This window comes from Mesoplodon mirus (genome assembly GCF_964341445.2).
Source record: "Mesoplodon mirus genome assembly, chromosome: 15".
Taxonomy (NCBI): Eukaryota; Metazoa; Chordata; class Mammalia; order Artiodactyla; family Ziphiidae; genus Mesoplodon; species Mesoplodon mirus.
In genome coordinates, this window is record NC_138991.1 from 25,950,214 (window position 1) to 26,020,693 (window position 70,480).

Below are 70,480 nucleotides of genomic sequence, written 5' to 3' on the forward strand. Positions count from 1 at the left end.
ACCATCTCAATAATTTCCAGGGCTGGAGCACCAGCTGATCATAGGGGGCTCCGATGTACTTTTTTTTTTTTTTTTTTTGCGGTACACGGGCCTCTCACTGTTGTGGCCTCTCCCGTTGCAGAGCACAGGCTCCGGACGCGCAGGCTCAGCGGCCATGGCTCACGGGCCCAGCCGCTCTGTGGCATGTGGGATCTTCCCGGATCGGGGCACGAACCCGTGTCCCCTGCATTGGCAGGTGGATTCTCAACCACTGCGCCACCGGGGAAGCCCTCCGATGTACTTTTATTTCAAAGTTATGGACTTTTTTTTTTACATTTAGCAAATGATACTGATTTTCAGGGTCCACTTGGAAAATTTTACTTTAAATTGTATTTTTAACTTAGTTATATGTAAACATACATTTACTTTAAAAAGAGTCAATTTGAAGAATAGTATCAGTGTGAATCCCAGGAGAGGTGATGGGGCAGATATGACAAACAACAGGAGCCAATCCTCACATGAGTGTCGTCTGTGAAACGGGGAAACACCCTGGGGGCAGACGACACGTGAGTGACGTGGGAACATGCAGACGCACGCAGACGTAGACGAACACCAGCGGTCTCTTCACGCACAAACCTCCACAACTGGACACTGATGTCTGCGCGGACGCCTTGGGCCGCCGTGATCCAGAGGCCATTTATACACTGACAAGTGCTTTAAAATGCACATGTGCTCCAAAATGCACACTCCAGCACACAGGTGTGTCTCTGTTGGAATGGTTACACACACTCCAACAGAGACACACCTGTCCACATCTCTCTCAGCCTTACAAACTCACCGGTGCTCACTTATGAGCACTTACTTTGTGCCAGGGGCCATGCTAAGCAGTTTTCATGATTCGATTCATTTAACCTTCATGACAATCCTGCTGAGCAGGGCTGGTACTGTCATCATTCCCATTTTACAGGTGAGAAAACTGAGGTTCAGAGAGGTGTGTCTTACCCAGGGCACACAGCAGCAAGGAGGCAGGGCAAGGAGTTGAACCCAGGCAGACTGGCTCCAGAGTTTGAATTCTAATCCCAGCTCTGTCCCCTGAATTGCTGGGTTCCACCTCTCTGAGCCTCAGCTTCCTCATCTGTGAGATGGGGACAGTGCTTATCTCCCTCAACTCTTGGGAGGATTAAAGGAGGTGATACAGGGAGAACTCCAGGGAGTGCACCAGGCCTTCTACAGGCTCCTTGTGAATAAGGCCGTCCTCAAGTTACCAAGATTTGGGGGCAAGCAGCTAAGGTGGGGTGAGAAGAGCTTGTTAAACTGTGTAACCATGGGCAAGGGAGTGGACATCCCTGGGCCTCAACTCCCTCTCTGTAAAGTGGGGATGGCAATGGTCACCCTCCCCTCATACGGTTATTGCATGGATTAAATGAGATGGTACAAGTAAAGCCCTGAGCATGGCATTCAGCAGGTACTCAATATATGCTCAAGCCTGCCCTTCAGACCCCAACCTGCTCCTAGATCCCAAAACCCACTGAAGGGGAAGAAAAAACACACATCGATTTGCTACAAATAAAGAGGTCAAAACATCAGATGTTCGTAAGGGCCTTTCTCCTGTTTTTTGCCAAGCCCCCAGCCCAGTCCCGCCCTGTTCACTCCTCACCAAGGGAAGCACCCCCAGTGATAGGGGGCCAGACCCACCCAGCTCCAGCTGGGCTCCTCCACTGGGTGCAGCTGGTTGGTGGTGTTCGGGCAGCTGGCAGGCAAATCCTGCCGCGCTCAGTCCAGCTTCAGGTCCAGCAGCAGGGCATTCTGGCAGGAGACAGAGGGCCAGGTGGCAGTGCAGGGAACAATGATGGGGCCGCTCAGACACAGGATGGAATGGACTGGGGTGTGGTCAGGAAATGAAATGAGCAGTGGTGTTTAGGAACAAAGGATGAACTTGACTGGCCTTATGACCCTTCACCTCTCTGAGCCTCGACTTTCTCAACAGTCAAGTGGGGAGAAGCCACCCCTACCTCCCAGAGTGGAGCAGTCAAATGAGAAAAATGTCCATTCAATGCTCCGAGTGCAATGCTTGGTGTGCAATGCAAAGCTAATATGTACTGTATGCCTTTAGGTGAATTATCTCAATGAATCATCACAACAGCTCTCTGAGGTGTTTACCATATTATTATCCCCGTTTTAGGCAACAGAAAAATTGAAGCGTAGAGAAAGAGGAAACAATTTACCCGAGGTGGCAGAGAAGGAGAGTAGCAGAATTTACTTTTCCTCCTGGGGATCCCTGGCCAAGGAGGGCCCAGTTCTGAGGGGAAGGGTCTTGCCCAAGGGATTGGCAGGATTGTACTGATGCTGCTGCCTTCCTCAGTCCAACTCCCTCCAGATTGAGAGAGGCAGGCTTTTGCTCATTGGCCAAAAGTATTGGCGGACATGGCCTTCCCCAGCTCCTTTCCTCACCTCTGCTATGTCCAGCTCTGCCAGGTTGTAATTCATGTCCAAGAAGTCTGGAAGTGGGAGCCCAACTTGGACCACATCTGAGAAACACAGGAAGAGTCATTTCAGCCTGCCTGCTCTGCAACTGATTGAGGAGTGACTGCCTGGGGCAGAGAAGTGGGAAATAGTGCAGTGATTGATTCAGGATGTCTGCCAGCTGCGCAGGCCTAGAGAACATCAGCTGGATCACCATGTACTTGTGTCCCAGGTCTGGGTCAAGATCTGATTCATGGTATGCGGTCAAGGGTCAGAGTCCAAGTTGTGGGAGGGGCCTTTGTCCCCAGGTAAGTGACATTAAGATGACATTAGCCTCAAAGATTCGGCAATGACTATCCACTCCCTTTTAGGTTCCCTCATCTGGGGCCAATGGAGGGGCTTTGAGACCACCCAGGGGGCATCCCTTCCTGCTCAGAGTGCTTCTTGGCACCAGCAAAATCAAAGCCTGTTGGAGCCCTCAACATTGATGGCTGGGATGTAGGCTTCTTGGAGAAAATCAGTGATGAAGCCAGTCAATGCCTTCTCCTGGGGGAGAGAGAGGAAGAGAGAAAACACCCTCATGCTGTCATTCAATTAAATTCAGCAGATCTTTTCAGCCCTCACCCCAGCTGGGTTCGGGGACCACAGGAATGAACATTAGAGACATCAAACTGCATCAGAACTGCGTCTGACTGTTAGACTGTAGGCTGAGGCCCTTCACCTCTGCTTAGCCCCTCTTCAGGTGACACGTGGGCCTTAGGTCACAGTGAAGGCATGGAGGAATTCAGGAGACACTGGGTGGCCTGTGGACCTACCCCTCATCCTACAGAAAACTCAGTAGCTTTGATGAGTGATTCATTCACTGCCTCTCTGTTCCTCAGTTACCCCATCTGTGAAAGAGAAATATAATAGCACCTACTCACAGTTTCCGGGAGGATTCAATGGGTTTGGATAACGCACAAGGTGCCCAGCAAGTAGTGTTGCTGCTCTTGTGATTATGATTATTATTAGCGCCTACTCTGTCAGGTTCTGTGTTGGGCCCTGAGACTACAGAGACTAATAAAAATAGCAGCTGGGGGCTTCCCTGGTAGCGCAGTGGTTGAGAGTCCACCTGCCGATGTAGGGGACACGGGTTCGTGCCCCGGTCCGGGAAGGTCCCACATGCCGCGCAGCGGCTGGGCCCGTGAGCCATGGCCGCTGAGCCTGTGCTCTGCAACGGGAGAGGCCACAACAGTAAGAGGTCCACGTACCGCAAAAAAAAAAAAAAAAAAATAGCAGCTGGGCCAACCAAGCCAGTTAAGGTTGCTGCTATGCATGACAATGCTTTTAAAATCAATGTAGGGAGATGTCCAGATTCTATCCAGAAGAGAGAACAGAGACTCAGAGAGGCTAAACGATTTTCCTAAGGTCACACAGTCAGTCAGGAGCCCCAGGGCCCACGATGACCCTACTCTATTCACTCTGCCTCCATTTCAGAGCCCTTCCCCGCAGTCCCAAGGAAAACTAGGCCCAGTTTCTTGCTTTGAAGCCAGACCAGGCAGAAGTACTTGGGACACTTACAGTGAAGGCACCAATCAATGAGGACCCCCGGGACAGGCTCAGTAATCTGCTGAAGAGAGGGAAACAAGGAGGGGGAAGGTCAGTCACAGCCATTCCCCTGGCCCTGGAGAAAAGGGATCTCAAACACCCCCAACCCCTCCCTGTTGCAGAAGTCCCCTCTACAGCCTTATCCCAGGTGCTCCTAAGTCTGTTTACATGCTACCTGTGATGGGGCACTTACACCTTTCATTAGAGCCCATTTTGTTTCCCCCAGCTCAAACCACTGCCTCCTCTCATTGGTCCTGACTCCGCCCTCTGGCACCCCAGCCCTGTCTATTGCTCCTGCCCAAGGCCAGATATGCAGAGGTTTGTAGCTCAACTAGCCAGTCCCAGATTTTTGCAGGACACAGAATTGGGGGCCCTCACACGGCCCCCTCCCTTGCACAGCCTCTGGTGGGCACTAATACATCTTGGCACCAGAACACAGACCATGTGATGGTCATCTGCTGGTTCTATCTTCCCAACATCTATTCTCTATTCCAGTAACAGACCCTCCATTTTCCACTCTCAATCCAAGGCATTAAAGTGGGGCAGAACCCAGAGCTCCCAGGGTGAGGACCTGACCCAGGCCTGGCCAATCAGAGCATTCCATCTTTAGAGTCACAGTGATTAACTTAGAGTTGGTCATGTGATACATGATAGGCCAATGAGAAGCAGCCTTTGGGATTTTGTTAGAACTATTGAACAAGAGACCTCTCTTCTTGTTGGTGTCACTTTGCCACCAGCCGGGGAGAGGCTGCCTGAGAATGTCCGATAAAGTGGACAGCAAAGGCCAAGGGAGGAGGGGGACAGATTGTGAGAATTTTGTGCACCTAGGTCCAGCCATGCCTGAAAGGGGAGATCCACCCCTAGAGATTTTAATTATGTGAGTCAAAAAGAGTCCCTTTTGGGCTTAAGCCAGTTAAAGTCGGAATTGTCTCTTGCAACTATAAATGTTCACTGTTATTGGTATAAAGAAAGGCTTCTTGGAGGAGGTGGTATTTGAGGTGGGTGATGACAGGCAGGTGGCATTTGGGTGGCATAGGTAAAGCCTATTAATGCAAAGGGGACATGGGTTTACAATCAGATTCACTCTCCAAGAGGCTAGTGCAATAGTGGGAGCAGTGGTGGGAGAATTTAAGAAGGGCCTAGAGTGCCAGGCTAAGATTTGACAAAAGATCGTGCAGACTATTGGGAGCCACTGAGGGTTCTAGAACAGGGATAGTGACCTGAGCAGCCTGGCAGTGTGGGCTGTGCTGGATGGATCAGAGGGAGGTCCTAGAGCGGGAAACCAAGTGGTGTTGGTATTGTAGCAGGCTCCTACCTGTCCAGAGAGGTGGCCATCTGCAGCCAGTCCTCGAGCTGAGTACTGGATTTTCAGGTTGAAGTGATGATACGGGGGGAAGCAGAGAGAAGGCAGTGGGTCCGCCATCAGGGCTGGTAAAACCAGGGGCTCTACCACCTTCCCAGGACCACCACCACCGCCAAGACAAAGCAGGAGTCTTCCTCTCTGCCCATCCCACCCTCAGGAACTGAACCCAGCAGTCCCCCCATGTGCCCAGCTCAGGGTCCTCATCTTCCCTGTACCTAGCCCAGGATAGCACTATCAAAAATTCTGGCATGTTTGTAGGTACCTGAACACAACATGTTATTGCTCCAGGTTACATCCTGCGACTCTATCTGGAGTGCCCTCCATCACCAGCTTCCCCAACATCAATCCTTTCCCTGGCCAGCTCCTGCTCAACTTTCAAAACATAGCTCAGGCATCACCTCCTCTAGGAAGTCCTCTGGATTTCCTCAAACTAGATTGTGGATCTCTCTAGACTCCCATAGTTCCCTGAGTGAGCTTTCACTGCCCTTATAGATGCTAATGAATGTTGTAGGGAGGGAGAGAAGCAGAAGGGAAGGAGGGGGGTGGGCGGGACGGAGGGAGGGAGGAGAAAGAAAGGAAGGACTAAACTTTTGACCCTTCTTTTGTTGATCTTTCTAGTCATTCCAAGTTTCAATTGCAGAGCCAAAAATCAGACAGCAGGTGACAGTGCCCGGGAGGTTAGGATCACACAATTGAGATTAACTAAGAACCCTTCAATCCATTGCTTGACTATGAGCTAAAAGCCTACCCTCCAGCCTCAAATATCCATGAGATTGGGCCAAACTGGGAAACAGATTCCACTCACAATTTCCAGGAGAAAGAGGGATACAGGGGCTTTGCCCCACAGCAGAGGAGCAAACGTCTCCAGGGTGCCATGGAGGTGCAGCAGGCTCTTGCCTGTCTTCATGGTGACCTTGGGGGGCTTGTTTATCCTGATCTGGGTCACCAGGGGTTTCGGCTTGGGATAGGCCTTAGCCACCTATAGAAACCAGGAAACTCCCCTCAGGGCCAAACCTCAGACTGGTGGCTTCAGTTGAAACCAGGAGTCCATAATGAAATAGGTGATTTCTACCTTGGAAGCATTATATGCAAAGGCTGAGATGTGTCTATCAGGAAATAAAAGAAACAAAACAGACAATCTGGCTATTTCTATATTGGACATAGAAAGTACAATGCACAAAAGCTGGGCTGTTTCTGTGCGGGGCCCAAAGAGTACTTTATGGAGAAGCTGGGATGATTCCACACTGGACAAGGGAGACACGGTATTGAAAAATCCCTTGTCCCTTTGCCTGGGGAACAGGGCAGGGCAGACGTGGTGATCATGGGTAGTTGGGTCACTCACTTCAGGGATGAAGCCAGCCAGTGTCTCAGTGGTTTGTGGGGGCAGCTCGCCAATCTACCAAATAAAAGTCAAGGTTAGGATTACTGAAGGCTTCCCTGAGCCATCCTAACAAACCTCTCCTCTGACACAATAAGGCATGCCCTCTGAGATTCCTTCATTGAAACAGTTATCACTCTTTGATTAAGTAGAGAATGAGCTCCTGGGTAGCCCAGACTGTGGCTCATACATTCCAATGCCCACAGTTTTGAGTACAAAATCACAAGTTGAGAAAATTTTGTTTGATGAAAAAGCAGACAGATAGATGGGAGAACGGGTGGATGCAATGGATCAGAGGGTGTGTGTGAATGGATTCGTGGATAGCTAGATGGATGTGGAAAATGGATAAACAGATGAGTGGGTGAATGGATGGGTGGGATGGATGAGTGTTTGTGTAGGAGAATGAATAATGGATAGATGGGCAGGTGGATGGGTGGGTGGAGGGATGAAAATAATAATGGATGGGAGGATGGGTGGATGGAAACATGGTGGAATGGCCTGATAAATGGATGAGAGAATGGATGATGAATGGATTGATGGGTGGGAGGATGGATGTGAAGGTACATGGATGGATGGTGGGTAAATGGATGAGAGGATGAATAAAGGGAACAGGGGGGAGTGAATGAATGGATGGATTGATGGAAGGATGGATGGATGGTTGGATGGATGGATGAGCAGATGAGTAGGAGGATGGATAATGGAGAGTTGGATGGGTAGGTGGGTGGGTATCTGGGTTTTTGGGTGGTAAATGACAGATGCATAGATTCAATCATTCAGTAATATCAGGCCCTATTCTAGGTGTGGATGGTATGAAGTGTTGGGTGGGTGCTAGCTGGAAGGATAGAGTCTAGGACATGAATACATAGTAGTGAGATAGACTGGATATAAAGGAGGTGGCTGGATGGCCAATGCATGAGAGTTGTAGGTTGATGGATAAATACCTGGTTGTATGGACAATTAAATGGATGGATGAATAGACAGTGGTTACATGGACAGAGAGATGATGGATGGTGGGGTGAAATGACGATGGAAACTCAAATCAGTCCTGGCCCCTCCCAGTCCTAGCATTACCCACACCCCAGGATGATTCTCAGAATGCATATTCTGGGCAGGGGCTGTCATTACAGGGGGCAGATGCAGAGGTGGGCAGAGGTGTGGCCACTGGGCAGCTCACCGTCACTTCCTGGACATTCACATCAAAGGACTTCTGCAGAAGAGCAAGCTCTGCTGTGAGGAAGGTGGCTGAGAGCAGCAGCTATGAGGAGCCTTCGGCATAGTCCTCGGGGAACTCGGCCTCCCCAGCATCAGCAAACTGGATGGTGTTGCCCTTTTCCTGCTGCACTTCAGGCTGTGGGACAGCCAGGGGAGAGACACTCAGCCTTGGCCATGAAGGACTGTGGCTGAGGGCAAGTCTCAGACCTCCAAACAAATGGTGCTCAAATCAGCCCCAAGTCAGCAAGTCATAAGATGGTGGAGCCAGAGCAGGCTGTAGTGGCTCAACTCTCCCAGTGTGCAGATAGGTAGACTGAGGCCCAAGAGGATAAGGGGGTCAGTCACTAAACCACTGACGGTTCCTCCTAGGATTGTGTAAGTAACCTCAGTTAACTCTCTAACAAGGGTTAGAGCCCTCAGTTATACAGAACCTGTTCCCTGTTTTATTCTCAGGAGAAAGAGGTAAATGGAAAACAACATGGGGCCTGTAGGAACCACGCTGGAGGAAGACTTCATAGGGAGGTGACTGCTTGGGATGTTTCTTCCCATTCCTGGAAGATGCATTCACCTAGTCACCGGGGCTCTGGAGTCCTGTGTGATGACCCAACCCTGCCCCCACTCACGGGAGGCCCTAGCCAAATCCTGCCTCCCTCCTGGGCCCGGTGCTCTCATCTGCAACAATGACAGGGTACAACTGGGTGAGCCACTCATCGGGAGAAGCAGGCAGCCTTGGGAGAAGGCGTGGGTGTGGGGTCAGCCATTCCGGAAATCAGCTCAGGACTCGGGGTTCGTGTTGAGACAGAAAGAGGGAGAGGGCCCTCCCACCCTCCGCAGTCCCAGCCCAGCCACCTGCCTTGGTGGAAGCAGCCCCCACCCCTCAGGCCAGTAAGACCCCCAACTACTGGTGCCCCCTAGCTTACACTGAAGTCCACTTGAATATGGCTGGCTGTGGTGGTCGGTATGGATGCCGGGACATATCTGATGGTGCCCATCTGGCCCACGGGCAGGGGGGCTGTGCAAAGAGGAAGGTTCACGCAGAGAGGCACCAGCCCAGGGGCAGCCTAGAGAAGCCTGCACCGGCCAGCTGCCACCTGAGCCTGGCCTGGGCACCAGGACCCCTGGCCCTTTGTGTGACACAAGGCAAATTGCTTAGCATCTCTGGGCCTCAGTAGTTTTATCTGCAGAATGGAAGCAATGGTGCCTGGCCTAGAAAATCACGCCCCCTCACATCACTCTGCAGGCACAGAGCTTGAACATTCACCAAGGGTTGTCCAGCTCAGTTCTCGCAACAGATTGGCAGGGTCAGGATTATTGGCTCTATTTTACAGATGCACAAACTGAGGCTTGGGAGAGTGAAGTGATGTCCCAGGCCACACTGCTGGGCACGTGAACCAGTTTTCCTCAGTCCCAGCCATTGGACTTTCCTCTCCCCCACCCTGGGGAGCCCTGTGGACCCTGAGATGCAGGGATCCCCTTGGCAAAGGAAAGAGTGGGGTTACTATTGGGATTATTATCTGTGGTGCAAGGTTTGTGGATGAGCCCACAAAGGTTGCTGTCCTTGCAGCCTGGGGTGTGATGGATAGAACATTGGATGGAAGGCTGAGAGACAAGAACCCCAGAGTCCCTCAGGGTCTCAGGCGCCCCATCTGGCTAGTGAGGGGGCTGGGCGGACTCCGTGACCTCAGACCTCCTCTATCCCTAGGCTGGGCTGGGAGCAGGCACTTGAATGGGGACTGGGGCATCAAAGTCCAGCCATCCTGCTGTCCCCATGCAGGAGCAAGTTATGGCTAGCTGCTCACCATTCAGGTTGGCTCACTTCTTGTTCACATACATCAGGACTGCATCAATGGCTGGACACAGCTGGAAGAAGAGAAGGCACTGAGCTGAGGGGGTCCCTGTGTGGAGGGTCTCACTCCTCACAGCTGAATGTTCCTCCATGGGGAGTCTCAAGAGCCCTGGAGGGACAGGGACTAGAGGGGGAAACCAAGGCCATAGTCCCACAGGAAGTCAATGGCAGAGCCTGGGCTAGAATCCAGAACTCCTGACCATAGCCTGCAAGATCAGTGAGGACTCATTCCCCAGGGACAGGTGCTCTCAGTGGGGTTGGCAAGCTGTGCTGTGCAGGCTGCCATTTTCTCCTCCCCGTCTCACGGAAGACATCACTAGCCGATCACCGTACTTTCTCCCACCGAGCCAGCCACAGTCTCAGAATCCTCAGCCACCAGCAGTCAGTCAGGGTCAGCACCCGAGATGGAATGCGCTTGCCAGTCCTGGTCTAAGCACTGCTGCGGATGAGGGGCGGAGGCTTGCTCTGGGCACTCACCAGGCCAGGAAGAACTTTGTGTAAGGTGCTGTCCAGGAACTTGTTGACCACCTTGGGCAGCATGCCATTAGTTGCCATCATTCAAAACTTGATAGATTTTAGGGCTTCCCTGGTGGCACAGTGGTTGAGAGTCTGCCTGCCGATGCAGGGGACATGGATTCGTGCCCCGGTCCGGGAGGATCCCACGTGCTGCAGAGCAGCTGGGCCCGTGAGCCATGGCCGCTGAGCCTGCGCGTCCGGAGCCTGTGTTCCACAACAGGAGAGGCCACAACAGTGAGAGGCCCGCGTACCGCAAAAAAAAAAGAACCTTGATAGATTTTAAATATACAGATATGGCTCTGGGATCTCCTATGACAATGCACAGAGTGATGTAGCTCACAACGCTTTGCACTATTTAAAGATCATAGAAGAAAGAAAGTCAGCTTGGAGCAACTGAGAAAACCCTTTAGCAGCACATGAAAAGTTCTGCTTTCACTCCTCCCCAAGTAATAAATCGTTTACTAAATATTTCAGTTTGTGTGTTGTTTCTAAATCTCTTCACAGATTCCATCAACACCCCGGATCAGATTTAATTATCTCCAAGAAGTTGTTATTAAGCTCTTTTTAATGGCTTCAACTTTGTATCGGTGTACTGCATTTATAAACTTTGTACCATAGGCAGATTGTAGCACCCAGTTAACAATGCTACGTATGAAGAAGGAAGAAACTGCATGTTTGTTGTTGATGATAATCACAATGATGAAGAAATAAAATTATTGCTAGCAAGAGTCAGAAAATTATATATGGCTTTTTATAAGAACATATATATTCATATATGAGTTCTTATGCATATATAATATATACACACACACACATATGTATATATGGATTCTCTTGGAAATCCAGAGTCCTGGCGATAATGAGTCTGCGTTCCCACAACTAGTCCAGCCCCTAAAAGTTTCTGAGTTTGAGGTGCCCCCACCTACCTCTGCCTTTGAGCCTCTCTGCATTACAAGGGGTTGTAGGGGTAAACTAGGCTCAGATCTGTGTCCAGATTCAGTGTCTGGCTTTTGGAGGAAGTATCCAAGGGTCTTGCCAGCCCTGGGGACCCAGGAGCCACAGTCTTGGCCCCTGGGTGTAGAAATCTACTAATTAAGAGGCACCAGGCCCCCATGCCTGGTCGCATCTCATAAGTCCTCTTGTACCCACTCAGCCGGCAGGTGGGAGTATCTAACCTGGTGAGGGAAACACTCACCTGGTGGGCTGGAACACCCCTCCACTCCAGTCCAGGAAATGCGGGACAGTGACCTGCAGGGCGCGCTGGAGAGGGGCTTTCCCGGCTTCAGCCACTGAGGGGCCAGAGCAGGGTGAGGTCAGGTTGTCCTCAGGAGACACCGAGAGAGACCACACTGCCTACCATCCGCCCCACACCTTGGGCAGAGAGAACTCAGAGATTGGAAGGGGTGGCCTTGTCCACGGGCACATGGGGGGCCACTTGGCTCCCCATGTGCCCGCCTGGGGTGCACGACCCCACCAGGCCCCTCCAGATGTGCCTTTCCGCCTCTCTCACTTCTGCCTCTCCAAACCCTACGTGTCTACCCTTTCCTCGAAAACAGTCACACCCTGTGCCCTTTTGCAAGGATCTGAGCAGACCCCACCTCCCCGGGAGCCTCCACAAGCCCCCAGGCAGAAGGAGCATTTCCCAGTCCTGCGGGGATGGGGTGGGGACCGCCTCACCTGGAGGCTGAGGGCTCTGGAGTCCCTCAGATTCTGGGTGCACATCCCAGCTCTGCTACTCACTCTCTGTGTGGCTGCCCTGTGCCTCATTTCCCCCGCCTATTCATCTGCAATGACTAGAATGGTGCCTGTCACATGGGGTCCTTGTAAAGACTGACTCAGTTCACAGTAAATGTTAGCTCCCACGGCTATTTGTTTTTTGTAGTAATAATGGCTAGCACTTCTACAGTGCTCTTCTGTGCCAGGCACTGTTCTGCGGGCTTTAGTTTCCCTCAAAATTCTATGACGTCAGTACAATATTAGGCCCAGTTTTCCGAGTGCTGAGCACCCTGGCCAGGAGAACTCAGATCTGGGCCAAGGCACCCGGCCCTCAAGGCCCTGGACTTCCTCCCGTACCTGGACCGCTGGGCTGACAGAGGCGCTAACTGAACAATTAAACACGAGCAGAATTAAAATGAGAGGTTGTGGTGCAGGAAGGGAACATCACAGGAAGATCCCAGAGGCCCGAACTTCCCTCAGACTCGCTGTGGGACCTGGGGAGTCCCTGTGACCCTCTGGGCCTCGGTTTCTGCAGACCCTAGAGCATAAAGGTGGTGGTCTCCACGCTCCCGAGGCCCCTCTCCTGCCTGACCGTCTGCGGCTGAGCTGAGATTCACATCCAGACTTCTGGACTCCATCCACAGTGCTCCCCTGACACGGGCTTGAACTCTGGGGCTTGCAGGATGGGATGGGAGTAAAAAAGCCACGAGCCCGGCCATGGAAGAGGTGTGTGCAGTGTGTTCTCGGCAATTTGCTTCCGCTGAGAACAAACAGGCAGGTGCACCCGGGAGGGCTGTCTGGGGACAAAGGAGGCTCACACAGCACAGCAGAGGGAGGGAGCCAGGGGAGGGCAGTAGGCCTCCTGTCCCTGCCTGCAGTCATCCATGTGCCACACTAACACGGATCACTGACCCCTTTCACTGTCTGCCCATTTGCCCGGATGCAAGGTTCCAGAAGGCTGTGTGTGCCCCACGGGGACCCTGCAGCTTCCTTGAGCCACTGCCTCGCTGCTTCATGGCCTGGGACCCCTGAAAGTCCCCTCCACTGTCTGACCTGAGTTTCTCACGTTGTTATCTGAGTTTGGTCTGGCCTTGGGGAAAAGAGCTTCTGATCTCTCACTGCTGACCCAGCCTTGGTGGGATCCCAAAAGCCTCCCCAGGGAGAGCTAGTGGACAGCTTTTGTCCCTTCCTGGGCCTAGATGTCCTCATTTTGCCCTCTGCCTTAGGACTGGACAGGACTTGGAAGGAGGAAGCAGAGACATGGGACACAGGCCTCGCCCAAAAAGGGCCCAGAGAGGGGCTGGTTCTCACTGTGGGCCCAGCAGTGCTAGATGTGCCTCTCCCCAGCACGAGTGTGCGTGCAGGCCCCCAGGCATACATACACCCAGGGTGCACAGCCACAGCGGTATACACGTTCAGGCCTGCACTGTGGCCCTTGTACACAGGCCAGTGGTTAGGCACCCTCCCCAGCACACGTGGGCACATCTCCATGGATTTTCAAACTCATACCAGACGCACACAAGCAAAAGGAGCCCCTCCAACCGACCCATCCTCACATCACTTGGGCACGGGAGCACATGTGCACACCGGGCATGGCATGTAACTCGCACTCACGCATTCATTTATTTATTCATTAATAAATACTTGTTGAGCAGCACTGTCTGGGGGCCAGGGACACAGCGGCAGAAGAGAAAATCCAGGTCCCTGTGGGGTTTTGAGTTCACTGATGCACGCGTACACTTAGGATCGTACACACACATACAGACGTGGACTCACAAGCACATGCTCATGCAGAGACACGCAGGACAGCCTGGCGGCACATCTCTTACCATAGCTCAGCACTTCCTTGTTGAGTCTGACCACGGTGTCTGGCCTGGAGGCACCGACCGTGGGCGACAGCAATGCCAACAGCGGGCCCAGGTTGCATGCCCGAGCCATGGCAGCCCTGGCCCCTGGCCCCTGCCCCCCAGGATCTGTGCTCTGGGGTGGGGACAATCATCAGGGAACTTGTCCAGAGCGGTCCCACCCTGGGCAGCTTAAACCTACCCTATCCAGGACGTCACAAGCCATGAGTGGCTATCCCAGCCCTGCTCACGACCTGCCACACATCAGTTTTTGCATCTCTGCACGGGCAAGAATCCCCTTCCCAGCCTGCTTCATCAGGAACCACGGGGGCATCTGGTCTGGAAACGGCCCCCAAGGCCCAGAGAAGACATGGTCTTGCCTAGGGCCACACAGCAAACTAGGACCCGGTGCAGGACCCAAGTTGTGCCAAAGGAGGATGGAGAGACTCCCAGATGTGGAGACTGAGGGCAGCTTCCTGTCTCAAGGAGGGAGCCCAGGCCCAGCACCCCAAGGCCCAGGGCTGTGTCGTCTGATGCCAGGACTCCAGCCCAGCCTCGTGCCCAGTTGTCCGAACCCAGCCAGAGGAGGACCCAGGGTGGTTCCCATCCTCATATCATCCTGTGCCAGGTGAGGAATGTCCTAAGTGTAGGCCTGTCGCATGGCCCCCGGCCTCTCCCGACCTAGCCCAGCTGGGTGGACTTGGGGAGAGAGAGTCAGGCGGGACCGGGGGGCCACTGCTCAGATGGGTAACTAAGGCCCAGTGAGGCGGCACTTGCCCAGTGTCCCACAGCAAGACCAGGGATGGACCCTTCTGCAGAAGGCTTTGGGAAGTAGCATCCCCACTGAACAGATGGAAAAGTCAAGGCTCCTCCCTGGAGGAGTGCCCGCCCCATCTCCATTCCTATCTCAGGCAGTTCCCGGGGTAGGTGGATTCTCAGTCCCAGCCAAGCCCTCCGCATTCCAGGGCAGGTGTGGAAACTGCTTTATGAGGCTCCCTGGTTCACAGGGCCCACTGTGGGGGATCCAGGGAGGGGCAGGTTTGCTTGTGGTTGCAAGTGTTTTCCCTGCAAACATGGTCTTTGCCAAAGTGTGTGATCCCACGTGTGCGGGGGGGCTGCCACGTCCATGTAGCAAGCCTGCTGCCAACCACTGCAAGACCCTGGGGCCGGGCAGCTTTGGGGCCTCAAAGATCAGCAGATCTCTAGAAGGAGGGCTGCCCCCGGGAGGTCCCCTCATCGCCCCTGGGCCAGGCCCAGGAGGAAAGGGATGCCCAAAGCCAGGGGGATGACTGACCTCTCCACCTGTGTCTCCACGCGGAAACCCAGCTCTTCTAGGAGGTACAGGAGGCTACCTGAGCCCCAACCGACTGAGCCCTGTTCCTGGTCACATACTTCGCCCTCATCAGACATGGAACCCAAACTCAAAGGGCGGCAGACGAGACGGTGTGGAGGACCCAGTGCTGCTACTTAACACTCAGCATCTCTCCAGATGCACATCCCACTCACAGAGGACTGAGCCCATCTGCTCTTTCCACGTTACAAACTCCAGCCTCCGCCTTGGCTATACGGGGCCCAAGGAACTGTGTGTGCCCCTGAGTGGGTTTGTCTATACATGCGCGTCTGAGGGGTATATGCGTCCTTATATTTGTGTGTGGTTGTGTGTGCGTAGTCATGCATACACACGTGTACTAGGTCATAATTACTGGCATCAGAGGAAAGTGTGTGTTTGTGTGTGGGTGTGCACATGAAATGGACGTGTTGCCATCTTAGTTTATGGTGTCACATGCCTGTTTACATGAGTGCAGGTGTGGGGAGTTCTGTGTACAATATGTTTAAGTGGGCTTAGTATACTGAGTGTGTCTGTGGGTCTGTACATGTATGTATAAGTGTGCATAGTGGACTGGTTCCTGACATTCGGGGTATGCCTATGTGTTTGTGTGTGCACATAGACGTGTGCACAGTAGGTGGTGGCAGAACTGCAGGGAAGCCCCCTCCATTCCTCTGCATGGCTCACCTGGGGTACAGACACAAGGGGCCCCAGGGCCTTCCCCCACTCCAGAGCCCTCTGTGGCTCCCACTGATTCCACACCAGCCCATATACCAGGCCCAGAGTCCAGGCCCACCCGCGCTGGGTCCCCATTAGTGCCCACAGAGCTGACAGGAAGTGCAGAAACCACCCAGCCCTCCCCTTAGAGACCAGAGTTCCCCTGGACCAGCCGTGCCTCCTAGCCCATGCTTCCCTGCCCCATTCTTTAGGCAAAAAGGAATGAGCGGAGCCAGCTGCATGCTCCCTAATATTCTTCTTCTGGCCTCAGTTTATCCACTGATGTATAAGACCAGCCCTCCTGGTCTTCACTGTAGCCGAGGCAAACAGCAGACTCAGCAGAAAGCAGCACAAATATTGACCAAAGCCACTCTCAGTGTTTGCTCTAGGCATGAACACTTCCTCTTCCTACACATTTCAAGCACCAGGGGACTTTGGGTGACAGCCAGTAGAAACAAAGGAGGGAGATTCTCACCAGCCCCACCTCCCAACCAGCAATGGTAAGCACTGTTCCATGAGCACCCACTATGTGCAGGCTATTCTGCAGCCACTTTACCCTCCACCCCGAGAATAGGAGCTGCTTCTGCTCACCCCTGTGCTTAACAAATAGCAGGTGCCTGATAAATACTTGTTCGATGAATAAATGAATGCACCAATGAAATGCCCTTGTAACAATGACAGTGGCAGCATTTCAGGGCTTCCCCTTCACCAAATATTCTTCAGGGCACTGTCTTAGTTTCCTATATTGCTGTTATAACAAATTACCACAAACTTAGTGACTTAAAACACAAATTTATTACCTTAACAGTTTTGGATGTCAGAAGTCCAAAATGGGTCTCCCTGGGCTAAAATCAAGGTATTGGCAGGGCTTTGTTCCTTTCTAGAAGCTCTAGAAGAGAATCCACTTCCTGGCCTTCATTCCTTGGCTCATGGTTCCTTCCTCCATCTTCAGAACCAGCAAGTTCGGCTCCTTATGCTGTCATCTCTCTCCTCTTCTGCCTCCCTCTTACATTTATATGGACCCCTATCATTACCCTGGGCCCACCTGGATAATCTGGGATATTCTCCCATGTCAAGGTTAGCTGATTAGCAACCTTAATCTCATCCACAAGCTTCAGTTCCCCTTACGTAACCTAAAATATTTACATGTTCAGGTTTTAGTATGTGAGCCTCTTTGGAGGACAGGTACTCTATTTACCATAGGTACATAGCCTGCAATTTGAGCAACTGCCACCAGGGGGCAGAAGTGAATTCATTTTTAGTTCCACAATCCAAATAGGCTCTTCACAGGCAGAACTGACCAAAAAACCACAGCCAGACATTCCCCTTCTGTATGCTTTTCTTTTTCACCAGTTAAAAGTAGAACTTTATTAAGACAACAACACATAAACATCATTTTGTATTATGTAAAATACAAAACACCAGGGAGAAGCTCGGTATTACAGAATAAATTCGTGTACAGCCTAAGAATGTGGGAAGCTTGGGGCAGAAAGGGGCCTGGGAGCAAGAAAAAGCATGGCCTGGATATTGGCATGCCAGGTCTCTCCCCTGTCCAGCCCCTGAGTCCCTGGCATGGCCCTTCCTTTCTTGAGACCTCAATTTCTCCATCTTTAAAGTGGAAAGTTGGTCAGAATGGGTTCCTCCAAGGGGAAGTTCCAGGGCCAAGCTAGAGACTGGGCTGACCATCCCCACCTGCTCTGTGAGGTCACAATGCCAACAGCTCCCCTTGACCCAGGGAAGATTCCACATGGCACCTTCCAGGGAATGCTAGGAGGTGGCAGCAGAAGTAGCCACTTCCTCCTCACCGACTCCCAGAGAGCCCTGCCACCAATTTCCCATCCTAGAGAAGGACATCGATGCCCCAGTCCTCAAGGAGCCCTGGGGAGTCGCGTGACCCACGCGAAAATGTGGCCCACTTCCCCAGGGAGGTCAGACCCAGGAGGTGAGGACAGCATCCCCTCCCTCTGTCCAGCCCTTGACAGTTACAAAAGGCTGCCCCTCAGCCTTTTCTTGGAAGTCAGCGGGCATTACCAGCTGCACCTACAGATGCAGCACCTGAGGTCAGAGAGATTGGACTGTGACTTTCCTGAAGTCTCCCGGCCAGGAAGTGGTGGAGCGGTTATCTTTTCAGCACGTGTTTACTGAGCACCTGCTGTGTGCCAGGCACTGGGCAGAGTGCTGGGAGCACGGCGTTGCACCAGATGGGTGTGGTCCCTGCCCTCATGGAGCTCACGTGAGGGAGACAGATAGTAAATGAGAAAACACATATCTCTGCCATCTTTATCTGTAGGAGAACTCTGGCTGCAGGTGATGGAAATTCCAGCCCAAAATGATGCCTACCTCTGGGCCCGCAGAACAGGTGTATGTCCCTAGAGGGTATACAAAACAGTTCACTGGGGTAACGGGAAAAATTATTAGAACTTCAGTATGTATTTTCCTTTAGCTCATCCTCTTTTAATTTATATTCCTCAGGAAGGTATAAAGAAAGCTTGTACATTTGAAAGAGCAAATAATATATCAGCACACTTGTATATATATATATATATATATATATGTATAGCTATACATATATATATATAAATAACATTGGGAGTATAATAAAAAATGATGTTTGGAGACCATTACCTTAAGAAATAAAGAAAATATGTATACGTATAGCTGATTCACTTTGCTGTACAGTAGAAACTAACAACATTGTAAAGCAACTACACTCCAATAAAAATTTTAAAAAAAGAAAGGAAAGAAAAACGTACAACACAGGGAATATAGCTAATATTTTATAATAACTATAAATGGACTATAACCTTTAAAAATTGTGAATCACTGTATTGTACACCTGTAACTTATAAAATATTGTACTATATTTCAATTTAAAAAAATTTTTAAAGAATAAAGAAAATTTATCTCACATATTCAAAGGTCCCAAGATATGAGTGGCTCCAGAGAACATTAATTTTGAGGTTCTGCAGTGCCAGCCAAGACGCAGGTTCCTGCCATCTTTTTTTTTTTAAGTTTATTTATTTATTTATAGCTGTGTTGGGTCTTCGTTTCTTCGTGCGGGCTTTCTCTAGTTGCTGCGAGTGGGAGCTACTCTTCGTTGCGGTGCGCGGGCTTCTCATTGCGGTGGCTTCTCTTGTTGTGGAGCACAAGCTTTAGGCACGCAGGCTTCAGTAGTTGCGGCCCGTGGGCTCAGTAGTTGTGGCACATGGGCTTAGTTGCTCCGTGTCATGTGGGATCTTCCCGGACCAGGGCTCGAACCCGTGTCCCCTGCATTAGCAGGAGGATTCTTAACCACTGAGCCACCAGGGAAGTCCCTCCTGCCATCTTTTTGCTCTCCCTTTTGGCCTCCTCTCATGGTCACAAGATGGCTACCACTGTCCCAGGGGTCACACAGAAGCATGGCCATATAGGGTAGAAGGAGAGTGGGTATTGCATCCTGTAGGTCTCAGCTTAGCAGTGAGAAAACTTTTTCCCCAAGTCCCAGACCCCTGTATCCACCCCCACACCTCACCCCTGCAGACTTCCCCATCCTTGTGCCAACAGCAAGGGGACTGAGAATACAACAGGCTGAGACCAATCAGGACCATCTAAATCACTTGGGGGAGAAGGGGACAAGGGACCAAAATCAGCCTTCTGCCAGTAAGAGGAGAGAGTGGCTTTTGGAAGACTGCCACAGCAAACGGAGTCCTTTTCTCTAAAGAGACCTGCATCGGGGGTCAGCCAGACCTGGGTCTCTCCCTGATTCGCAGTCCTGTGTTCTTGAGCAAACTTTTCTGCAATTCAGTTTCTCCATCTGGAAAATGGGAACGCCACACTCCTTGTAAGTTGTAAAACGCAATTGTGAATCTTGTTGTTGCCAGGATCACCCAACGAGGCCGGAACATCTGCAGGATGACAGAGGAGCCTTTCTCAAACACGAGTGAGAAGGGAGGGGAGAGGGGATCCCAGGGTCATTGTGGGCAGTGAGGGGCTGAGGCTCAAAGATGTCAAATGGACAGCCCAGGGTCACCCAGCAAGGGGAGGGGCAGGGCAGGGGGCAGGGATGCTCCCCCAGTGTCTGCAGGCACCATGTCCCAGAGGCTGGCAGTGACATGACAGCCCTGTGCTCTCTGCAGGTGACGCCTTCCTGTTGCCTATCCGCGTCTGTGTCTCAGGCCTGACCCAGTGCATGCTGGGATGTATATGTACGTATACACAGAAGAGCTGCTTTGGCCATCAACATGGGCCTGGGAAGAGGGCCCAGCCTCAAGTCAGGCTGCAGGTTGAGCTCTGGAGGTCTTCCCTTCAGAGGTGTCGGGGGTGTCATTCCAGCGAGGATCTCTTTGGCGGTTGGAGAGAGGGACTAAGAGAGAGACTTGCTGTTTGGAGGAGAAGCTAACTTCCAGCCCTTTTCTACTCTGTCACCAGGCTGGTCCCTGAAGTCATGGGAATGGTTCGATGCAAATCACCCTTACTTCAAGGACATGGTTCTGACCACACCCTAAAGATCAGTCTTCTATGTTCATCCAGCCACACTTCCACTATTCATCCACTCAGTCATTTATCCAACCATCTGTTCACATATCCACCTTCTGGAATATCCATGTATCCCATTAGTTCATCCATCCCTCCAATCCATTCACTGAGTCATCCATCAATTCACCTATACCTTTATTTGTTAATATTCATATCCATCCAGTCATCAACCCATCCATCCTCCTAACCCCCCTCTCATCCTCCCATCCTCCCATCCTCATTCATCTTCCTATTCATCTATCTTCCAAGCCGTTCTCTTACCCATTCTTCCATTTATCCAGGCATACTTCCACCTATTCATGCATTCTGAACCCCTACTTTTTGCCTAGCTCCCCCATGCGGGGCAATGCTAGGCACCCAGGGATGAACCAGACAAGGACTCTTCTACTGAGAAGCTCTCAGTGTCTGGGAATGGACATTAGCAAGGACATCTCAGACTTTTCATGTGCCTGAGTCACTTTTAAGTGTTTATTAACCGCCGGTTGCTAGCGGGTTTACTATAGTTCCAGTACTCACTCCAAGCTGGTGCTTACCCATAAGTGTAGCAAAGGACTGTCCTGGGCTCGAATAGCAAATTGAGAGGGTCTCCCAACAACAGGGTCTCACCCCTGTGAGTTGTTGCAGGATAAAAATGAGGGTGCAGCTACTCACTGCTTTCCTGTCTTCTCCACAGCCTGGATCACCTGCCTGGTTTGCTTCCTGAGGACTCAGGCCCACCAGGTTCTGTTTAACACCCGCAGGTGAGCAGGGGCAGGTGAGGGGAGGGTTATGGGGACTGGAACCGTGCACTGGTGACCATGGTAGCCCCGTCACTGGTTTGGACCTCCCCTCAGATAAGCTATCTCAAACCTGGTTTTTATCGGATCACCTCACCCCAGACCCCAGTGTGGCTCCCCATCGCTCCAGCACCTCAGCCTGTAGCCCTCTGAAATCTTGTCCCACCCTTTCTTTCCAAGCTCCTCTTACTCTGCTTTCTGCTGTGGATCCATTGGGCCAGCAAAGCTAGGATTCTCACTCCCTGGTCCCACTATTCCTCTTCCCACCTCCATACCTTTGTACAGGCTGTTCTTCCTGCCTGCAATGCCTGTCCCATTCTTTCCCTTTCTGTTCCCTGCCCATGCAAATGCCTCTAAATTCCTGCAAGAGTTTTCCACTTCATTCATTCATTTAAAGTTTATATTCTAGACACTTCTTTAATGCCTACTCTGGGCCCAACCTGGCCTCCATCACTCATGAGCTCCCAGTTAGGTGGGGCAGGCAGACACCAAAAACAGTGCCAAGCTGGGAGTGTTGACTCTGGAGGTTGTAGGCAGAGGGGACATTTGAACGAAACCCTGAAGGGTGCATTTCCTGGGAGAGAAGAAGGGAGGGGACAAACAGTATATAGATGGAGAGAGGGAGGGAGAAGGACATGGGTGACCACTGTGAGTTGATCTCTGATGGCCCCAGATACTGAGGTAAGAGCTTTCTTTCCTCTGAGATGCTGTGGAGCCACAGAATATGGCCAGCATTAGGGAGAGAGTGCCATTGCCCAGAAAGGAACCTGTCTCTTGGGGTGGGAACGGGGCAAGAGCCAGGCTAAGACTTACTAGGCTGTGCAGAGCCATACCTCGCCTTAACCAATGCTTCTCTGTCTTCCAGATGCAAGCTGTTCCTCCACAAGCTCATGGAAAAGACAGGTGTTCTGGTGCTCTGTGCTTTTGGTGTGTGTCCAGAGTCCTGCCCCATCCCAGGTGGAGGTATCCCTGGGTTCTTGCCCATCCTGGGGAGGGAAAGAGTGAGGGCTCTGGCACTGACTAGGTGACACTGGGTCAGACACTGCCCCTCTAGGAGCCTCAGTTTCCTCATCTGTCTAATCAGTGTTGCTCGGAAGATTAAATGAAACAATGACCAAGAAAATTTTTTGAAAGCTAAGAAAAACTTTGAAAACTGTAAAGCTCTCTCCAGACCAGGTTATGATAATCATTTCTCTCTCTCTCTCTCTGGGTCTCTATGGCTTCCTACCAGACACCACCACCACCTCCGCATCACAGCTTTGTTTTTTTCAAGCAAAGGAATCTCCTCCTTCCACTTAAGGGCACCGCGGGCTTTGGAGTCGGGGGAGAACTTCTTAGGAAATTAGAAATTTCTAGGCAACATAACCCAACAGATAAGATTCTTTTTTTTTTTTTTTAATTTTTAATTAATTAATTTATTTATTTTTGCTGTGTCGGCTCTTCGTTTCTGTGCAAGGGCTTTCTCTAGTTGTGGCAAGCGGGGGCTGCTCTTCATCGCGGTGCGCGGGCCTCTCACTATCGCGGCCTCTCTTGTTGGGGAGCACAGGTTTCAGATGCGCAGGCTCAGTAGTTGTGGCTCACGGGCCTAGCTGCTCCGCGGCATGTGGGATCCTCCCAGACCAGGGCTCGAACCCGTGTCCCCTGCATTAGCAGGCAGACTCTCAACCACTGCGCCACCAGGGAAGCCCCAAGATTCTTTTAAATAGCTTTATTAAGGCGTACTTGACATACCATAAATCACCCCATTTTTAAGTGTATAATACAGCAGTTTTTAGTGTATTCACAAAGTAGTGCACCCATCACTACTAACAAATTCCAATATTTTCACTGCCCCTGAAAGAGACTTCCCAGTCCCTGGCAGTCATTCTCCTTGCCCCCTCCCCTTCGACCTAGGCAACCACTAATCTATTTTCTGACTCTATGGATTTGCCTATTCTGGACATTTCATATAAATAGAATCATTCAATATGTTGTCTTTTGGTTCCTTTCACTTACAGTGTTTTCAAAGTTCATCTATTTTGTAGCATACATAAGCATTTCATTCCCTTTTATGGCTGAAAATCCATTGTATGGGTAAGCCACATTTTGTTTATCCACCCATCAACTGATAGACATTAGGGTTGTTTCTGCTTTTTGGCTGTTATTAATAAAGTTGCTATGAACATTCCTGTAATATTTTTGCATGGACACGTGTTTGCAATCTTATTGGGTATATACCTAGGTGTAGAATTGCTGGATTACTCTAACTATCTGAGGAATTGCCAAACTTCTCTTCCAAATGGCTGCACCATTTACATTCCCACCAGCAATGTGTGAGGGTTCCAATCATTTTTTTTTTAACATCTTTATTGGAGTATAATTGCTTTACAATGGTGTGTTAGTTTCTGCTTTATAACAAAGTGAATCAGCAATACATATACATACATCCCCATATCCCCTCCCTCTTGCATCTCCCTCCCAACCTCCCTATCCCACCCCTCTAAGTGGACACAAAGCACTGCTGATCTCCCTTCCAATCATTATTGTCTGTCTTTTATCAGCCATCCTAGGTCATACAAAGTGATATCTCATTATGGTTCTTACTTCATGTCCCTAATGACTAATGATGTTAAGCATCTTTCCTTGTGCTTATTGGCCATTTGTATATCATCTATGGAGAAAGGTCTATTCAGATCTTTGCCCATTTTTAAACTGGATTGTTTGACTTTTTATTCTTGAGTTCTAAAAATTCCTTATATAGTCAGGATTCAAGTCCCTTATCAGATATATGATTTGCAAATATTTTCTCTTATTCTGTGGGTTGTCTTTCTTGATAAAGTCCTTTGATTAAGGCCAATTGTAAATTTTGATTAAGTCCAATTTATCTGTTTTCTTTTGTGATATGTGCTTTTGGTGTCATATCTAAGAAACCATTGTCTAGCCCAAAGTGATTAGGATTTACTCCCATGTTTTCTTCTAAAATTTTTATTGTTTTAGCCCTTACATTTAGGTCCATGGTTCTTTTTTTTTTTTTTTTTTTTTTTTTTGCGGTACGCGGGCCTCTCACTGTTGTGGCCTCTCCCATTGCGGAGCACAGGCTCCGGACACGCAGGCTCAGCGGCCATGGCTCACGGGCCCAGCCGTTCCGCGGCATGTGGGATCCTCCCAGACTGGGGCGCGAACCCGTTTCCCCTGCATCAGCAGGCGGACTCTCAACCACTGCGCCACCAGGGAAGCCCCATGGTTCATTTTTTAGTTAATTTTTGTATATGGTGTGAGGTAAGGGTCCAACTTTATTCTTTTGAAGTAGATATACAATTGTTCCAGCATCATTTATTGAAAAGACTATTCTTTTCCCCATTAAATTGTCTGGTACCCTTACTGAAAATCAATTGACCATAAATATGAGGGTTTATTTCTGTACTCTTAGGTCTATGCTATTGACCTATATGTCTATCTGTTTGCTAGTACTACCCTGGATTGGTTGCTTTACAGTAAGTTTTGAAATCTAGAAATTGCTTTGGCTATTATGGGTCCCTTACATTACAATATGAATTTTAGGATCAACTTTTCCATTTCTACCAAAGAGGCTATTGGGATTTTGATAGGGATTGCATTGATCCACACATGAATCTGGGGAGTAGTGTCACCTGAACAATGTTAAGTCTTCCTATCCATGAACGTTGGGCTGTCTTTCCATTATTGGTGAATAACTCTATGCCTCCTTTAATTCTTTCAATGATGTTTTGTAGTTTTCAGAGTGCAAATTTTGTACTTCTTTTGTTAAGTTTATTCCTAAGTATTTTATTCTTTGACATTCTGTTATAAATGGAATTGTTTTCTTAATGTCATTTTCAGATTGTTCATTGCTAGTGTTTAGAAATACAGTATCCTCAGGGGGACTGGTTCCAGGAACCCCTGTATATACCAAAGTCTGCAGATGCTCAAATCCCTTATATAAAATCATGTGGTACAATGAATACAGTCAGCCCTCCTTACTTGCAGATTTTGCATCCCCAGATTTGACCAACTGCAGATGGAAATTTAGATCAGCAGTTGGTTGAATCTGCAGATGTGAAACCCCCCAACATGGAGAGCCAATGGTATATTTATTTTAAAAAATCTGTGTGTAAGTGAACTCCACAGTTCAACCCCTTGTTGTCAAGGATCAACTGTACAATTGATTTTTGTGTACTGATCTTGTATCCTGCAACCTTGCCAAATTCATGTGTTACTGCTGACACTGGGCAAGACACCCAGTTTTGTATACTTTAAGATCTCTATATGCAACATCATGTCATCTGCCTTTTATTTCTTTTTCTTGACTAATTGACCTGGCTATAATCTCCAGGATAATGTTAAATAGAAATGACAAGAGCAGGGAATTTCCTGGTGGTCCAGTGGCTAGGACTCATTGGTTTCACTGCCAGGGTCCGGGTTCAATCCCTGGTCTGGGAACTAAGATCCCACAAGCTGCATGGTGCTGTCAAAAGAAAGGGAGGAAGGAAGGAAGGAAGGAAGGGAGGAAGAAAGAGAGAGAAGGGAGGAAGAGAGAGAAGGAAAGAAAGAAAGAAAGAAAGAAAAAAGAAAGAAAGAGAAAGAAAGAAAGGAAGGAAGGAAGGAGGAAGGAAGGAAGGAAGATGAAAGAAAGGAGGAAAGACAGAAAGAAAGAAAGAAGAAAGAGAAAGGAAGGAAGGAAGGAAGATGAAAGAAAGAAGGAAAGAAAGACAGAAAGAGAGAAAGAAAGAAAGGAAGGAGGAAGGAAGGAAGATGAAAGAAGGAAAGAAAGAAAGAAAGAAAAGAAAGAAAGAAAGAAAGAAAGAAAGAAAGAAAGAAAGAAAGAAAGAAAGAAAAGAAAGAAAGAAAGAAAGAAAGAAAGAAAGAAAGAAAGAAAGAAAGAAAGAAAGAAAGAAACATGGCAAGAGCAGACCTCCAGACTTTCACCATTAAGTATCATGTTAACTGTGGGTTTTCATAAATGGCCTTTTTCAGACTGAGAAAGTTCCATTCTATTCCTGGTTTGTTGAGTGTTTTATCACGAACCAATGGGTTTTATAAGCTTTTAATAATGGCTTGAATAATGAGATTTCAGGCAGCACAGATATCATAAAATGCAGGAGAGACCACACCCCCTTTTCTTCTCTTTGTCAATTATCCCCAGTAAGATTGAGACAGGAGAGGGAGAGGAGACAGATTATTTGGTTTATGTGAGACACTTTGCATATATGATATCGTTCAATCATGAAGTGGATATTACTGCTATTCCCATTTTACAGAGGAGGAAACTTGAAGTGTAGAGAGATTAAGTAACTTCTCCCAAATGCTAGTAAGTGGCAAGGCTGGGATTTGAATCCAGATGGCTTCACTCCAGGGCTCTTAACCTTTCATCTTAAATGGCTCATTCTCATTCCCCTGTCCCCACAGGATTCTGGATGCTTTCTATGCACTTGCCGTCCAAAATGGAAGTCTGGCAGGTGAGTGTGTGTTCTCTTCAGGCCCCACCACTGACTGGCCTCACCCCAGCCAGTCAATGTCGCTTTCATAAGCTCCTTTCACTCTTACCACATCTGGACCCTACTCAGTTCCTGACTCATTCCAGCTCCAAATCTCTGCCTTTGCCATGCCACCCACCTGGAACCCATTTTTCCTGCCAAAATGTGACTTTTGAGGACCAGATGCATAGTTCATCCTCCAGGATGCCTCTCCTGTCACTCATTCCCAGAAGTGACCCATCTCTTCTTTATCAAGGCCCCCACCTACAGTGGGATGGTGAGTCCAGGGAACACATTTCTCTCTCTATTCAAGGCAGTTTGTTCTTCTGCTTAATTGAGATGAGACCATTTGCTTTGTGGTTCCTGGAGAAGGAGGAGGAAATCAATGGCCAGAGCTCCCTGTCTAAGGACAGAAAAGAGCCCTAGAGAGAAAGGGGATCTGATGGGCCTGTCCTTCCCTCTCCTCTTCTCCCCTCATGAACTTCATCATATATATGCTTCAAGATCCAGCTAAAATGTCACCTCCTCCAGGAACACCTAAGCAGAGGTAGTCACATTCCCCTCTCCCACAATTTTCTGTAAACATAAATGCAATTTTTTGTAATCATAACTATTTCCCCAACTGTATTGGGAGTCCTTGAAGGCAGAGCCAGGTCTGATTCATTCCAGCAATGTCCACCTCAATGCCAGGCACAGGGTGGACACAATCAATGCTGGATGTCTAGATGGCCAGATGGGAATGTGAATGGATGGGGGATGGAAGTAATGGATGTAGGGATGGGGGAAATGGATAGGGGGAAAAATGGATGGATGAATGGAAGAGTGTACAGAGAGAGTGGATGGATGGGAGGGCAGATGGGATAGGGTGAGTAAATGGATGGATGAATGGATAGTTGAGTGGGATGGTAGATAGATGGGAGGGTAGAGGGATGCATGCGTGCATGGATTGATGAGAGGGTCAAAGGATAAGGTAAGGCAGATGGATGGGAGGGTAGATGGATAAGAAAGATTGGATAAATGGAGGAGCAGATGGATGGGAAAGGGTCGATGGAAGTGTATGTGGATGGATGAATAAAAAGAAGGGTAAATTGGATTTTGAATGGATGGCAGGTGGATGGGTGGGTCGGTGGGTGGAAAAATAAATAGGAAGGTGGATGAGTGGATGGATTTATGGTTGTGGGAGGATGGATGGATGAAACTCTATTGGGCCCAGATTAGGCCATCTGAAGAAGCTCTCTTGCTTTCCTCAACACCCCAACAGGATGACAGCATAAATAGTCCACTGAAGAGCTTGAGGTAAGAAGAATCTGCTAAATAGTCCTATTATCACCTAAAAACCAGAGCTATAGCCAGAACCTGAGATGTATTGGCTAAGAATATGGGCTCTGCCAGAAAACCTGGGTTTAAATCCCAGTTTCCATACTTCCTAACTGGTTGAACTTATGCAAGTCACTTCACACCTCTGGGCCTTTGATTCCCCATTTATGAGTGAGGTATAACATCCACCCAGTTCTAGGTAATTATGGGTATTAAAGAAGATGTAAACTGTCTTGAATAGTTCTTGGCCCATAGTTAGTGCTCAGCAAATAAGAAATTTTAACCAACAAGATACCACCTGGTGGCAGCATCCTTAAATGCAGACAAAATACTCAAATATTTAGAAGGAATGATCTGGGTTTAAGGATAGTTGGATAGTCCAAGCAGAAGGAAGAGCATGAGTAATATTTTAGAGATAAGAACTTTCTGGGTAGGTTCAGGGATGGGCCCATGAGAGTGGAAAAATATGAAGCTAGTTCTCTGTGGGCTGACTGGCAAAGGTAGAAGCTGAGGGTAATAGCAGCAGCATCACAAATTGGTCAGTCCATATTCTCACTCCTTCCTCATAAGGATGTGCCAAGAAGAGGTGCAACATCATGCTGGGGAAATCCAGGACCTCCGAGGTAACTTGAATCAGCTCATTGCCAAGCTCCAGAAGATGGAAGCCATGTCAGATGAGGTGAGATGCTGGCCATTCTGCCCCAAACACCTGACCTCTCTTTGTTTGATGCCCCACTCCTCATATTCCAAGTTTTGGTGGAGCATATCCCACAATAATTTCCTGGGAAAGAGCAAAATAAGAGGTATATTATTTTTTTAAGAACTTGCGTGTTTGAAAACATCTTTACCCTACTGTTGCACTTGATTGATAGTTTGGCTGGGAATAGAGTCCTAGATAGGAAATTTTCCCCTGAGGATTTTGAAAGACGTCTACTATTGTGTTCTATTTTATACTGTTGCTTTATAGAAGTGTAATGTCGCTCTTATTATTCATCCTTTGAGTGTGATCTGTTTCCATTCCTGAGAGTTTGTAGGATATTCTTTTTACCTCCAGTGTTCTATATTTAATCTGCTTGGGGGATTGCTGAAATTATTGACTCTCTGGGTTGATTTTTTTCAATAGTTTAGGAAAATTCTTAGCTATTGTTTCTTAAAATATTGTTTCTACCCCATTATCTATCTCCTCTCCTGGGACTCCAATTACATCTATGCTAAACTTTAGAGTGCTTTCCACATAATTCCTATATTATTACCTGGTTTGCTTGCTTTTCACTCTTTTTCTCTATGTGCTTAAGTCTTGATACTTCCTCTTCATATTTCTTCAGGTTAACTAATAATCCTGTAGTCTGTTCTGTCCAATCTACTCAAACCTTTCCATTAAATTAATTTCATATACTGCATTGTTTATTTCTAGAATATATATTTGAATCTTTTTCATAGATTTTAATTCTATGGTGAAGTTCTCCATCATTTCATCTATGCTGTCTTTTCCTTTATTTTATTTAACATACTGGTCACAATTATTTTTAAATCCTTGTCTGCTAAATCTAATATCTGGATCATCTATGGTCTCCTCCTATTTTCTGTTTTTTCTTTGGAGTATCAATCTTATGGTCTTGCCTTTTCATGTCTGGTAATTTTTTAGTGTTTTCTGGACATTGTTTACAAAAGAACTAGATGCTCCAGATAATTATAATTTCAAACAGGAAGAGTTCCCCCTTTTCTTTGTAAGGAAGATGAAGTATACTGACCACTTCTATGTAAACATGCATTGAACTGGTTCAGACCTGGATTGCAATTTTTGTAGGATTTAGTCAGAGGTTTTCAGTTTAACCCTCTAGCCTCCTGCCCGTGCAGTTTCAAAAATTGGTAAATGTTTTTTTTTTTTTTTGCTGTGCTGGGTCTTTGTTGCAGTGTGTGAGCTTCTCATTGTGGTGGCTTCTCTTGTTGCGAAGCTCGGGCTCTAGGCTTGCGGGCTTCAGTAGTTGTGGCGGGCGGGCTCAGTAGTTGTGGCTCATGGGCTCTAGAGTGCAGGCCCAGTAGTTGTGGCGCATGGGCTTAGTTGCTCCATGGCACGTGGGATCTTCCAGACCAAGGATCGAACCCATGTCCCCTGCATTGGCAGATTCTTAACCACTGCACCACCAGGGAAGTCTTGGTAAATGTCTTGATGGGAAAGACTGCCATGTGTTTGAGGCCTCTTGAGTTTCCAATTTTTTAAAATTTATATTATTGAAATATAGTTGATTTTCAATGTTGTGTTAATTTCTGCTATACAGCAAAGTGATTTGGTCATACATATATATACATTCTTTTTCATACTTTTCCATTATGGTTTATCACAGGATATCGATTATAGTTCCCTGTGCTACACAGTAGGACCTTGTTGTTTATCCATTCTATATATAATGGTTTGTATCTGCTAGTCCCAAACTCCCAGTCCATCCCTCCCCCACCTCCCCTCCCCGTGGCAACCACAAGTCTGTTCTCTATGTCTGTGAGTCTGTTTCTGTTTTGTAAATAAGTTCATGTCATATTTTAGATTACACATATAAGTGATATCATATAGTATTTGTCCTTCTCTTTCTGACATACTTCACTTAGTATGATCATCTCTATGTCCATCCATGTTGCCACAAATGGCATTATTTCATTCTTTTTGTGTGTGTGTGGTATGCGGGCCTCTCACTGTTGTGGCCTCTCCCGTTGTGGAGCACAGGCTCCAGACGCGCAGGCTCAGCGGCCATGGCTCATGAGCCCAGCCGCTCTGCAGTATGTGGGATCTTCCCGGAGCGGGGCACAAACCCATGTCCCCTGCATGGCAGGCAGACTCTCAACCACTGCACCACCAGGGAAGCCCTATTTCATTCTTTTTTATGGCTGAGTCGTATTCCATTTTATATATGTATATATACCACATCTTCTTTATCTATTCATCTGTTGATGGCCATTTAGGTTGTTTCCATGTCTTGGCTATTGTAAATAGTGCTTCAATGAACATTGGGTGCATGTATCTTTTCGAATTATACTTTTGTTTGGATATATGTCCAGGATTGGGATTGTAGGATCATATGGCAACTCTTAGCTTTTTGAGGAATCTCCATACTGTTTTCCATAGTGGCTGCACCAATTTACATTCCCACCAACAGTGTAAGAGGGTTCCCTTTTCTCTACACCCTCTCCAGCATTTGTTATTTGTAGAATTTTTAATGATGGTCATTCTGACTGGTATGAGGTAGTCCCTCGTTGTTTTGATTTGCATTTCTCTAGTAATTAGCAATGTTGAGCATCTTTTCATGTGCCTGTTGGCCATCTGTATGTCTTCTTTGGAGAAATGTCTATTTAGGTCTTCTGCCCATTTTTGATTGGGCTGTTTGGTTTTTTATTATTGAGTTGTATGAGCTGTTTGTATATTTTGGAAATCGAGCCCTTGTTGGTCACATCATTTGCAGATATTTTCTCCCAGTCTGTAGGTTGTCTTTTCATTTTGTGTATGGTTTCCTTTGCTGTACAGAAGCTCATAAGTTTGATTAGGTTCCATTTGTTTATTTTTGCTTTTATTTTTATTGCCTTGGGAGACTGATCTAAGAAAAAAGACTGGTACGATTTATGTCAGAGAATGTTTTGCCTATGTTCTCTTCTAAGAGTTTTATGGTGTCATATCTTATATTTTAAGTCTTTTAGCCATTTTGAGTTTATTTTTGTGTATGGTGAGATGGTGTGTTCTGACTTCATTGATTTCATGTGGCTGTCCAGCTTTCCCAACACCACTTGCTGAAGAGACTGTCTTTTCTCCATTGTATCAATATATTCTCACCTTCTTTGTCAAACATTAATTGACCATAGGTGTGTGGATTTATTTCTGGGCTTTGAGTTTCCAATTTTGGATACAAAATCTCTGACCCCACTGGAAGCCTCCTCTGCCAGGGTCAAGCTTGGATTCTCAGCCTGTAATTGTACCCATAATTGGTTTAGTGCCCTCAGGTAAGCACAGCTGTAGCTGCTCAGTATTGCTTTAGCATTTCTTCTAGGGCAGGAGTTCTTACAGTGAGGCCCCTATTCCAGCAGCATCCACATTAACTGGAAAAATGTTAGAAATTTCAAATTAATGGGCCCCACCCAGACCTACCAAATCATATACTTTGATGATGGGAACCAACTATCTATGTTTCAACAAGTCCTTCAGTGATTCTGGCACACAATAAGGAGAATCACTGTTCTAAGGCTCTTGCTTGTTTTGTTTTGGGGTCCCCTTCCTCAGAGGGACTTGGTTTACTAAGGCTTGTGAGACCAGGAAGTTTTATTCTGCCTTTCAGAAGCTTTCAAAGTAGCCCTTTAGCTTCTTACATAGTCTTGGGGTTCAGTTAGCATCTAATGGAGGAAACTGGTCATGGTCAAGGCTCATCAAATCTCCAATTTTGTCTCACCCACCGTATGTAACTGTTAAAAACTTTGCTACTTTCTCTTTTCCCAGTAGCAGCCCCTGTCTGACCTAAACTCAGATCCTCAACCCATACCCAGAATCATCAAATGCCCCAGGGATTTTTTTAAGAATGTCAGCACATTTTAGAGTGGTTGTCCCCTCTCTAGAATTTTAGTTCCTCTGTTCCTGTTTCTTTCATAGATCAGTGATGGTTTTAAAATATGATTTAGTAAACTATCTGGCTTTTTCTAGTTATTTTTAGTGGGACCATTGGTTCTCTGTAACTTACTACATCTTACCTTATATCTGAAACGTCATAATAATGTGCCTATGGGCTGGCCACACTTGAACCCTTTTAATTTGGAAACATGTGTTCTTTAGTCCTAAGAAATGTTCTTTAAGAAAGACAAATACCATATCACTTATATGTGGAATTTAAAATATGATAAAAATGGACTTATTTACAAAACAGAAACAGACTCACAGACATAGAAAACAAACTTACGGTTTCCAAAGGGGAAAGGGGGGAGGGATAAATTAGAGGGAGAGTTTGGGATTAACATATACACACTACTATATATGAAATAGATAAACAACAAGATCCTACTGTATAGGACAGGGAACTATATTCAACATCTTTTCCTATAATAGAAAAGAATTTGAAAAATATATAGATGTGTATAACTGAATCATTTTGCTGTACAGCAGAATCTAACATAACAATGTAAATCAACTATACTTCAATTAAAAAAAAGAGAAACGTTCTTTAATCATGTGATTAAACTGATGATTTCCCCCTGGCCCTGGTTGCTCTATTCTAGGTTTTGAAACTCCTTATTATGTGGATGTCAAACTCCTAAACTAATACTCTGGGAATTTTTTCTTTTCACCCCATTTTCCTCTCTTTACCTTTCTGCTCTACAGTTGAGAAAACATTGTCAGCTTTATCTACCAAAACTTCTACTGAGTTTTTCATTTCTGCTAATGTATTCTGAATTCGTAACCGTTTTCTCTTTGTTCTCTCGGTGCTCCTTTTCATATTCTTATTTTCCTATTCTTATTTTATAGATGCAATATCTTTTTTTAAATCTTTTTATGAGCAATATCTTTTCTTACCTTTTGGAGCTCAGCTCTTACCTCTCTGTGCCTCAGTTTCCACATCAACGAAATAGAGTAATAATCATTGCCCTGTAACACTCTAGCTATTATCTTAGTTACCACTGCTGCATGACAATCCATCCTAAAACGTAGTGGTGCAAAACTACCATTTTATTATGTTCAGAGATTCTGTGGGTCAGGAATTCAGACAGGACACAGTGGGGATGGTTTGTCACTGCTCCATGATGTCTGGGGCCTCAGCTGGGAAGACTTGAAGGCTAGGGGTGACCCAATAGCTGGGTCTGGAATCATCTGGAGGAATCTTTATTCACTTGTCTGGAGGTTGATGCTGGCTGTCGGCTGGGAACTCAGGGCTGTTGACTAAAGCACCCATAGGTGGTCCCTTCGTATGGCATGGGCTTCCTCACAACACGGCAACTGGCTTTCAAGAGTGAGCGTCCCCAAAGCAGGCGGTTCACCTTTTAGGACTGAGCCCACAAGTCGTACAGCATCACTCCTGCCATAGTCACAGGCCCATCCATACCGATGGGGAGGGAACTGAAGTCCCGCATCTCCATGAGAAGGGTGTCAAAGCCACACTGAAGGAAGAGCGGGGAACGGGAGACATTTTTGCAGCCATTTTTAGTAAATACAATCTGCCACAGCTGTGAAGAGTCTAACAAAATAATAGCCAGTGATTACTGAGCACCAACTATGCTAAATGCTTTGTGGTCTTTCTCTGGCAACAGAGCATAGTGGTTAAGAGCCTGAACTCTGGAACCAAAGTTCCCGGGTCTGTCTCTTAACAGCTGTGTGACCCTGGACAAGTTACCCTTTTGTGCCTCAGGGTTCTCCTCCTTAAAATGGGGATAATAGTACATACCTCCTAGGGTTGCTGTGGGGGCATAAGAGTGACCATATGTGAAGCCGAAGACAGTCCTGGCATATAGTAGCGGCTTTATGAGTCTCAGCTCTAATCCTTGCAAAAGTAGGAGGTGGATGCGATTATCAGCCCGTCTTACAGACAAGAAAATCGAGACTCAGGGGGCGGTAAATAGCCCAAGGGCCCTTAGTAGGAAAGGTCTGACTCCAGCTCCCCTCCCCTTAACTTCACTGAGACTCCTGGTCCTGCGTGTGTGACATCCCATCACAGTGGGTGTCAAAATACTAAGTAACCCCATGGGTGGGATAGGGCTGGCCCTGGGCTTCCTCACAGCATAGCACCGGGCAGCCCTGTGTGTGGATCATGCAGGGCCAAGCAGGTAGGGACAAGAGGGAGTCCTGAAGACACACATCACCTGGTGTGAACACGCCTGTGGACCATGATCCCTAAGAACGCACCAGTGCACAGCTTGGGTTTTCTGCCTTCTCAGCAAAAAATGGCCCAGAAAATAATGAAGATGATCCAAGGAGATTACATTGAAAAGCCGGACTTTGCCCTGAAGTCGATAGGTGAGTGCCTCCCCCCGCCCCCCTCCCCCTCGCCCCACCAATCGGCCCACCTCCAGTTTCCTTAGAAACCCTTCAGAGGGTAGATTTCAGTTCTGGTCTGGGGCACACTCTGCTGCTGGGAAGTTTGTCCTCAGAGCTAACCTCTGCCCCCCAGCTGGTCTCCTTGTTACAGTTTTCCATTCTCTCCCATGGCAGCTGAGGTGGGAAGGGGAGGCCCTTCCCCACCCCTCCCCCACCTATCATCCTCCAAACCCAGGGGTCAGCAGAGCTGTCCCTGCCCGGCTGGGGAGACTGACCACGGGCCCAATTACAGTTGGGAATCGTGCCTTGGAAAAATAAAGCCAGTGGCTGCAGTAGAGGGGTGGGAAGGAGGACGCTGGGTTGAGACCTGGTGAGGAGGGAAAAGCGTTCCAGACTGAGGGAACCGACATGAAAGGTGCCCCTGTGAGGGGCTGCGTGGAAGGCGGGGAGGTGGGCCGGCAGGGTGGGCTGCCCTGTGCAGACAGTACCAGCTCACGCAGGCACCCCCAGGCCCAAGGAGGTGTAGGGTCAGAAGGCATCAGTCTAACTTCTCAGGCCTGGAGTTTCTTCCTCTGTGAAATAATGGCCATAGTAATAATAACTAGGTTATAGTAACTAGGCTGACGTAAGTGAGCAAGCACCTTACTTGGCACCACGCGCTGCTGGAAAAACAGTTTGGTGTATTAATTCCTTGTAACCTCACAACAACCCTATGAAATGGATCCTATCATTACTACCATTATTGTTACTATTATTATACCCATTTCCCAGAGGAGAACACTAAAGTCCAGAGAGCACCAGTGACTCTTCCAAAGTGCTCCCCCAGCATATAGTGAGTCTCCCCTCCACCAGGCAGAAGCCAGGGCTGCTCAGCTGGGACACCCCTCCCCCTGATCCTGCACCATCACCTCCCATACAGGGGCCTCCATCGACTATGAGCAAACGTCAGCCCCATACAACCACGACAAGGCTCGCTCTTACTGGAACTGGATCCGGCTGTGGAACTATGCACAGCCCCCGGACGTGATCCTTGAGGCAGGAGGAATGGCAGGACTTGGGGATAGTGGCAGGGGTGTGGTCAGGGGCCTGGGGGCAGGAACTGAAGGCAGAGGTTGGAGTGAGAGTGCAGGGGGTGGGGGCCTGGGGCAGGGGTAGGGGTAGGAACAAGAGAGTGGGGTGCAGAGGCAGAGAAAGGGGGCAACTGATGGGGTGAGGGGGAGACTCTGGGGAGAAGTCAGGGAGCAAGGGCAAGAGGCGAGTGCAGACAGCAGGGACCCCTGGGGGGGGCTAGGCAGGAGTAGGGGACAGGCACAGGGGCAAGGACAGCCTGCTTTGGCACTGGAAAGGGCCCCTCCCCCAGCCCTCAAGGCTTGAGGGGCAGGGAACCCTCAGGGCCCAGAGAAGGCCCCTGCCCTCGCTGCACTGGGCTGAGGGGAAGGCTTATCCTTGCTGCCTACAGTCAGGGAAACTTCCTGGTGTTGGTGGTACTCGAGCCAAGCTTTGTAGACAGGAAGGACCTGGCTCATCCAGGAGGGCCGAGGAGGTCTAGGCAAGCCAGGGTGGGATGAGGAATCTGCTCTCACCCACCCACCCACCCAGCAAAGCCCTCATTGCATCTGACACTTCTAGCCCAACGTGACACCTGGCAACTGCTGGGCCTTCTCGGGTAACAGAGGCCAGGTGACCATCCAACTGGCCCAGAAGGTCTACCTGTCCAACCTGACACTGCAGCACATCCCCAAGACCATCTCACTGTCAGGCAGCCTGGACACTGCCCCCAAGGACTTCGTCATCTACGTGAGCACGCCCTGGCCGGGAGCGATGCTTAACTGAGGGAGGGGACAGCTCATAATGGCAGTATTCCAGGCACTGTGATAAACTGTCTGCACAATTCCCGAAGCCTGCAGGGGCTGGACCTTAAGGCTGGGAATAGCCAGGGTCGGGGTCAGATCACAGCCTTCAAGGAAAGGGGGTAAACAGTACTTTATTTCAACCCAAGCTTTTCAGAGCCAATTTAGTCTTCAGAGACCATTAAGCCCCCATTTTACGGATAAGAAAACTGGAGATTCAGAGAAAGGGCAGGGAAACATCAAACCCTACAAGTCAATGGCAGAGTTAGAAGTGGACCCCTAACCTTCTGACTCCCAGTCCAATGCTCTTTCCTATTCATTACTCTGTGCTGCAATGGAACGGTGCCCAAAGAGGTAGGGAGCTCCCCATCCTGGGAGGTGTGTAAGTCTCGGCTGGGAGAAGGCAGCACCCTCTAGAGGTCCTACTTGGGCCTGACACTTTCTTCTTGGTTCTGATTCTCCAGGGCATGGAAGTTTCCCCAAAGGAGGAGGTGTTCCTGGGGGCGTTCCAGTTTCAGCCAGAAAACATCATTCAGATGTTCCAGCTCCAGGTACCTGAGAAAAACTGCCCATGTTGAGCACCTAATGAACACACACTGTGTGCAGGGCTTTACCCAGGGGACCCCACTTCATCTCCCAGCAGCCCGAGGAGGTGCACAGTTGTCACTAACCCATTGACAGATGAGGAAACTGAGGCCTGGAGTGATAGAGCTACTGCCCAGAGCCTAGAGTAGGACCCTGAGGAGACCTATTCGCTTCCATTTCCCTGACCTGCCCAGGATCCCTCCCGCTGTGGTTCCTCCCAGGGACAGCAGGTGTTGAGCAGGTGGGGCCTGTCAGGCCAGGGTTGCTGGCCTCAAACTTAGAGTCTCCATACCGGGGGGACACATGATCAGCACCTGGTCCAACCACAGGTGGGGAAGCTGAGGCCTGGAGGGAAGGGAGTTGGGGACAGAAGCAGGACCAGAGGGTGGCTGCTGGAATGGCCCTGAGACTCAGTGGAATGTCTAGGCTTGGGAATCAGGCTGACCCCGACCCAGATCCTGACCCAACCAAAAGTTCTGTGTGATCTCAGGCCATTCCCTTTCTCTCTGGGCCTCCGTTTCCCCTGGTGTAATTCCCTGGGAGGTTGAGACCATCCAGTGAGATCTCACAGGCCAAGGCCCCCTTTTGCACTGGGCTCCATCCCCTCTGGGGAGGGTGCAAAAAGGGGAAGAGGGGGAAGCACTTACAGAGCACCTACTGTGTGCCAGGTGCCAGTAAGCCACCTGGCCCCAAGATCTCATTCCATGCTTACGGCAACCCTGAGAAGCAGATATTACCGCTCCCTGTTACAGACGGGGAACTGAAGCCCAGAGAGGGTGTGGTTTGCCCAGGGTCCCGGAGCATGTATGTGCTGTGCTGGGATGCATTCCTCATCACAGTCTATCTGTCCTCTGGCCTCATCCCCTTCCATCCCAGCCCCTGAGTAGCAACTTACTGTGTGGCTTTGGGACATTCTGCTCTGTGAGCCTCAGTTTCCCCACCTGAGAAATGGAGGGTTCCCTTCCTCTCCCAAACACTCCTCTGGACAGGTCGGGTGGGGGCCTATGGCGAGCTGCCCCACATCTGTGACTCTTTTCTAGAACCACCCTCCCAGGACTTTTGGATCAGTCAAGGTGAAGATATCAAGCAACTGGGGGAACCCACGCTTCACCTGCCTATACCGAGTGCGTGTGCACGGCTCTGTGACTCCACCCAGAGAGCAGCCTAACTAGAGGCCCCACCCTGAGAGAGATTAAAGTTTATTCTCCACGCCCCTGCCCAAGTCTGAGTGTCCTTTGGCCCCGAAAAGTGAGCATGGGCTAGGGTTTGATGTCTGAAGCTCAGTTAGCAATTATCAATCATATGCTGGGTACCCAGGCACCCTCACAGCAGCCCCATGAGTTCCCATTTCACAGATGGGGACAATGAAGTCTCCAAGCAAAAAAAAAAAATGACTTGCCAGAAGTCACAGCCAGCAAATGCCAGCACTAGGATTCAACCCCAGGCAGTCTGATGCCCACACATGACTCAGCTTCCTGGCTTCAAGTCAGGCTCTGCCCCTGACCTGAGTGTGACCTTGGGCAAGATCCAGCCCTCTCAGTCTCTCCACTGTACAATGGGGACAGAATTATGGCTGTTGTATCAGATGATGTGGGAGATGAGAAATCCCACACTTGACCATCACAAGAGTGTTTCAGCATCACTGATCATTACGGAAATGCACATCAAAACTACAATGAGATACCACTTCACACCCATTAGGATGGCTATCATCAAAAAAAAAAAAAAAAAAAAAAAAAAAACCAGAAACAGTAAGTGTGGATGAGGATGTAGAGAAACTGGAACCCTTGTGCACTATTAGTGGGAAGGTGTGTACAGCCACTGTGGAAAACAGTAAGGCAGTTCACAAAAAAATTAAAAATAGAATCACCATATGACCCAGCAATCCTGCTTCTGGATATTTACCCCAAAGAACTGAAAGCAGGGTCTCAAAGAGATACTTGTACACCCATGTTCATAGTAGCATTATTCACAACAGCTGGAAGCAACCCAAGTGTTCATCATCAGATGAATGGATAAACAAAATGTGGTCTATACATATAATGGAATATTATTCAGTCTTAAAAAGGAAGGAGATTCCACAATATGCCATGACATGGATGAACCTTGAGGACATTATGCTAAATAAAATAAGCCAGTCACAAAAAGACAAATACAGTATGATTCTACTTATATAAGATACTTAGAGTAGTCAAATTCATAGAGACAGAAAGTAGACAGGTTGCCAGTGGCTGGGGGAGGGGAGAATGGGGAGTTAGTGTTTAATGGGTACAGAATTTAAGTTTTACAAAATGGAAAGAACTATGAAGATGGATGGTGGTGATGGTTGCACAATATTATGAATGTATTTAATACCATTGAACTGTGCACTTTAAAAAGGTTAAGATGATAAGCTTTATGTTACATGTATTTTACCACAATTTTAAAACTTGAAAAAAATTATAAAATATCTGAAATCCTGTAAAGGAGAAACTCTGGGAAACTTTAGAAACATTGTAAGAAACTTCTATAAATTCTGATAGCGTGTTCCATGTCGTCACTGTATACGATTAGAAATGCAGATGCAAATATTTTTTTGTTCCTGGTCCCTCAATCAGTCACTCATTCTTTATGTGCGTAATCTTTGTCATAGCTGAGTCTCACCTGTTCTAGTATTTACTTAAGAGCTTACGGAAGTGCTAAAGCCAGTATCTACTCTGAGTATCTACCACGGTTCCACCCATGGAGCTCTCAGCACAGAGCATGGCACACAGTAGATGCTGTGTAAATGATGGGTAAATGATCACCAAGGTAAATGATCACTGTCAACCTCTGGCCCCAGGAGGGTGATACGAGGTCCAGTACCCAGGGACGGGGTGACGCTGTGCTAGAAGGGGGCAGGCTGCTCAAGCCGCAAAGGGCACAGGGATGGAACCTGCAAGGGAGGGACTCCATACAGGCAGGGGGAGGCAGGTGGAGAGGCTGGCAAGGGTTCAGCTGGACATTAGAAGGGCAGATAAATCAGAAATACACTGTCTCCTGGGAGAGCACCCCGGACAGGCCCTTGTCCTGCTGCAGAACCCACCCCTCTGGCCATCAGGCAGGCTCCTCACCAGCCCCTGGGAACCCTCCGGCACCCGGCCCCAGTGCCTGCCTCTAATGTCTCCATGGTCAGGGTGGTTTCAAGGGGTCACCTCATCCTCCTGCCACTCCCTGCCCCCTCCCAGCAACCAGTGGACCTGGGAGCCATTCATATCCAACTTGGCATTATCTCCATAGTTTTTATAAGAACCGTCCTTGCTATTAACAAGAATGTTTTTGGGGGGTTTTTTGGGGTTTTTTCTTTTTGCGGTACGTGGGCCTCTCACTGCTGTGGCCTCTCCCGTTGCGGAGCACAGGCTCCGGACGCGCAGGCTCAGCGGCCGTGGCTCACAGACCTAGCCGCTCCGCGGCATGTGGGATCCTCCCGGACCAGGGCACGAACCCGTGTCCCCTGCATCGGCAGGCAGACTCTCAACCACTGCGCCACCAGGGAAGCCCAACAAGAATGTTATTAACACACCATACTGAAGTTTGGTGAAAAGTGAACCCAGATATACTCTACTTCCTCCCCCAAATGCCTCTCCCAATCTCACTCCTCCAGCTGTCCTACGTTTCCTTCAGTCATTTGTCTTTTAACTTTGTTTAAAGTGTCTTTTGTTAATTTTTTTTGAAAATTTTATGTCCAAAGTTAAATCAGTCTTTTCTTTTATAGCTTCTAAGTTGTATGCATTGTCAGGAAGGTCCTGCCCAGTTCCAAGATTACAAAAATATATTCATATACTTTCTTCTACTAATTTTATAATTTACATGTAATGTATGTACATACCTACACACTATAGATATATAGATATATACTCTTTAGTGCACACACACAAGATTTATATGTGTGAAAGCTCTTTAATGCATCTGGAATTTATTTTTGGGCTTGGTGTGAGGTAGGGATCTAGTTTAATTTTAGCTAAATTGCTACCAGAGGCCACAATACAGTACCTTTACTAAACAGTCCATCTTTCATCTGTAGCTTGGAAACAGTGCACAGACATGTGACTGAGGCACAGAGAGGTGGAGTGACTTCTTAAAGTCACATAATGCATCATGGTGGAGCTATGACGTCAACCCAGACCTTTCCAGGCCCGAAATGCTTGCTCGCCCATCCAACCCTTCTCACCGTCATTTCAGATTCCAGTCGGTTCAGGTGGACCAACTGTGGAAGTGTGAGGGACAGCAGGATTGCTGGGTCTGTCCCTGCTGCGCCCTGGGGAGCAGCCTGACTGCCCAGCCCACCCCAGGACACCGAGCCATCACACAGACTGCAGGGAAGGGCACAGCGGGGGTGCTCCATCCACGGGGGGTCCTGTTCTTCACCAGGAGCCCCCACAGCATGCGGCTCAGCCCTCTGCCTTATTCACCACGGGTCCCCCTTCACCTGCCCCAGACGCATCCCCCACATGCCTCACAGCCCCTGCGCTTGAAGGTCAATAAGCCCTGGGTTGGGCATTGCAGTCCACAGTGTCCTTGAACAGCCCTGCTGTACAGACAAGGAGACAGGCCCCCAGAGGGACCCAGTGTCATCCAAGGCCCACAGCAGGGGCCTGCTACGGCCAGAAGGGGCTCCTCTCTGGGCAGCATCCTGCAGGAGAACAAAGTTTGCCCCTGCGCCTCTCTCCCCGCTACCCCATGCCAGTCCCAAAACGCACAAGGCTGGCTGCCCGCCCGCCACCCGGCCCGCCCACTGGACCGGAGCAGAGGAGTGGGCAGCCGGCCAGGGTGGGAGTCGGCCCTGCAGTGACAGAACCAGAGGTACAGGTCGCCAACCCCGCCCCCCCACCGTGGTGCCCGGAGTGTCGCCGCCTGTAACCCTAGCTCAAGCCCCAGGATTTTCACTAATCCCGCTAATCCCTGGACGCCAGGCCAGGTAGCACTGGGGCCAACGGGCAGGGCCTGGCTTCTCCGTGACTCAGAGCCCCCTGGACCAGTGATGAGACAAAGCCCTGGGCTCCACCCCTACCCTGTGCTCCCTCACCATGTGGCCTGGAGGGAGTCATCTTCCTAGGCTTAATTTCCCCACGTGCGCCCAAGAGACGCTAGTCCTCACCTCATCTCAGAGGCCAGAGGCAAACTGAGGACCCCAAGATCCTGGTGTGGAAGGCCCTTGTCAACTGAGATGATGGGTATGAACCCCTCACACACAAAGTGAGGGAAGTATCACAGTCTTTATTTCTCCAAACCAGATCCAGCTCTGAGGCCTCATGCATCTAGGCCAGTGGGAAGCCCGACAGTGGTCACAGTGGCTTTTTAGGCCACTTTTACCCTCCCAGGGCTCTTGGGGATGACTCAGCCCTGGAGAGGAGGGGTCGAGGCTGCTGGTCACCACGTGTAATGGTCAAGGTCAGGGAGCCTGAGCTTGAGCACCCCATCTACCCTCCTTCTCCATTATGGGGCCCAAGGGCTTATGGGAATCTCTAGGTGGCCTGGAAGGCTGGCCCAGACTCTGGGGCCCCTAGAAGCCCCTCTACCCTGGGTGTCTGGACACCACCTGCTCTTGCCCCTTGCACTAGCAGAGAGCCTCCTGCTCTGTTCTGTTCTCAGACACTGGTCCTGGGCAGTTCCCTGGGGCTGGGCTCCAGGAGGAGTCTGTCCCCAGCACTCAGCCCTGAGTCCTTTGAGCCCCTCAGCTTTGGCAGTGGGTCTGGAGTGGGAAAGAGGAGGAAGGGGAGGCCTTGTCCACCCCCCCAGAGCTCAGAATAGCAGAGCTCCCAGCGACCCCTCCCTTCTTAACCTGCCAGCTTGTCTGCTATCAATGCCACCAACCAGCCGTGTGGCCAAGTGAGGGCATCGCCTCCAGAAGGTGCCCCTGCAACAGGAGGGAAGTTCCCGGATGGCCCTTCCAAGCAGTACAGATATGTCAGGCGTCATCCTAGGACGCTTGAGACCCTGGGCGTTGCAAGGGGGCTGAGAAATAAAAATGACAATAATAAGCACCCTTCATGGAGGGCTCACCCTGCTGGGCCTGCAGATGGGAACTTGCTGTACCTCTCCATGTCCTCTTCTCCCGGCAGCTCCGTGAGGGAGGTGCAACTGGAGGAAATGAGCGGGACGAGGCCTCGTGTGGTCACACAGCTTGAGAGCTGCAGAGCGGGAATCTGAGCCTGGCTGTCTAGCTCTGGAGTTGCTGCTGGTGTGGTGTACAGGAAGGGAAGGGCTGGTCATGACGGGGCCTGTGGCTGTGCGTTAGGTCCCTCCTGTGGCCCCTGTGAGAAGCTGGGGGAACACGGTCTGGCACCCCTACTGCCTCCCCTCATCACCCTCCTGGACAGAGCTGGGTCGGAGCAGGAGGTAAATGTGGATGCCACGCAAGGAAGGACATTCTACCAGTCCAACTCTGCAGGAACTGAGCCCCCTGTCCCAGGAGGTACGCAAGCCGGGGTGGGGGGTGGAGTTACACGAGAGCCCAGGATTCTTCGAATTCTCTAACCTGGTTTTAGAGGCGGCCCCTTCCTCCTCCTCCCTGAGGGGTCCGCAGCCCTCGACTGTCTATTGAGTACCACCCACGGGGAACGTTGTCTCTTATTTGAATCTTTTGAATCACCAGGAGGAGCTGCCTAGTTTTCCAGACGAGGCTGGAAGAGATTTAGTCACCGGCACGTGGTCACCTCAGGACCAGGGAGGCACCCAAGAGAGGGGAGCGGATGCAAGGGTCAACCTGGCCTGGGTGCGAATCCCCCTCTGGCTTCCGTGCTGGATGACCTGGGGCGAGTTACTTCCCCTACCTGAGAGCCTCTACTCTCTTCCGTAAAATGGGGGGAAGGGCGCTTCCCTGGTGGCGCAGTGGTTGAGAGTCCACCTGCCAATGCAGGGGAAACGGGTTCGTGCCCCGGTCCAGGAAGATCCCACATGCCACGGAGTGGCTGGGCCCGTGAGCCATGGCCGCTGAGCCTGCGCGTCCGGAGCCTGTGCTCTGCAATGGGAGAGGCCACAACAGTGAGAGGCCTGCGTACCGCAAAAAAAAAAAATGAGGGGAAGACAGCCACCTCCCTGGAAATTCAGTGGGATGTGCAGTGCACAGGGCCTTGGGACAAAAACCGGGGAGCTGAGCGAGACACCTCCCTCCCCAGCACTTCAACTCGTACACATCAGCACCTGCACCACCTTCACCTCTGGAACATCCTCCTCACCCTCTGCACGCAGCTCCACCATCGTGGCTCATAGCAGCCTCCTCCCCAGCCCTGGCCCCGCTCCAATCTGAGCATGCTGCTCCCTGCTCCAACCCTGCAATGGCTCCTGTCTCACTCAGAGTAACTCCAGAAGAGGGGCACAGCACAGGACAGAGCGGGACCCGGGTGGCTGGGAGGCAGAACCAACACTACTCCTTTTGCGCTTTGCACCCAGCCCCGGAAACCTCTGACGCAGTCCCCTGCCCAGTTTGGAAAGAGCAGCCAGACTGGAGTTGGGCATTCCAGCCTCACTCAGCCGAGGGGTCTCAGACAGTTCTCAACCACAGGGGACCAAATGTCTCCCAGCAGGCCCTTTAGAGGAAGCAGAGGCTACACCCAGGCTAGGCTTCATACCTTTCAGAGCAATTCGCCACTCTTCACCTCTTCGGTCCTTTACTACTAGGGAGAGCTTGGGGTTCATCTACAGACTGTCGGGGCACAGCTGCGTCTGGATCCACATCCTTGCCTCCTTCCCAGGAGGGAGACCGCCCTACCGCACAGCCTTCTGAGATGGCCAAGCAGAAATGGTGGGAAGGAAGACCTGACAGGCAAGACCCTCCACCCCAGGTATCCTTGTCCTAGCCCACCCTCACCCCACTGAGGAAAGGCTGGGACCAAGGGTGACCCACGAGCTCTGGACTCTCTCCAGGGCACCATCCTGAGAAGTTCCACTCCGTCTGCTGACCAGGTCCCCAGAGGGAAAGGACTTTGCTGCTTAAGGAGCAGTGGGGGTGGGAGGCAGAGCACCTAGAAGCCAGGCGTGAGGGTCAGCGTCAGAGATGGCGACTGCCGGTCACACACTCACACACACGCACACACACTCCTCTGCCAGCTGCGGTGCCTGAAATCTCACCAACAGACTTTCAGTCCTTTGCATGCAACTCTCCAGTTAAAAATTCACTCAAGGGCTTCCCTGGTGGCGCAGTGGTTGAGAGTCCGCCTACCGACGCAGGAGACACGGGTTCGTGCCCCGGTCCGGAAAGATACCACATGCTGCGGAGCGGCTAGGCCCGTGAGCCATGGCCGCCGAGCCTGCACATCCGGAGCCTGTGCTCCGCGACGGGAGAGGCCACAGCAGTGAGAGGCCCGCGTACCGCAAAAAAAAAAAAAAATTCACTCAAGATTCATGATATAAATCCGTATTACACACAGACCATTTGGTAAAAAGATATCTATAGGCACATGTATATATTGCAACATGTATGTGCACTTGTATAGGAACAGGAAGACACGTCTTAAGAGTCACTAGACCTCTGGAGGTTGAGGAAGGAGTCACTCATTCTTTTCCTTTATACTCTCTATAAGGCTTTAGTTTTCATGAAGGACATGCATCACTTTCTGATTAAAGGCAGAGGGAGAGCTGCTGCTGCCTCTGCCGCTGCCGCCACAGCTGCCGCAGCCTCTGGGAGCCTGGAAAAGGGGAACAGTGAGCGGGCAAACGACTTACTGCCCGGGCAGCGGCGGGGCGGGGGAGGCGGGGGCACCGCTGCTTTGGGTGCAGGCGGTGGTGGTCCGCACCAGCCAGGCCAGATAAAAACAAGGAGGAGAAAGAATCACCAGAAGCAGGGAAAAGTGGGAAAAGTTCAAAAGAAGGATAAGACATAACAGAATCTGAGATTCCCAGCAGGAAAAACAGCCTTGCTGCTGCCTGGTCTGCAGTATCTAGTAAAATAAATGTGCCAGTCCCTCAGCCCATAGTGAAGAAAGACAAACGGCAAAATTCTTCCAGGTTTAGCACCAGCAATAATAGAGAACTTCAAAAACTACCATCTTTAAAAGATACCTAGGAAGGGAACTGCTGGCTTGTATATTTCTCCCCAGTGTGACCTAGTTCTGGAAGGAAGCTACAGCTGTTGAATTTCCCTTCAGTCTTGGCTGTGGACTCCTTGTCCTCATCCATTGTGGGGTACAGACCCCTTCTGCTTTCAGCTGCTATTCTCAGATACCGTCGAACCTGTCATTTCTTTTAGTCAGCACAGCTGCTTTATAGTCTGTGTCAGATAATACCAACATCTGAAGCCCTTGTCACATTTTGCTTATGATGTCTTATTTCCTTGTGTACCTGACTATTTTTTAGTATATGCTGTTCATTGTACTCAAATATTTGAAATAAACTGAAACCTAGGATAAAAAAAAGAGAGCGGGGGGGAGAGAAGTGCTCTTTCTTGAACATTCCAAATAAGGTCTCCCGTGAGGGTCTTTGTGCCTGCTGTTCCCTCTGCCTGGATAACCCTCCCTCCAGATAACCACAGACTTCACGCTGTGAGCAAATGCCACCTCCTCCATGAAGCACTCCTTGACCTCCCTGTTAAAATGGCAGCACCCTCTCCACCACCCATGCTGTTCTCAGTACCCTCGGCCCAGTTTTCTTACCCGCCCAAGCACTGAACTTGCTCACCCTGCGACCCACCATTTATTTCACTCACTGGTTAACTGTCAGTCTCACCCCAACTAGAACATCAGCTCTATGAGGGCACGGGTTTTTGTCTCCTCTATTCACTGCTATCTCCCCAGCACCTGGCATGTGTAAATGCTCAGCGAACAACTGTCTGTGCCCTGACGGGACTAGGTCACCAACCCAGGAGGTCAGGCTTTGAGTCAGCCACTTCGGTTAGATTCACAGATTGAAAGGGATGGGGTCTGCTGCTTCCAGGAATCCATCTTTTCAATACACTCACCCGGGTTCACAGAAATGTAGGTACAAGGATGTGCAATGCCGTGCTGCTCATAAAAGTTAGAAACTGGGACTAACCTACTTGTCTATCAATGAAAGACTGGCTTCATAGTTTATGATACATCCAAACTTTGGGGCACTATGCAATCATTTAAAAGAATTTTTAAACTTAACAAAGGAATAAGCTGAATCTAAATTACTAATGTGAAAACATATCTATAATATATAGTTCAATTCAAAAAGCAAATGGAGGACTTCCCGGGTGGCGCAGTGGTTAAGAATCCGCCTGCCAATGCAGGGGACACGGGTTCCAGCCTTGGTCCAGGAAGATCCCACATGCCGCGGAGCAACGAAGCCCGTGTGCCACAACTACTGAGCCTGCACTCTAAAGCCCACGTGCCACAACTACTGAAGCCCATGTACCAACAGCCCATGCTCTGCAACAAGAGAAGCCACCGCAATGAGAAGCACACACCACAACAAAGAGTAGCCCCCGCTCGCCGCTACTAGAGAAAGCCCACGCGCAGCAACGAAGACCCAACGCAGCCAGATAATAATAATAATAATAATAATAAAAACCAAAGGTAAGCAGTAGCTTCTAGCACTCACACAAAAAAAGTTGTTTAAAAAAAAAGCAAATGGACATGGCTATAACTTTACATCATTGCCCTTAAAAAAGAAAAAAAAACGACAAAGCTAGACCAGTCTGTTAGCAGTGCTTGTGACTACCGCTGTTGGGAGGAGATGGAGTACACGGTGAGAAATAGGGACCTTTATTTTTTGCTTTACACATATTTCGATTCTTTTTTTTTTAACCAATCAGCATTACTACTTTTAAAAGTTTTGGGGGGCGGTTTTAAAGGCGTTTTTTTAAAAGAGAGGAAAGCACATGCAGAGCCTGGGAGGGAGAAGGTCCAGCCACGGGAGCTCTCTGCTCCACCTTAGAGGACCCAGTCCTGCAGGACACGGCTCCCCTGTTCTCGAGCCCCCGGTCCCCTGGAGCTGGGCCACGGGGCAGACCTGCCGAACCCTACAACTATGAATTGTATTCTCACTGGACTCATGGTAGGGACTTAGGAAACACATATAGTCTCTGAATTACCCTATCTTTGCAGATTAAAGCTGGAAGGGACCTTAGAGGTCACCTCACCCGGCGTGACAGCACAAGGAGATGCATCCAGGGTCAGAAAGGGGAAAGGTACAGGAGGAAGGGAGAAGAACAGAGATGACCCAATCCCCACTCATGTGTCATGCAAAACTCTGGAGGGCATTTTAACAGTGGGTTCTGGAAATGCCACCTCTCCTACCTCCCAGTCCAGCCCCCCAACCAAGAGGGCACACTGCTCACCTCCCTAGACAGCCCCCCACACTGGAGACCTCCCCGCAAACAGCAGCCCTGCAGCCAAGATCCTGAGTGCTACCATCATCTCCAACATGCCTCTCCGGGCCCTGGGGAGAACCAGGCTGGGCCCCCGGGCCCCCAGGCTCCAAAGCGCTGCGTTTCCCAGCCGCATCCCAACTGTCCAGCCCCTGGCTCACAACCCAGACCCTGCCTGAGCATGGCCAACCTTCTCCACTGATGCACTGGACTGCAGCAATAGCTTCTTGTGGAATTCCCCTTTTCTCCTTTCAGCCTCTCTGAAAACTGACGGTCTGCCATGGGGTGATCTTGACCGACTGAGGCTGCTGGCGCTGAGAGGTTTCTGAAAAGCGAAATGGGCCTCCGAGGTCAGCATGAGAAGGTCTCTGGGGAACAGAGACAGAGGCAGATGAAAGAGCAAACACCCCAGCCCCACTCAGTAGATACACCCTCCTGTGAAAGGTACTGTGAAAGCTGGGTGTCTAAAGGATCCTGGACGTAAAGACACTCTGATGCTGGGGAGTCTCCATTTTAAGTAACTGGCGGCTTCTGCTCTCAGGGCAGAGACTGGAGTTGTCCTTTGAGAAGGCCCCTTCTTTGTCCTGGAAGAGAGAGTCTGGCTAGAGGTGAGGATAAAGGGGTGTGTATCCCCCTTGCTCTAGACGATGTGAATGCGGTGGTGGAACCCTGACACTTTGAGGATGGTATGAGAGCCTCAGAGCGACAGACATATGTGCATCTCACAGAACTGTGTCCGGCAGGTCGTGTGGGTCTAGGTGTGGACTGCCCTATGCCGCACAAGCATCATGTGCCTGGGGAAGGTGGGGTTTCTCATTCAAGCCCTGCTCCCCGGAATGGGAATCAGACTTCGGTTGCTGAGACAATCTGACTGGTCTCTCAAGCCTCTCACGAGAGATCACTGTTTTCGCTGCTGAGGGTCAGAGGCCAAAGCACCCTGTGTGAGGAGAGAGGGTAGCTCCCCTGCTCTTCCTCCGTACTCCCCCCAAAACAGAACCGTCAGTCAAGCCTGCAAAGATTAATCCGGGGCAGAGGCCAGGGCTCAGAGTGGGAGGGAAGTGGTTGCTGCATCTGGGCCTCAGGCCCCTGGAGCCTGCTCTCGGGGGTGAGACGGCTTGTTGGACAGGCTGCCTGGGCGACAGGAGCCCAAGGGTGGAGAAGAGCTTTGAGCCCCAGCTGTAGGTTCTCCGGCTGGTGTTCCCTCTGGTCCCGCACCCGAGCCAGCAGATGCTGGGTCGGTACTGGCCGCGCTCCGGGAGGGGACAGGGCCCAGGCTCGAGGCAGCGGTGGGCCTAACTGGGGAGGGACCCCTGGCCAAGGCACCTCCTTGGGTGGTGGGGGGTTGGCGGCGGCCACCTGCAGGGGTGCCAGCCCCGCCGGCTCCTTGTCTCTCGGGCGTCTCATCACTGGGGTTGTGGACATTAGATTCCGCCGCAGGTTGGCGTTGGCCGTGGCCCTGGAGCTGGGGCCCGGGGGCTGTGTGTGCAGTTTGTGTGCCCACTTCTGCTGCTCGGCGCAGGGCTTACTGGGCCTGTGGCTCTCAATTGTGGCGCAGTCATCCGCGTCCTGCACCTGTGCCAGGGAGGGAACTGCCCTGAGGCGCTGCCGAGCACATCCCAGAGGGGAGGGAGGCCTCCCCACGCAATGCCAACACCACAGGGCCCTCCAGGAGCCCCGGGGGTTTGTTTCCCAGAAACCCTGTACCCTTAACGGCATCGAACCAGAGCTTAGAAGCCTGTCCCCGAGCCACCATTCATGCCCTGAGCATCCACGGGCAGGAGATGGTGCCCATGAGGGACTCCATCTCCCAATCTGTAAAGTGAACAGTGCTTTCCAAGTATTTTTGAGGTATTTTTTAATCTGAAGGGAAACTCCAAAGTGTAAAATAGATAAAAAGCTGAAGTGCTCTGGAGAAGCCGCTGTAATAGCCTCCAAGCATCTCTCCACAACATGTTTGGAAAACTACTGGACGGGGTGACCCCAAAGGCCCCTTCCGGCTTTAATCTGCAAAGATACGGTCATTCAGAGACTGTATGGCTTCCTAAGTCCTACCAAGAGCTCAGTGAGACCAGAGCAGTAAGCTGTAGTAGCGATGGGTCAGAAGTGAGCCACCTTCAAGGAGACAGTAATCTCGGGAGAACAGGACTAGCACCACCAGGCTCTGGAGTCAGACTGCCTGGATTTGGATCTATTACTTCTTGGCTGTGTGACCTTAGGCGAGATGCTTAACCTCTCTGTGCCTCAGTTTCCTCATATGTCAAATGAGGATAATTATAATAACTACCACCTACGTCCCTAGCTCCCCACCTCCTCCAGAACAAGTCACCATCATTCCCTCCACTTCCCAGGGTGTCCCCTACCCACCCCCAAGCCCTACGTGGCTCTGGCCCACAGCTGAGAGAGAAGGAAGAGGACAGCTTGTTGCTGTTGACCTTACCCTCTTGGGCAGTGAGGGCAAGGGGCTCTGAGAGGCGTTGAAATGGAGGATGGGCCTGAACATGCTGATGTCCCAGAAGAGGATGTCCCCATTGTAGGAGGAGGTCCCAAGGAACTGGTTCTGGTAGCTGGCATTGCTTAGGACATCCTCCGTGTGGAAGGTCTGCCAGTGGTAGCACAAGAGCACCGGCTTCGTCTTGTGGAACCTGCACACATGGCCAGAGGCAGAAGGGCTGAGAGCTCAGCCTTACTGGTCTCCTGGGAGACCGTCATGGCCTCTAGGATTTGGAGCGCTGACCCAGAGGAGGACACTCCAGAGGAGGTGTAGATCAGGGCTGAAGCTCTGCCCTGCTGACTGCATTTACTAAGCACCTACTATGTGCCTGCTATAAAGGTCCGGTCCTAGGGGCTTTATATACACTAATCTTACAGATTTGCCCCATTCAGACACCTGAGTAAGGATTCAGGTTGAAAGAAGGGGAAACCATGGCCCTAGAAAGGCCCTCTGAAGAGGTAGGGACCCTGCACATGCTGTTCCCTCTGCCTGGAACGTCCCTCCTGTCCCTAGCCCCTCACTGCTTCACTGAGACCCCTCCTGCTCACTCTTCCGATCCCACTCCACCCATGACATCCTCAGCTGACCCTTTTCTGACGGCCCCTGAGACTAGATCAGATTTCTGTCCCCTCCCCATAGAAACCTGTACTTTTTTTTTTTTTTCATAGCACTCAACAGACTAACACAAATGAAGTTATTTGATTAGTGTCTGCCTCCCCCTGGGAGCTCCAGGAGGATGAAGACTCCATATTCTTGCTTATACCCATCCCCAGCACCTAGTACAAAGCCTAGAACATGTCGGCTGCATGGAGTGACGAATAAATGGACAGATGAGCGGGTGAAGCAATAGACATCACCCAGCACTAATTTCCTGCTTGGTGTTCCAACCACCAGCAAAGCTAGGAATGGAGGAACCCACCTGAAGTCAGGAGAGAACAGTTAGCTGCCCTCACCTCCCACGTGCACCCTGGCTACTCACATGAAATAAGTGATTCTCTTACTCCATCCAGTCATGTAGAACACTTTGTTCATATGGACAATCCCACTAATCTGTTGAAGACGAAAGAAGATAGAACTCTAAGGTACCTCAGAGGAAATGGCTCCAGGCCCCAAATGTCTTCCTCATTACACCAAACAAGAAATCAAAACTCCCCATAATGATAAGAATTCCCTAGAGGTGATACCACCATATTCTTTTCAGAGTGCTCTCACATCCCATTATCCATTTGATGGACTTGGAGGGGGCAGATTGGGTAGGTATCCATGTCCATCTTATGGGGGATAGCAGGGAAACAGACAAGTGACTTGGCTAAGGTCAAACGACTGAGTGATAGGATCTGGACCAGTCCTCTAAATCCCCGGCTTCTCGGCCAAGTGCTCCTTCTGAGTTGGTTAAAGGACTGTGTCACAGGGGTTACTAATGGGCTCAAGTCCCAAAGTGGGACTGCTGGCTTTGCACTTTGCCACACCCACAGACCATCCCTATAACCCTGGCAGTCATTTCCCAAACAGGGGTATGGGTGGCTCTGAATCATGTGACCCCACTGCTAGCAATGCCATCCAAAGCTCTAAGATGTAGGGTAAGATGTGCTAACACAGCAAAAGAGCAAGAGTAGCTAACATTTGTAGAACACCTATGTAGGACAGGCCCTGTTACCTGTCTTCATTTTTTGCACAAGGACACAAAGGGTCAGCCAGGCAGGAGGCCAGGCAGTCTGTGTGCACAGCCTTTCAGAGAGGCATGGACAATAGCATGTCCCAGGGTCACAGGAGCTGTGAGGGGCCCCCAGGCCCCAGCTGATGGACCAGACTGACCTCCATCTGGTCCGGGTCGGGGAAGGTCAGCAGGCATTCACCAACGCTGCAGCTCCACATCTTCATGGTGCCATCACGCAGACCCGTGAGTAGGCACGCCTCTGACTCATCCAGGGACATGGCGGTCAGCTCCACGTGCTGGTCGCCAGTCACGGAGAACTCCGTCATCCTCTTGCCCATCACGACCTCCCACACGCTCACCACGCCGCTCAGGCAGCTGCTCACCACCTGTGGGGGAGCACAGAGCCAGGGCTCCTGGAGAGGAGAGGGCCACCGCTCCCAAGGGCAGCCTCCAGCTGGTGTGACTGCAGGTAGCTCAGCTGCCACTCTGTGTACCGACAAGACAGGCGCTCTGGGCCCTCCTGCTGCGGGATAAGCCACTCTTGAAAACAGGCTTTCCTCGGCCCTGAGGCCCACAGCGGTGCAAACAGGCACAGTTTTTTCAGAAGGAACCAGTCTGGTGAAATCCCCTTTAACTCAGAAATGGCATTTATCAGAATCTGTCCAGAGAAAATAATCTCTAATTCAGAAAAAAAATTTATTGCAAAGTCATTAATCATGGGGGATAGAAAAAAACAACAGGAAATACACTAACTGTCCCCTAAGTAGGGAAATGTTGAGTAAAGGTACGTCACTCCACCTAAGGCAACATTACAACTATTACAATGAAACAGTAACAGTGAGCCTACTTCAGACCAACCTTCCTGATGAGAACATCTAGAAAAGCTGGGGAAGGGGGATTTTTTTTTGAAACTGCTGGAAGGCACTGAAGAGCCCTAAGGTATGAGGGGTGGTGGTGTCAGGGGTCCGAATGAAAGGGAAACCCGAAGAGCTGAGCTCTGCCCTCGCGCAGCCAAGGCCACGCTGCAGCAGACGCAGCGGGGCCAGGAAAGGGGTCCTGGTGGCAGTGGGCAGAGGGCCCAGGAGCCCTTTCTGTCCCCACACTTCAGAATCCACGTTCCCAGTTACCCTGCCCAATGCAGAGATCTCTACTCAGGACCAGGGGGCTGTCCACAGCCTGGGCCTCACTCCCCTCCCACGATGGACAACGCTGAACCAGGGTTTCTCTGGAAATGGCCCCCAGGAGAAGCACCCACACCCACCCGGGGAGCCTCGAAGAGCAGCTCACACCTTGTGTTCCATCTCACACTGTATAAAGAAGGCTGCCTGCATGGCCGCTGAGCCTGCGCATCCGGAGCCTGTGCTCCGCAACGGGAGAGGCCACAACAGTGAGAGGCCCGCGTACCGCAAAAAAAAAAAAAAAAAAAAGAAGGCTGCCTGTCCAGAACTGACCTGGGGCGGTAGCCAGGGGCACACAGGCTCACAGGAGTTTGGTGACCCGCTGACCACGTGGTGGAGCTCCTATCTTACCCGGGGTGACCCCTCTGCAGGGCTGCTGCTCGCCCACCTCCCACTGCCCTGCACCACCACCCAAGCTATGAGCGTCCTGCCCCACCACACCCCCTGCTGGCCTCAGAGATGAGCTGCTGCCCACTTACCTGCTTGAAAACCTTGCTGTAGAGGATGGCACACAGGGGCGTGCTGTAAGTCGTGGTCTTCTCCTCTGCTCTCCCAGGCCCCTGCGTCTCCAAGTACCCTTTTAGGATGCCAATCTACAGGTGAGGAGGGGCAGACAGTTGGGCAGTCAGAAGGGGCCCGCCCTCAGTGACTGGCCCCAGGGAGAAACTTCCAGTAAACTGAGACATCAAGATATCCTCAACTACACACAGGCCTGCTGATAGCTCACCCCTACTCCATGGCCCCCACTTCCTGAGATCAGGGCTCCCAAAGCCTCGTGTTCTCACAAGACCAAAATCCAAGTCCAAGGTCCCTTTTACAATTTCTGAAAAGCATAAAGCCTCAACCTGGTGTCCCCTCGTCCAGGAAGCCTTCCTTGACTACCTCTGCCTCAGGCTAGGCTAAGGACCCTTTCTCTGTGCTCGATGAAGCACCTAGCACACATCTCCATCATAACACACAGCATTTTCTACTAAAATTATGTGTTCTCCTACTACCCCGTAAGTTCCTTGAGGGATGGGACAGCCTAATTAATATATTCTCTGCTCCTGACAAAGAGCAGAGGGCTGATAATGTGTGATGATTTGAAATGAACTTCAAAGGTCTATTTAATTCAACAAATGCTGGCAGCCAGTCTGACACTCAGCAGAGACGAAGGAACCCACCAACTCCCTTCTCAAGAAAAACCTGCCACCTGGGAGAGCCAGCCAACGTGTGTGTCACCTGGCCAACAGAGGGAAGGAGGTCTCAGTGGGGCTTCCCCTTCCTCCCAGCCACAAATGACACCCTCACGGCCCTTTCTAGATAGAACCTCCCCCTCTACTGGCTGCTGATTGTCCTTGCAGTCCCCTCAGCTCCCATCTTGTCACAGGTCCCCCTGTCACCCTGGACGGTCAGCCCCTTGTGCTTCTCCCAGGCTGTCCTGTCCTCCAGAGTCAGGACAGAACTCACATGGGCACCGGCTAAGTCATGGCTCATAGACGGTGCTCACGCCAGGTCCCTCCAGGCTCTCTCCTTCAGAGGGGCTGCTCGGGTGTGGGCCCCGCCCTCCTGGGGTTCACGATTCGGCAGGAAGGACAGGCGTGTAACCACGACAGGACAGAGTTATAAGGGCCGTGATCAAGGGGAGGCAAGGGAGCTTGGAGCAGTGGGGGCGGGCGGGGGTCTCCTAAGCCAGCCCGGGCCTCAAGGTGGGCTTCGAGAAGGAGAGTCTGGAAGATACACAGGTCAGGACAGCAGAGTAGAGGGTGACCACTGAGGGCCTAGAAACAGTCCCCCAGGAAATCCCAGGAGACGAGAGCTTTGAGGACCAGGCCACAGAGTCTGGCAGCTTTGTCCTCATGGCACGAAGCAGTCTCAGGACGGACAGGATGTGACCACCCCTCGGTGTCCCATGGGACTGCAGACCGCGGCCGCAGCCCTTCTCCTCTGGGTGCAGCCATGGTCCCACGTCCCTCCTGTGCAGCGCTCACTGAATAGGTGCTACAGATGAGGCCGTCGTCATCCTTGTGGAAGTATGCGCTGGTGATGGGGCAGTGTCCCAGGGCAAAATGCTTCCTGCAGAAGGACTGGAGGCATTCATAGTCCTGCACGTCCCACACGCGAATGTTCTGCGGGGGTGAGAAACAGGCAAAGAGGCCAAGAGTGGGTTCTCGGGGATGCAGCTGGCACCTGAGGCCTTGGGGTTCTCCTGGGAGCGGGGCCAGGGCATCCAGTGCAAGCACTTCCAAGACACACCCACCACACTAAGTGACTGCCATGGATCACAACCCTATGACAGAGACACTGTGCTTATGCTCAAATGAGGAAACCAAGACACGCCCCCTCCAGCCTCCCCCAGGGCCTCCACCCTGCTTGAGCAGCTGCTGCTCATCGGCTGAGGATGAAGACCTCACAAGGCAGCACTTGCCCCTGCAGACCCTCACTAGCTCCCACCCCAGCCTTCCTCGAGTAAAGCCAGGCAGGGCACAGAAAGAGCTGCCAACATCGTTGCCCAAAAGGCTTGCCTGTCCCCCTCAAGTTCCTCCCAGGTTGAGGAAGTGTTCCCAGAGGGGCCCCGTGGACGTCCCTCCCGGACACTCCTCACTCGGGGCATCGGCAGCAAGCTGGACATGGCATGGGCTTGGAGTCCACAGACTCCCGTCCACACCGTGGCTCTGCCCATCGCTGCCCATGAAGGTTTGGGCAAGTCTATTTCTGTCCCCGACCCCTCCAGCCTCAGAGCTTTCATCAGAGGTGACGATGCCCAGCTCCCAGCGCTGCCAGAATTCCAGACAGTAGCGAGTGTGGGGATGTGTGGGCAGCGTGGCCTGGTGAACCAGGGCCCTGCCAGCTCCTGATCTACTGAGTCCCAGAAGACACAAACTTGTCCCCTGAAGGAGGGCACCTGGAACCATTGGCCTGCATCCCCCAGCAGGTGGGGAGAGACCCTAAACCCATAGCTCAGAGGAGCAGAATAACGGGCCTGATCAGGGGAACCCCGGGCATTTGAAAAAGGTCTAGTCAGGCCCTGCAGCCAGGGCAGCCAAGCAGTGGTCACTGGGAGAGCTGAGAGAAGCAAGTTCGGGTCTGTGGGGAGGGAAAAGCTCACATCTGTTGTACACCTACTATGCGCCAAACATTCCTCTGCTCTTTTACCAGCAGCTCTTCTCTAAACCACTCAACACCCATTCTCTGGATGAGGAGACTGAGACCCCGTAAAGGGAAGGGCCCTGCCCAGCTCTGGTGGGCTAGTCAGAGCTGGGCTCAGGTCCCTATGGGGGTGGTCAGAGACCCACGGCCCCCTCATGGTGCCACCTGGGGTACCTCCCTCTAGGCCTCAGGCCAGGGTGGGACCATGGACAGGGAGGCCACACCATTGCCCTGGGCCTCAGGCTTCTGCCAACTGCCAGCCAGCTCCCTGGCTGGCTGAACTCGATCATTATCCCTGGGCCAGCGTCTCTGCTGGGGAACAGGAGCTAGTGGCGGGCGTCAGGGCCGAGCTCCCTGAGGACACCTTGTCCTTGGAGATGCTGAGGAGGATGCTGCTGTGCTTGCTGTTCACGAGAATGTGTGTCACCGAGGTCTGATGCCCCTTCATCAGCCACACAGGCTTTTTCGAGAAGAAGGGGTTCCACAGGCGGATAAGGGGGTCATGGCCACCAGGCACTGGAGTTGAAAACCGGGTATCAGCCACTGGGGGCCTGCGCTGGGACCTCGTCCTGCGCCAGGACTCCAGCCAGGCTCGGCAGATGGGGGGCGTTGCTATGAGCCATCCCTCTGCCCCTCCCGCCCCACCCCCTCCGCCACCATGTCACCACTCCACCCCAGGTGCCCAGGAGCGGGGACCAGAGTGGCCGGCGGCAGACGCTGCAGGGCCTCCGCCTCCGCTCTGATGGGCCCCACCTCCCCAGCAGCCCTCACCCTAGTTCTGCCAGACCAGCAGCCTCATGTGATACAAACGTTACTTACCCAGGACATTCTTTTCTGGGCAGTAATCAAAGCAAAGAATCTCTTTTCTTAAATTCAGCACTGAAAACCTACAACAGCACAGGGGGAAGGCTGGGACCGGAGGCCTCCAGAGAGCCTCTGAGGCTGGGGTGTGGAGGAGGAGCTAGAGGCAGGGCCGCCGGGAGGCCAGGGAGAAGTCACCACGTCTCCACCCAAGGAGAGGAGCGGCCCCCAGAACCCTGCCCTGGGCTCACCCTGCCCCCAGTGCAGGGCCAGCACTGCCAGCAGAGCGGCAGCCCCCCCCCCCCCGGCCCAAAACCAGCAGTGCCTGGAGGAGACGCCCACCTCTCGCCTGCACGTGAAGGTGAAAGCAGCCCCGAAGCAGGAGCAACTCCTCCAGCTGTACCATGCTCGCCTCGCTCCAAAGGCAAACTTAACTCGGTCTGCACCTTCACTATACCGGGACGGGTGTCCTCCCACCCATGACACAGACCAAAAGGTGGAAGGGGGTCCCCCAAAGGCTAAGGGAAGAGAACAAAGTGTCCCAGCTACGTGCTGGTCCCTGTGCTGGGTGCCGTCTTGTGAGTCACCTGCACCCCTCACACAACCCTGAAGACTGTCATCAGCCCTGTGCCGTGATGAGGACACAGAAGGAAATTAAGGAGCTTGCCCAAGGCCCCATGGCTGGCAAGGCGGGGGGGTCAGTGTTCAGACCCAGGGTGGGCGTGGCAGGGAGAGGCAGCAGGCTCAGGAACCGGAGCTCCAGGACAGGAAGCGTGTGGCAGGGCCGGAGGCCCAGGGGATGGGAGTCGGGGAGCCAGGAGGCCGTCGGGGTGCTCAGGAGGGCCCGGGGACCCAGGCAGGGCTTCTGGGAAGGTCAGGCCCAGCAGCCCTCACAGGCCCCAGAGCCCTGGGAGCTCTGTGCCTTGCGTGTGCTATTCCCTCATATCCACACATCCTGCCCCGCCAGCTCCTTCCACTCAAACTCTCCCTTCAAAACTCAACTCCAAGGCCTCTAACGCAGCATGCTCTCCACTGAACTTGCCCCTAAACTGCACCTCTGCTACTCCCCAGGGAACTAAGCCTGGTTATCACCCTAGAGGCTCGCTCTCCTGTGCTCCCATTATTCATCTGGGCCCCAAATCCTCTTTGTTCACGTCCCACCACAGCCCAGGGCCCCTTCGTTTCTGCATCAGCCTCCCAGGAGGGCCTCTTAACCTCCTGCCTTGCTCCCACTCCCCTATGCTCCCCACTCCACAGCCAGAAGGATTCCTCTAAAAGTCAAAACTTCACCAAAAAACCCTAGTCAGGGAACTAAGATCTCGCATGACACGCGGTGTGGCCAAAAGAAAAAAGAAAATTAGAAAACTTCAAGAAGAGCATATCAAATACCTGTATTGTCAAACCAGATAAGTCTCTCTCCATGCTTATGTGTGCAGAGAAATATTTTGGAAGAACAGTCACAAAACATTACTAGAAATCATTTCAGGCTGATTCACCCATTTATTCAACAAAGATTTCCTGGCTCCTATGCCCTTCCAGGATGACCAGAGGCGCAGACAGGATGCCCCTGCCTTCACTGGAGCTTTTCTTCTAGAGGAAAACAGCCTGAGCAAGTAAAGGAACAGAGGAACAGGGAGACGGACATGTGCACATCATGGCAAGTCCTGCAGGGAAATAAGCAGGTGGCTTTGACAGGACGGCTGGCTGGAGGAGACCAGGTCTCTGCACAGATGGCTGCTGTGCAGAGAAGGGACTGGAAGGTCAGAGGGGACGCAGGGAAGAAGTCTACAAGGCCACTCGAGAGGCAGAATTTGGGTTGGCAGTGCCAGGCCCCACCTGCAGAGGCTACGCCCCAAGAGGGCATCACCAGAACAAGAAACCAGCCAGCAGTCAATGGTGCCACCTGCTGGCCAGTGTGTGTACTGCATCCAGACAAGAAGAAAGGGGGTGTGTGCTCATGTGTATAACTACATTCTGCAACCCACCCCTAAAATATATCTCAAATCCCTCCGTCTCCACTCCAGGCAGACTCCAGACCACCATCACATGTAGCCTGGATTATTACAATGGCATCCTCACTGGTGTCCCCATCTCCTCTCCTGCCCACATAGGTACATTCCACTTGCAACAGAGCGGCCAGAAGGATGCTCCCACACACCAGACCACACCATTCCTCAGCTCATTACCATCCTAGAACCTTGTCTATATCTGATTTCAAATAATCACAAAAAGATATTTTTGAGACACTTGTGTAAAGATTAACTTGGACTAATACTAGTGATATTAAAGCATTATACTATTTCTCTACTTTTGTGTGTGTTTAAAAATCTTTCATAATAAAAATGTTTAAAAAACAAAACAAACAAAAAAACAGGCAGAGAGGAGCAATGCAAAGGCTTGGGGGCAGGAACATGTGTGAGCCACAAGGGGGCCCCGTGTGGCTGGAGTGGGAAGGTGGCAGGCAGACCAAGGAGCCTGTCATAGCCTCCTGCCCTTGAGACCCAATAAAACAAGAAGCTGAATGAAAGACATAACACAGACATGAGGTAATACTCCCACCAAAGCAGAGAGATGGACCTCAGCAAACCAGCTCCAAGCAAAATCCTACCACACCGCCCCACTCAAAGCACAAAACCCAAGACAGAAGATTCCCCACAGCCACAGGCATACACTCCCCTCCTCCAACCTGCAGTTAGTTCCAGGACTTGGGAATTGGATAAGGGAACAGGGAGGAAAGCCCACAGGATTCTGGCTTTATTTATAGTGCTTGAATTTTTTACATATGTACATATACCCGTGTGACTAACAGCTGAGTTGTTTTTTGTTTTTTTTTTTTTTTGGCTGCATCGCTCATCATGTGTGGTCTTAGCTCCCTGACCAGGGATTGAACCCTCGAACCCAGCAGTGAAAGTGCAGAGTCCTAACCACTGGACCACCAGGGAATTCCCAACACTTGATTTTAAAAAATAAAAAAGACAGAAGAGGAAAAGATGCCCCCTGGGGTAGAGGAATCTAAAATGAAGGAAATAGATTAGAACCATCTCCAAAGAATTAATGTGGCCAACTAGTGAACACATGCCATGTACAACACTCACTCATGTAAACCCTGAGGTAAGTGAAGGGCTATTATCACCCCCTTTTACAGACAAGAAAACTGAGGCTCACAGAGGTGAAGCAACTCACATTCATTCCTTCATTCAGAAAACATTTTTCTGACTGTATCCTTACACTATGGGCCAGCTTCTGTGCTGAGTTCTGTGTAAACTGGTGGATAACAGAGGCCTCATATTTTTGCTGCTGGTGGCAATGCCAGAATGATTAAAACCAGATTCCATAAAAGTCCTCATCACAGGGGAAAAAAACATGCAACTGTGTGTGGTGATAGATGTTAACTAGACTTGTGATCATTTCACAATATATACAAACATCGAATCGTTATGTTATACGTCTTAATATAAACTTAATATGTCAATTTTCAAAACTGACAACCTCAATTTAAAAAAATACAGACTCCAGAGCCCATATTCTAACCACCACGCTTCACTGTTGGCCCATAGGACACACAGCGCTTCCTTGGACCCAGCATGATCCACAGGACACTGTATTACTGCCCACAGGAGATGCCACTGTCCTGGAGGCAGGTCACCTCTCAGGAGGGACGGCCACCTGTGGCTGAAGTGAAGCCAGAGTCCCGGAGTCAGTGTCACCACTCACCCCCTCCCAGCCCCACCACCTCTGCCTGGAGACAGGTGCTCCTTACTTGAGGCTCTCTGGGACTTTGGGCAGCAATATGGTCAGCACCAGAGAGGACTTGTCGATGGCTGAACAGGAAGCCACCAGGTTCAGCTGGGGGATGAACTTGACCTGTTGACACCAGTTGGGGTGGAGAGCCTGGGAAGAGAGTGGTGGTGGTGGGAGACCCAACCCAAGGACAGTCATCCAGGCCCAGCTGCCAGAGCGTGGCAGGTGTTGGGGGCTGGAGGGGCCAGGAGATCCCCAAGTCTAGTGCCCCTCTAGTTATCACAGCTCTGACAAAGTGCTCCAGCCCCACAGTCCTAGTCCAGGTCATGTGATCAGGGGTGTGTGGCCATCATTTATCAGTGGAACAGGTTAAAAGCACTGAAATCTGCTGTCAGGTGAACTCTCGCCTATAAGTTAGAGGACAGGCAAGGTCTGGCCCATACTAATACCATTGTCTGTGGCCCCATGCCAAGGTGGGAGAAAGGAAGGATCCAAGTCCGCCTAGTCCACAGTCGCTATCATCCACGGGGCGCCCACCATGGGTGAGCCTGCGCTTCCCGGCCCCACCGCTGGCCTTCGTGTTTGTCGGGAAGTGGTTTGCAGTGAGCGAGGATGTTATCTGGTGCAACCTGGGCGGGACTGGGACTTCCCTGAGACCGGGACTTCCCTGGTGGTCCAGTGGTTAAGACTCCGCGCTCCCACTGCCAGGGCCCGGGTTCAATCCCTGGTCAGGGAACTAAGATCCCGCAAGTCGCATGGTGCAGTGAAAAAAAAATAACGGCTGGAACCCACAGGTCAAGGGCATGGCCTGGCTGGACAGGCTCCGTGTTCTGGCCCAGTGCTTGGCCTCCCAATCTGGAGATTTTCCTCTCCAAGACAAGAATGGAGGCGAGGTGAGCTGGGTTTTGCATGAGCTGTTTCACCAAGTGTCTGTCATAGTGAAGACTGGAGGATGATTTGATCACCAATGGCCAATGACATAATCAATCATGCCTGTGTAATGAAGCCTCCATAACAACCCAAAAGGATGGGGCTCTGAGAGCTTCTGGGCTGGAGAACACGTGGAGGGGCAGGGAGAGTGGAGACCGGACAGGGCATGGAAGCTCCGTGCCTCTTCCACATACCGTGCCCTCCTCATCTCTTCCATCTGGCTGTTCCTAAGTTATATTCTTTTCTAATAAACCAGTGATCTAGTAAAGTAAGACGTTTCTCTGAGTTCTGAGTTGTTCTAGCAAATTAATCAAACCCAAGGAGGGGGTCGTGGAAACCTCTGATTAATGCCAGTGGGTCAGAAGCACAGGTAACAACCTGAACCGGGGATTGGCATCTGAAGGGGAGGGCAGTCTTGTGGGACCCTTAAACTGCAGGATCTGACGCTATCTTGGGGTAGACAGTGTCAGAATTGAGTTGAATTGTAGGACACCCAGCTCATGTCAGAGAAACGCTTGGAGATGTGGGAAAAAAAACACACGCTGTAATGGGTGTCAGAATCCTCTAAGCACTGCAAGTGAAGGGATGAAGGCAGAGGCTGATGGAGCAGGGCTGTTCTAGGCTGACTGGTTAGGGACCCAAGGGAAGTAGAGGGGGGCGTACAGTATGTGGGGGGACAGCACAGCAGCCTGAAGGAACGGCGTGTGTCAAGGCCCTGAGGTGGGAAAGGGCTTCGTGTTCAGAGAACAGCCAGGTTGCTGGCGTCTCTGTGTCAGAGTAAGGAGGAGAAAGGTAGAAAGCAAGACTGGGAACAAGCCAGGGGCCAGGTCCGCTCGTGTCCTGATGGTCGTGGGGAGCACTTGAGATTTTGTGCAAGACAAGAGAGCTACTGGGGGATTTTGAGCAGAGGAGTGACATGACTGTATTTCTAGCTCAGGATTCCTGAGGCTGCTGAATGGAGAAGGCACTGCATAGAGAAAGGACGCGGGGAAACGGCGAGAAGCCGCTGCAGCCACCCAGGAGAGCTGGTGCCTGAGTAATGAAGGCAGTGAGAGAGACCAGTCACACCTGGGATGGTCTGGATTCTGCAGAAAGAGCGGACGGGATCCAGCAGCTGCCTCCACCCCATCCCCAGAGACCAAGCCCCAAGGCCAGAGACCAAAGGGCAGATCCACCTGCTGCATTTTTGTTTTTTTACCTGTGTACAGCTAATTACCATGGTTACAGCCAAGGAAAGATCCCACTTACCCTCAGCCGGTAACTTCTATACATAGGGGACTTCTCATTTAAGAGCTTCCGTGTGGAAACATTGGTCCAGTGATCTGACAGGGGAGAAAATCAAGGCCCATGTCACCAGCTCTCCTCATTTGTAGAACAAGCAAGACCTCAGAAGACCCCTTGAGTTGGTTTGCAACTCCCATGCACCCCCATAGGCTTTCCCATCCAAACGTTCACTCAAGCCTCCCCGTGTCCTGGTAAGTTCAGTGGGGTGAACTCGGCACCCAGAAAACAGACCAGGGTCAATAAACACTGCTGCCCAGAGTCCCCCTGCCAGCTCCTAGCAGAGCTGGAACCAGATTTCGGGGCTCCTCACTCTCCTCAACTGGTTGAGTCTCCATTAGGGAGCTCTGACTCTGCTGGAGTGGAGAATGAACTGAGATCCTGGGCTCTTATTCATTCTGAAAATAATCATTTGGGAGTTTGCCATCATGCTTCAAACTACTGAATACATGTCCCCCTTGTCTGGCAAATACAAGTTCCAAGAAGGAGAAGTTGCATGCATGCGTCGTAAAGCAAGCGTGTCTGGCTGGAGCAAGCGCAGTAAGCACAGCCTTGCCCTCCCACTTTTCTCTCCTTCCACCTTCTAACAAATTCATGAACTGACTGTGCTCATCCCCATGTGAATAAGGGAACTGAGGCACAGAGAGGTTAAGCAACTGGATCTAGGTCATACAGAGCTGGTCTGTCCAGCCCCTCCCAAGTCAACACACTGCTGGGCCCCCCTTCCTGTTTGTCCCCAGCCTTCAGTCAGCATGTGGCATGGAAGGACTCCCATCCAACACTCTAACCTCATCTGCCTCCCCTCCAATTTCCTGTCCACCACTTGGCTCAAAGACCACCACCTCCTGTGCCAATTCCCAGGGTGGCACAGAGCGACCATGCTGGGTTGGGTCAGGGCAGGTCGGGCACCAGGGGCAGAGGCTGACGAGACAGGACACAGCAAGGTGCCAGCCCCCTGCTGCGTCCGGGGCAGGATCCGTCTTCTGTCCGGCCAGTGGCGGATGCTGCCCCAACAAGCTGGGCAGGAGGTGTCACTGAGGCTTGGGGGCCCCAGGAGCCCCTGCTCAGAAATTCTGGCTAGAAGCCCAAGTGGCCATTCTGGAGTCCGAGGAGTCAGTGTCCCTGAGGGCTGGGGCCCCCTCCAGATGGATGCGGAGCAGCCTGGAGGCCTGACACTGCGGGTCGAAGGCTCGATCCCGGGCAGGGTCCAGTTCAGATACGTCCCAGACAGCCCCAGGCCCCGAGGCCTCGGGATCTTGTGCTCCTAGGCAGAGCAGCCCCAGACAGCATCCTCCAGCATTCAGTCGGTTTGGGATACAGCCTAGCAAGTGGTTCAAGTGCAGGCTCTGGCGCAGACTGCCTGCCTCAGATCTCAGCCACGCTTAGCCACTGTGGGGCCAGTGTAAGCGCTTCTCCCCCTAAACCCCCTGCTCCTCCTCCCTTAACAGGCTGTGATGACAACAGCCCCTCCTGGCAGCAGGCGGGAACTGCAGGTGACTGCCCAAAGCGCTCAGCACCCAAGGGTTCCGCAACTGTCCCTGTGCTGATTCATGCTGCTCGTGCGGAGTCGGGCCTTCGACCAGGCGCTGCAAAGCCCACCTCTGGGCAGCCTCTCCGCCCCACCCCACCACCCACCCACAGGCAGCTCCCAGCCAAGGAGAGCAGAACCCTCCTCACGCCATGGAGGAAGCTAGCGCCACTTCCCCAGGGCCCAGAGCAGGTCACATAGCTGCCACAGGTTCTTTCTTCCTGGGATGAGGAGGGTCCTGAAGCCCCCCAACCTCCACCCCGGCCCTCACGTGCACAACTTCCCACCTCCAGAGAGATTGCCCATCTCCCCAGCCCCGTCCCGTGTCCCGCTGTCACGCCATCACCCCATCTCCCACAAGTGGCTCTGAGCTGAGCATGTGGGTGCACCGCCTTCCCAGGGGCTCTCAAGCCGGGAAGCAGGGAGGGGAAAGAGCTCCCATGGCAGGACCATCTCCCCCCACTCCCCACATCTCCGCTACCCCATCTGGAGGCCCTGGGGAGGATTAGGGGGTTGAACAGCCCATTGGTCACATCGTTGGAGGTGAAGATGATGACATTGCCTTTGGTGTCCCCATAGCAGAACACAGCCCTGTGATAGTCAGACCTGGGAAAAGAGGGAGACAGAAGAGGCCACGGAGCCGGCTGGGTGTGTCCAGTGCAACCCTCCACCCCTCCCCGGTCTCCGAGGCCCTCCTCCACCTTGGGAGCGAGGGCAGATCCCACACAACTTTCCAGCCTTGACCTCAACAGCTGACAAACGTGGGCCCAGCCGCCCAGATCCAGACCGTTGGTGAACCAGGTCCAAGAGAAATCAGCACTTTTTTTAACCAGAATAAATGAATCCCTGGTCCTTCAGCTGCTCTTTGTCAAGTCACCCTACTGATGGACCATGATGTTCCCAGAGACACAGCGGGACAGGCCGGGTTGATGGCTGACTTGGTGAAAGGAAGAGGGGCCGACAACAACTCTGAGGTCTGAGTGACCATGAAAGGGGACCCAAGAGAGAAGCAGCTTGAGGGGAAGAGGACACAGGCACAGAGGGTGGGGATCTTTCCAGTGCTGCTTCCAGAGAGGCTTTCTGGGGGTCCCAGCCCCACTGCTGCCAAGCCCCTGCACCGGTCTCCAGGACACTCACCAGTAGTTCAAGGTCAGGAAGCAGCTGTCCAGATCGATGAAGGTGAAGGCCCGGACACATTTATGGTTACTGATATCAAAGAACTCTGGGGAAGAGACAGAAGGGGAGGCACACATGAACCCAAACCCATGTCCCAGGCCTCAGGAGTCTCTGGTGACAGTGAGAAGCCTCACTACTCACCACCCAGCAATACTCCCAGGGGACTCTAATTCATGCTCACAGTTGGCTGGGTGACAGGCCTCTCCAAGCGCAAATGCATGGCTTCCAGTGGCCAGGCGCCGGCCTGGGGAGCCTCGGGGACTCACCTATCTTCTGGTCGGTCGACGCAATCGCAACCAGGTTCATGTTGTGTAGACACACCATGTCGATGACCCACATCTGCTGGTTGTGGAGCAGATGGATCTGGTAAAGCTGCCAGAGGGAGAGCAGAAGAGACCTGGGCTGGGGAGGCTCCCCAGGAGAGCACGCCAGGAGCACAGCCTCCCCGCAAACCCTCTCCTGCCACCCAAGGCCCTGGAGCCAGGCACAGACCTGGTGTGGAGCCCAGCCTTACCACCAACTACCAATGGTGGGGTCTTGGATAAACTCCCTGACCTCTCTGAGTCTCAGTTTCCATATCTGTAAAATGGGCTTAAAGAACACTCATCCTCACAACCCTTTAGGGAGTTTGACAAGCTCATCAAGTTTTAAATGTGCATAGTTTGTGATCCCAGGATCCATTCCAAGAGGCATCTACAGATGTGTTTGCAGGTACTCACAGAGAAGTGTAAGCAGGAACGGGCACTGCTGCCCAGCTACAACAGCAACCGGCCAGAGTCTGCCTGGAAATGACGCCTTACAAACCCACACCACCGATCACTGCCCGGACATTAAGAACGAGGGAGCTGTGTACATACAATGCAGAATAGTTGTTAAGACCTGTTATAAGTGAAAAAGCAAGGTGAACAGCAGCATTATAATGTGCTACCATTTGTGTGTTTAAAGAGAAGGGGGTCGGTGTATGTACAGGCTGTCCATGGAAAAGCACCCCAAAGTGGTCACAGCAGTTGCCTCCAGTGAGAGGAATTAGGGTCTGGGAGAGGAAGACCAACTTTTCCACGACCTGCCCCTCTCTGCCTGAATCGTTTTTCTCTGATTTTTATTGAGATGTAATTGACATATAACATTGGTATTTGTTTTGTTTGTTTTGTCCGAATCTTGTTTACCACCTGCCGGTGTTGCCTGGTCAAAGTGGCTTATTAACGAGAAACCATCCTGCCAGGCTGTGAGGAACGAATGGAACCGTGACAGCTAAAGCATCCACGTGCTGCCGGCATTGGGAGGAGCTGGGCCGGCATGGGTGCCGCCCACCCTGGTGCCAGCCTCACACAACCCTTACACAGACAGAAATTGAGCCGGCACTCCAGGCAGGGGACACCACAAGCAAAGGCAAGTCAGCAGAAATGAGCTGCCACGCCCAGGGAAGAGGAGGCCAGCCCGACAGGTCTGGGTTGGAGAGGACGGGCCATGAGTGAGGTGTGGCCAGCAGCGGAACCTGTATTTTACTCCCTGAGTAGCACCATGCGGGCTCTGAACTGCCCCATCAGAACTCAGAGCACCAAGAGCAGGGGCCTGAGCTAATGGCTGGGGCAGGGAAAACAATGAACCAGGGTCCCCAAGGCCCCTCTCTGGCCCGGGGCTGGGGTCTAGCCCACACACAACGGAGGTGATGGTAATGCCCATCACGCCCCCAGACCCGCGTTCACACCAGAAACTGAGAGCCCTGGGGAGCCTCAGAGACTTGCCCAAGGTTGCACAGCTGGTAAGTGAAGCCCGGACTCCAGGGCCTTCCAGCTGCACAACCGTGGCCATGCAGTGAGTGTTTGAGGATGGTGCTTGGCGACTCACTCTTGCCAACATCTACTTGCCAAAGCAGTCCCTCAGGGAAGGATGCCCAGGTCTGTGGGCCTTCGGGGGGAGCCTCCCTGTGTCCTCTTCGGCCCTCCAAGGCTTTGGCCCTCAGGAGCGCTGAGGTGACCATGTAGTAGCCACAAGCAGGAGCTCAGGCTATAATGTGCCCCCCTGATAAGCACACAGAGAAAGAGGGTGGAATGTGCCAGAAACGCCAGCCTCAGGCGTACAGGTGAGAATCCCCCTTGATCCTAGGCTACCAAGTGCACCCAAGAGTCACTAGAACTCCACACACCTTGGTTCTCTCCCTTGGCAACTGGGGTCAGGGGGATGATACAGAATCCTCCTGCCCCAAAGGATGACCCCTGATGCAATTAGGAAACACTCTGCAGGCACAGAGCATGCTCACTCAGCCTTCTCTGCAGAGCTGGGCCCTCCTCATCTGCTGGAGGACTCTGGCCTGGCCTGGCAACAGCAAGTACACAGGGGTTTTCCTGAGCATTTTATCATTTACCGCGCTTGGCCAGGAGCTGACGGCACAAACAACCATGACGATGACGATGTCAGCTTATGTTTATCAGGTGCTTGCTGCATGCCTTGCCATGCTCCAAGCACCAGGCATGGACTATGTCATTAAATCCTCCCAGCTACTGTTGTAGCTGGGCAGCAGTGCCCGTTCCTGCTTACACTTCTCTGTGAGTACCTGCAAACACATCTGTAGATGCCTCTTGGAATGGATCCTGGGATCACAAACTATGCACATTTAAAACTTGATGAGCTTGTCAAACTCCCTAAAGGGTTGTGAGGATGAGTGTTCTTTAAGCCCATTTTACAGATATGGAAACTGAGACTCAGAGAGGTCAGGGAGTTTATCCAAGACCCCACCATTGGTAGTTGGTGGTAAGGCTGGGCTCCACACCAGGTCTGTGCCTGGCTCCAGGGCCTTGGGTGGCAGGAGAGGGTTTGCGGGGAGGCTGTGCTCCTGGCGTGCTCTCCTGGGGAGCCTCCCCAGCCCAGGTCTCTTCTGCTCTCCCTCTGGCAGCTTTACCAGATCCATCTGCTCCACAACCAGCAGATGTGGGTCATCGACATGGTGTGTCTACACAACATGAACCTGGTTGCGATTGCGTCGACCGACCAGAAGATAGGTGAGTCCCCGAGGCTCCCCAGGCCGGCACCTGGCCACTGGAAGCCATGCATTTGCGCTTGGAGAGGCCTGTCACCCAGCCAACTGTGAGCATGAATTAGAGTCCCCTGGGAGTATTGCTGGGTGGTGAGTAGTCTGTAGGGGATACTATTACTAACCCCACTTGACAGATGAGGAAACTGATGCACAGAGAGCAATACAGTAACTTCCAAGGTCACAGAGCTGGGGGGTGGTACAGTCAGAGCTCTACGTCTGGCAGTTGGGCTCCGGAGCCTATGTTCACAGTCACTGTGACTTCCTCCCTGGTCCAAGCAGAGGATTTGAACCAGCAGGAATTGGTGGCGACAGGGAAAGGAAAGGAGGTTGATCTCCAGCACGAGAACCCTGGTGGATGATGATGCCATTCACTGACCTGGAGGCACAGGAGAAGGAAGCCTGGTGGGCAGGGAGGGCTACAGTGACATTCAATTTGAACAAAGTGGGTTTAAGTTGTCTGTTGGACATCTAAGTGCAATGGACATCCAGGTGGAATCTTGCTTTCAGAAGAGAAATGCGAGGCTCATGGTCCCATGGGGAAGCCAGGACCTACTCCCAGGAGCAAGTGTGACTGTCTAGCCCACGGGTCCAGAGAAGGAGCCCACTCGGGTCCAGGGCATGAAGGCAGAGGCTTTCCAACCACCCATGTGGGCCCCACTCACCCTAAAGGAGCTGGTCAGAGAGAAGGACTCCGACCAGAACTGCAGGATCCCGTCCTTGGTGACAGTCAGGATATGCCCAATCTTCTTGAACTGCTGGACTAAGAACTCCACTTTCACAATCTCACACCC

At 51.2% G+C, this 70,480-nt stretch overlaps 3 protein-coding genes across 3 annotated transcripts in view; 1 reads left to right on the plus strand and 2 right to left on the minus strand.

Annotated features, from left to right (window-relative positions):
- Window positions 1-1,752: 1,752 nt before the first annotated feature.
- LOC309816711 (BPI fold-containing family B member 6-like) lies at window positions 1,753-10,383 on the minus strand (the record flags this gene model as incomplete). The annotated part of the gene is given in 14 exon segments (XM_082644494.1): window positions 1,753-1,785; window positions 2,431-2,507; window positions 2,919-2,988; window positions 4,003-4,048; window positions 5,345-5,380; window positions 5,382-5,410; window positions 6,198-6,371; window positions 6,735-6,788; window positions 7,945-8,025; window positions 8,029-8,118; window positions 8,903-8,994; window positions 9,782-9,794; window positions 9,798-9,842; window positions 10,306-10,383. Coding segments are annotated over 14 exon segments (918 nt in total).
- Window positions 10,384-17,853: 7,470 nt separating this feature from the next.
- Window positions 17,854-38,628, plus strand: SUN5 (Sad1 and UNC84 domain containing 5; the record flags this gene model as incomplete). The annotated part of the gene is made up of 13 exons (XM_082644495.1): window positions 17,854-18,008; window positions 19,809-19,867; window positions 20,064-20,132; window positions 21,137-21,203; window positions 22,105-22,166; window positions 26,643-26,692; window positions 27,972-28,006; window positions 28,598-28,706; window positions 34,922-35,000; window positions 35,941-36,056; window positions 36,651-36,818; window positions 37,336-37,422; window positions 38,497-38,628. 13 exons carry the CDS (start codon window positions 17,854-17,856, stop codon window positions 38,626-38,628), a joined length of 1,188 nt encoding a protein of 395 aa, XP_082500621.1.
- Window positions 38,629-49,382: 10,754 nt separating this feature from the next.
- The window catches only part of EFCAB8 (EF-hand calcium binding domain 8), a gene marked incomplete at its 5' end in the record, with an annotated part of 32,964 nt that continues 11,866 nt past the window's right edge, over window positions 49,383-70,480 (minus strand). Inside the window, 15 exons of the mRNA XM_082644498.1 lie at window positions 49,383-50,315; window positions 51,181-51,385; window positions 52,214-52,284; window positions 53,050-53,277; window positions 54,549-54,662; window positions 56,040-56,177; window positions 57,563-57,714; window positions 58,018-58,085; window positions 61,760-62,001; window positions 63,919-63,992; window positions 65,126-65,215; window positions 65,961-66,085; window positions 66,617-66,701; window positions 66,922-67,027; window positions 70,352-70,480. The exon at window positions 70,352-70,480 is cut by the window's right edge and continues 7 nt beyond it. Of these exons, the coding sequence (XP_082500624.1) occupies window positions 49,743-50,315; window positions 51,181-51,385; window positions 52,214-52,284; window positions 53,050-53,277; window positions 54,549-54,662; window positions 56,040-56,177; window positions 57,563-57,714; window positions 58,018-58,085; window positions 61,760-62,001; window positions 63,919-63,992; window positions 65,126-65,215; window positions 65,961-66,085; window positions 66,617-66,701; window positions 66,922-67,027; window positions 70,352-70,480 (2,400 nt within the window). The 3' untranslated portion in view covers window positions 49,383-49,742. The remainder of the gene's footprint in view (window positions 50,316-51,180; window positions 51,386-52,213; window positions 52,285-53,049; window positions 53,278-54,548; window positions 54,663-56,039; window positions 56,178-57,562; window positions 57,715-58,017; window positions 58,086-61,759; window positions 62,002-63,918; window positions 63,993-65,125; window positions 65,216-65,960; window positions 66,086-66,616; window positions 66,702-66,921; window positions 67,028-70,351) is intronic.